The 72,089-nt window shown below is 33.4% G+C and overlaps 1 protein-coding gene across 2 annotated transcripts in view; it reads right to left on the bottom strand.

The window, feature by feature from the left end:
- Positions 1–72,026: 72,026 nt before the first annotated feature.
- The window catches only part of LOC149535233 (autophagy-related protein 8C-like), a 5,241-nt gene continuing 5,178 nt past the window's right edge, over positions 72,027–72,089 (bottom strand). For both annotated transcript variants that reach the window (XM_089803243.1, XM_089803242.1), the window contains exon 6: positions 72,027–72,089. This exon is cut by the window's right edge and continues 254 nt beyond it. The gene's annotated coding sequence lies outside the window, so the exon portion shown is untranslated.

Raw genomic sequence — 72,089 nt, 5'->3', positions numbered from 1 at the left:
ATCATAACATACTAAAATTGAACACATTCCTACAATGACTGATCATGAACCTAAACATGGTAGTCATAGCAGACATCAAGAACTACCTAGGAATGAAAAAGAGAAAGACCATGACATAGATGAAGAATAGGAAGAGGTGGAAATATTTCTCAAACACATAGCAAAGTGTCAAAAAGATAAAAACTTTGTAAAGGTCATGGGAATTCTACTCAACTAAGAGAAAGAAAAGTACTTTCTCAAGCTTTCCCAAGAGGGAGCTAAGCTACCCTCTCATTTTAATGTGGAAACCATCATCACACCTGAAGAGGAAACTGACACTTATAAACTCCAAAAACAATTGAAAATCATGCAAGATTAATTGGCTCAGATGATGCATGAGAAAGACAAACCCACTAAAACATTCACCTTAGACGCTCTTTGTCCATTTCCATTTGACAAGAGCATAGACATGCCTCCTTTCCCATGAGGAGTAGAACTACCTAAGTATGAAAAATACTTTGGAACCACTAATCCCCAAGATCACTTGTGGGAATTTAGTGCCTTGTCTATGGAATTTATGCATAACTAGATATATCTCATGCATTTTTTCCCTAGAAGTCTAGGTGGTCAAGCCTTGGAGTGGTTCTCACATTTGCCTCCTAAAATCAAAACTTTTGATGAGATTGCTAACTTGTTTGTCCAGTAGTATTCTCATAACATTCAACACCCTATCAATATTCAAGATCTATGTAACCTTAAGTAAAAATTTGGGGAACCTTTCCTCACATTCCTTCAACAATGGAGACAACTTTACACCAAGTATTTACACAAAATTCTAGAAATGAAAAAACTTGACATTTTCACTGATAATCTCCTATCTAATTTTGGGTATAGAGTTCAACTTCAAGGTCCATGTACCTTTGAAAATATGATCACACAAGCCATCCACATAGATGAATTCATGGTCAAGAAGGGTGAACTCACTCTTCAGAAGGACACAAAACAAGGCTCTACCTCCAACAAGGACAAAACCAAGTATCTCAACAAGAATTGAGAAATTGTGCATGATGGGGTTGTTGACAATGTCACTCCTAAACTTGCTAAGGTAGCCTTTAATCTCATGAATGGCCTCAATGTAGCCAAAAATGCTGAGAAACATGTGCCTAACAACAAGACATTTGTAAAAAAACTAAGAAACTCATGGGCCACATGCCCTAAGTGAGAGTATACACCCATGGGTGATCCTTTGGATGTTGTTTACAAAACATTGTTACAAAAGAAATTATTTCACCACTGGAAAACTCTTGTGCTTATGATCTACAACAATGTCCACCATGGTGGAGTGAAATTGCATTCTATGAGTACCACTAGAAAAAAGGGTACAAAACTAGAAACTACAAAAACTTGTGCCATAAAGTCCAGGACATGATTGATGCTGGTGATATTGTGGTAGATAGACATAACAAGAACTTGGATCACAAGGCATTCAAAGAGCCTTTCCCAGCTTATGAAAAAGGAGAGAGTTCAAAACCAAAACCTAACAACAAGGTCAATTATGCAAATTCCAATGATGATAATGTGATAAACGTGGTTGGACTTGTGGATTTTGAATACTATGACATCATCACCATTAAGGGCAAGCAAGATAAGGATAAACCCAAGACACCATTTGTCTTGAGGGGCCCTACTTCCAACACAATAGATGATACACCTTCTCAATATTGTGCTAATACTATTACACATTCTTGTGCCAAGTTGGTGCTCAAAGGCCCTACACCTTCTACTCCCGATCCTGAACAATATAAAGACAAAAGGCTTGTTGGTCCATCTAGAAAAGGTGAAAAACTTGCAATGAATTCAATAGTAATTAGTTATAGTGTTCTCAATCAATTGTAATGAACTAATACTCAAATCTCCATCTTTGAGTTGCTTAAAATCTCACCTGCTCACAGGAAAATTTTGGACAAAGCCTTCACTAAGGAAAATGTTCCTCAAGATTTTGATCTCAAGTGATTTCAATCCATGGTAGGTCACCTGACCTTACCTTATTTTATGTCTTTCTCTAAGGAGGGTGACAACTCACTGAGTCACCCACACAATCAACCTCTACACATTGAGGTCATGATATTAGACATGTGTTCATTGGGTACTCATCAATAATGACACTAGCCTAATAATTGTCTCTACTGCTTTGCTTAGACAATTGAATTACTCTAGGGACTCTATTGATCCTTGATGTAAGATCAATATCAAAGTTTATGACAAAGTTGAACAAAAGTCTCTAGGTCTTGTGGTCTTACCTATTTGCGTCAGTCCTATAGAAAGGGATGTCACTTGTCAAGTGCTCGACATTCCCTTGGCCTATAACATTGTGCTAGGATGACCATGGATACATGAGATGCGTGTTGTGCCATCCACATACCACCAATGTGTCAAATTCTCATTTCATGGCTTCAAGGTCACTATTCTTGCCACTACTAGCTATACATGTAATATGCTCAAATTTGCTAAAAATTTCATCCATTTTAATAGGGAATCCATTGATTATCATGACAACAAGCTGAAACAAGTTGAGTAGTCATTCAAGCTAAAAGAAATTAGCATGGGGGAGTACCATATTGAACCAGTGCTATCATTAACATCTCTTCCAGAGTCTCCTCGTCACTATGGGAGACCCTCAGAGGCAAAGAAGCCATTTATGGTAATGCCTCAAACCAAGTATAATGGAACTTTTGTCAAGGCTATAGTTCCCCTAGAGGATGAAAGTGAAAATAGAGCCATTGTTGCATGGCTTTAAGTATCTTGATATAACAACAAACACCAAATCTAATATAAAAGAAAATATCAGTGAAAAAATGATGATAATATGACAAAGGAATTTAGTCAATATAAAGATCAAAGGTCTAATTCTTTAGTGTCTACAAGTGTAGAAGATAATAATATTGATAAGGAATGTGAAGAACTTGATAATAAAGGCTCTAGCTCTTTAGATATCTCTTCTAAGACAAATGGTGACTCAAAAAAGAAGAACGAAGATAGTGGAGCAAAGTAGTTTTATTATTTTGTAACCATAGTTGATTCACCATGTGGTCGTCTACACCCTACCATCATCAAAGATCTTCGCACTCATCCATGTCTGTGATGCCTTGCCTATATCTCATGTAATCTAGAGACATTATTAGGAAATGCAATTGAACTTTGCACACTATTAATGGATAAAAAGGAGAAGGGGAAGGAGAATAAATGAAGGTGCAGACTTATGAGCAACTTGGCTAGGCAATACACAAAAACAATGCCTATATCAAAATATTTTTGCCTAGCAAAAGCTTTGGTTGTAGATTTATTTCCCCATACTCCTCACTATGACATGGGTTGTGAATGGCAACAAGCCAAATCACTACCTACTTAAAGATGATTTTTGGTCTCTAATGGGCATTTCCTCAAGATGCTAATGTTGATGAAAGATATTATTAATAAAATTATGTATCTTCTAGAGGTTGTATTTCCATCCATACCACATGCCATTGGACAATGTTTAGTATAACTAGGTGTCACTGCCCATTGCAGGATTTGTTTTCATTTTTCTTTTGAACATTGTATTCCAAATTTAATGAATAGTGAAAGATAACTTTCATCTTTATAAATAAAAAAAATAGAAACTGAAATACAGATGATTTGAATTAGCGAAGAGAATTTTCTCCATTTGTTTATAATAAATAAAAATTATTTACATTGGTTATAATTTTCTCCTTTACAAATTCTTTATAAAAGAATAATTATGAGGAATGTTCTTGCCTATTTTCCAATAAAAATATTTACAACACTTAACATTTGCTCCATCATAGAGAACAAAAACTAAAGATGAAAATATAGTTGTGAGCATTATGGACTTTCAGGTAAGTTGCAATAGAAAAAATGTTAGATTTGATATTGAATAGAGGAGCTTCCAACAAAATGGAGATCGATCAGACAAGAGTGGGTTGTGGAGATAGTCTTATTTGTTGATGATAGCCTTCAATCATGTTCATACTACATTTAGAGACTTCAATTGCACTCAAATTCAAAGCTTTATGATCTAATTTTTAGGCAAACAAATTGTTTTTGTCCAATAGTAGGAAAAAATACTAAGCTTTCATATTGTAAACTTTACACTAAATTAATGTAATGTAGTGTTCATCAAAAATTAAATTTATAATAAGATTTATGAACAATTAATTTTATATCTTTTTGCTATCATGCATCAAGGGTGCAATGCATGTATCTTTGGCATCTAAATTGAAAACTAATTAGTCATTATGTGATTCTAGCATTACAATGTAGGAGAAATCAAAAAATAACATAGCTGGAACTCTTTGCACTAACTAGTGGTTATTTTTATGCATTTGCAATAAAATCAAATTTTACCTAAGAAAGCCTATGCCCGCTCTCGGAGATATCTTGTGTCAACTAGTTGATGTTCCCTAGGTAGCTCAAACATTGTTTGATTCAAAACCTAAAAAACACAATGCATCACATAAAAGAAAAAGATTTCAACATCGATTTAAGTCAAGCATTTAGCCTTTAATACTGATGTTATAGATAGACAAGGTTTAAATCCTACTCAACTGTGAAAAAAAAACTCCTGTTGTTGCTACAACAGAGTAGAAATGTTTGAACCTAATCCCTATTAATCACACTTATAGAAATTGTGAAGGATGCCACATAACACTTGAATGCATGCAGCCAGGTGAACCATTATAATAATCTCATCTATCCATAATCCTTTGATACATGGACTCCTACTATTTTTCCCAATTTGTTAACCTAAACATAAAAAAGCCTAGCAACAAAATTGACAAGAACCAATCATAAAATAGCAATACAAATATAAAATTATGTTTTAATACAATTACTTGAGAGGAGCATAGCTTATAAATGTTTGGCACACTTTTCTTAGCATAGCTTAATTGGAGATAAGCAGGTGAAAACTACACTCCCCACCTATATAGGTAGGACTAATAATTTTATTTTTTATTTTTCAAACTAACTATTCATAAATTAAAGACGATATCATTTTTTTTCAATATTGTATTTCTTTCGTCAACATAAATTATTTTAAGAATTATCAACTTAAATTGTTATTGTATTAAATGTCTTTTAATTATTTAAATGTTTCATAATTTTTATTGTCATATATTTTAATTATTTTAAATAAATTTATTTAAATTTTTTATGTAATTTTTTATACTATACCACTATGTCTTATATAATAAATTTAAAAAATTTATGTTTAAATTTCATAAATAAATCTCATAACTTTGATTATATCAAAATAGATTAAGAATACAATAGCTTGAAGCACCCTATTGATGTTAATTTCTAAATCAAATAATTTTAAAAATAAAATAAATATATGTGAACTAATTTTTACAAGAGTGTTTTTATTTGAATAATAAATAATTATCTTTTATTTCACATACTAATTGTTAAAATAAGCAACATTTTGACAATGAATTTTGAAAAAAAATGAAAATGAATATTAATATTTGTTACTCCTTTCACATAAAATTTAATATCTTTCTTAAATTTACTTTATATTTCTCTCTAAAGAATTGTCCCAATATATATTCTTTTCTATAATTCATCAATCTTAGATGATTATTTATAATGTACTACCTAGAACTTAGAGATTATAGATTTATAATAAAAAAAATACTCTTGTAAATATTTTTGGAATGTATCATAGGTTTACCTTGTTTCAAAATGTTGAGATATATACTTTTATGATTTTTATTTTTTAAATTACTTATTGCTTATTTATCATGTTTCAAAATTTGCTTCTTATTGTTATTTTAATACTCTTATCATACAAAGTATCTTTAGAATAAATGACTTTTATGTGTGTACACACACACAAGTCCAACTTCAATTCAATGGTAAACATAAGTACAAAAATAAAATTAAAAAACTAAATATAATCATACATTATTAGTAAAATAATAATATTTTTAATTTAAAATAAAATATTATATAATAAAAACTGATTAATTAAATTCAATTAAAGTTTTTTTTAATTTAAAATTTTGTTTGAATATAATTATAAAGAAAATAAAATAATATGTTATATCTAAATGATATTAATTCCTATAATAATTTTTTTTTTAAAGTGGACTAACCACTATATATATATATATATATATATATATATATATATATATATATATATATATATATATATATATATATATATATATATATATATCAATTAACTAATTCAATGACTCAACCAGGAAAGAACCTGACATCCTTGTCTAACACACATAGATAATATCATAGAAAATACCTATGCATACACTGGAATGACTTCAAGCTTACCCCTTACATAGATTTTTATCAATTAAAATCAATCTATGCATCTCATTGTCCTTAGTAACAAGATCAACTAGATTTAAAGACACGATATTCAAGCTATCACATCCTAGATTTGTAAATAATCTGCCAAGGCATTACCTTCAGGAAGAGTGTGTAAAATGTAAACTTCTTCAAAATAATCTAATAGCTACCAATTTTTTTGTAAAATATATGCTAACCACCAATTTTGTGATTCTCTTTTGGTACAGGGATTGATAATAACCATAGAATCACCTTCCACCTAAATATTCTAAAAACCACCATGTTTTGCTAAGACTGATCCATCAAATAGAGTGTGAACTTCTACCTTGTTGTGTGTACCTTGAGGAAGGGGAGAAGATTTAATAGCCAACACTTCTTCATTATGATTTCTAATGCATATTCTAACACTTGACATTCCAGGATTACCCTAAGAAGAACCATCAAAATTGATTTTAGCAAGCCTATGGATAGGGTGTTGTCATTGAACTGTTGCTCTATCTTGTGTATTTTTTGCTTTAGATTTATGACACCAACCTATTGGCACATGAATACCTTTCCAATCACAAATAATAGTGGTGTCCCAATTAGATGGTGTTGGATTACATCTGACTTTTCAATGACTAGCATTGACCACTTCAGATATTGACCTTTCTAGATTATTGACTAGCTTTATTTTATTAATAATTTTATTGGGTGATTCTAATCTAATGAAACTTAACAAAAGTAACAATTAATTTTAACAAATAATAACAAATGATTTAAACTTAAAATAATTACCAATCAAAAAATAATATTTAAATAAAATAAAATAATATTTTAAATAAAAAATAATATTAATTTCTAAAATAATCTATATGGTGAAGTTCTAAGAACTATTAATTATAGAAATGACTAAATAGACATGGCAGCTATTAATTACAGGAAAGACTCAATAGACATGACAACTATTAATTACAAAAAAGACTCAATAGACATACATGGAGAGGTCTATGACTATGAGATTCAGGTATACATGGGAGGATGTTGCACCATAGCCAATGCCTATATACATGGGAGTGACATCTGATCGGTGCAAATATGATGCACCGTAGCCGGTGTCATGTGTAGATAGGAATTTTATTTACCTATAAATCATTATTTAGTGTATGTGCTAATTGTGGGCCTCTAACCACACACTTCAACATGATCCTTGCATGCTAGAAAAATCTTGAAATGAACATGGGATTTTTCCATTCGGAATGAACCAACAAATCGATCTATTGCCTTCTAACTGGACAAATTAAATTTAAGAATTAAGGTACAAGAAGCTAGAATGACTAGAATATTTGTCCCTTTTATTGTAGCAAGAAAACATAAGCATCAGAGCATAAATGCTAGGATGACCAGAATGTTTCTTGTGTAAAAACACACTAGACACACAAGAGATCCTTCTAATGCTACATATTTAGTAAAGATTATGTTTGCAATGACCCTTGTGTTCATAACCTAAGACAAAAATATGCTAGGTATACTCATAGTGACCCATACATTCACTTAGCATGATGAGTATCAGTGTTTACTATAGCATAGAGAATTCACTCAAACACACAAGGAAAAGAACCAACCTCACTAAAGTATCTATATAAAATGAGTCAAGGTACACATAGTCATCCAATACAAGATAAAGGCTCTTATTATGGAAACCCCTTTTATATGGAGGTTTCAGATCATTGGAACTAAACCATCAAACATGAAGCAAAGAAAAGATCATACCCCCAGTCCTCACTTCTCTAGTCAAAAGAGACATCCTCAAGTTGCTCAAAGGGGAATGATAAAGTGAAAGAAAAATAGAGAAAGAAAAGCTCAACATATGTCAAGCAAGCTCAATGTTTTTAGTTCACTATTTTTGTTATAGGATTGATGTCAAGTGTCAATGTTCAGAATATATGTGAAAGAGATTTCTTCAGTAGGAGGATGAAAATAAACAGACTCAGCTAGGACAATTGGTGACTAACGTCAGAGAGAAATCTTCTTTGAGAAGAACATTAGTAGGAAACTAAGCAACAATAGATAGACACTGTTAGAACAACTAGTGACTAAAGCTTAAGAGATTTTCTTTGAGAGGAATCTTTGTAGGTGAAACAAGTGACAGTAGGTAGATAATTTGAATAACTAATGATTAAAGCTTAAGAGATCTTCTTCTAGAGGAATCTCTATAGTGACAGAAGTAATAGTAAGCAAATGTAGTTACAACAACTAGTGACTGACATGAAAGAGATTCTCTATGACACTGTAGGGTGTTCCCCCTGAGACTATGACAAGATTCAATCCATGGATACATGAGAAAAAGAAGCAAGTGAAAGTGGGAAAGCAACGATACAAGAGCCAAAAGATGCACTACAAAATGTAGCATTTAAAACATGAGATGCCTATTTACCAGGTTTTCACCTTCTCGGTAGAGATTTCTTTTTTGCTACCATGATGCCTATTTGCTAGTTTTCCATCAATGACACTCTTTTTTGTTTTCAATTTTTTTCTCTCTTTTTTAAATTCTTTTGTATTTTTGAATTTTTCACTTTTTTTGGTATTATCAAGGTGCCTATTGCTAGGTTTTCACCAAGATAATGATTTTTTTTGAGGACTTTTAAGTATGTGAAAAAGAGCTTTTGAAAGCAAGTCAACTGTAGAACCTATTCAAATGAAGAGTTTTGATTGGCTCCTTGAGTGATTTTCCCTCAGTTACTCAAAGTTGATAAGTAGTAGATCCAAACACTGTAGTAACTATGTATGGGCCAAGCCAGTTGGGTTCAAACTTCCCTTTCTATACCCATTTTTGTTGATTCTTAGGGTTTTCCCTCAAGATGAGGTCACCCACTTGGAACTCATGTGGCTTGAATTTCTTGTTGTAGCTCTTAGACATATTCTTTTGGTAAGCTTGGAGGTGATCACATGCTACTTTTCAATGTTCATCTAAAAATTCTAGCTCTTGAAGCTGAGATATTCTATAATCATCATCAGTAATGAGGCCTTTCATAGAGATTCTCAAAGTAGGAATCTTGACCTCAATAGGAAGTACAACATCTGCTCCATATACCAAAGCAATTGGCATTGTTCCCATTGGAGTTCTAATACTTGTTCTATAAGCCCATAAAGTAGGATTAATCTAAAGGTGTCAATCCCTCTAGATTTATTAACTATCTGATGTAAGATCTTATGGATAGCCTTGTTGGATGCTTCCACTTTTCCATTAACCTAGGGGTAATAAATGGAAGACCAATGTTGCTTGATTCTAAACTTTAAGCACAATTATTCCAAATCTTTGCTTTTAAACTATCCCCCATTATCAGTAATGATGGAGGATGGTACACCATACTTGCATGTAATGTAATTTAGAATAAAAATATATATATTTTTTCCATTTATTGTAGAAAGAGGGATTGCTTCTACCCATTTAGTGAAGTAGTCTATAGTTGTGATAATGAACTTGTGTTCATTTGAAGAAGACAGATGAATCAACCCACTAGATCAAAGACCCATTTCTGAAATGGCCAAAGCATGATAGATGGAATTAGCTCCCTAGCTAGAGCATGAATTATATATCCATGGAGTTGGCATTTTTTTAGGACTTGTTGTATTTAATTGCCTCTTGCTCCATATTTGGCCAATAATAACTAGCTTTGATAAGTTTATGAGCTAGTGTTAAGTCGTTAGAGTGAGATCCATAAATTTCTTCATGTACATCAATTAGTGCACATTTGGACTCATCTATTTCTAGACACCTAAGGAGTGCTCCATTGAGACCTCTCCTAAACAAGTTGTTAGCAATAATAATATACTGTAAAGCACTACAAATTAGGTGACATTTTTCATTCCAAGTTAGATTGTCCGAAATTTTTTGGTCGTGCAAGTAAGATTAGATATGATGGTAGTGCGATGAGTCATTTCTTATAATAGAACATACCATCTAGGATTTAGGAAAATTATAGGTAGTGTAGAGTAACATCTCCACTAGGAATTCATGTTGAAAATCATTCTCAAATATTTGTGGCATGGAAGTGAGAGTAGCCATTGCATCAGCCATCTTCTTGTCTACTTGAAGAATTTTTTGAAAAATGACATGAGAAAAGTATTTCTTCAATTCATCCACCATTCATTTATAAGGTATAAAATTCTCATCCTTTTTTTGATAAATATCATTGACCTAGTTAATTATCAACTATGAATTATTGAAGATATTCAATTCATCTACTCTCCATTCAAGTGCAATCTTCATGTTGTTGATTAGGGCTTCATATTTTGAAATATTTTTTATACAAGGAAATAGAATCTTATACACCTTTGGTAATGAATACTTCTATGGTGTTATGTATAAGATCTCAGTACCAAATCCTTGTTGTGTGAAGGAAACATCAAAAAAATCACCCAGGTTTGATGTGCCAGTGTTAAAATAGATTCATCAAGAAAGTCAATGTTCAGTGGAAGAAGACTTTGCATTGGTGCTTCTGCTAGTTGATCAACAATTTCATGTCCTTTAATAGCCTTTCTCTCAACATATTTGATATCTTGTTAGAGATACCTTACTAAGTAAGTACTTTAATGGATCAATTTTGGCAACCAATTGCATAGTGTGATCAAGCATGTAGTGTCTAAAATTTTGAGAAGTAGAGATGACCACCAAGAAATCCTTTCCAATGATACTATACTTCATTTCATAAGAAACCAACATGTAACTGAGATAATAGATAATGTGTTCCTTATTATCATTGTCTTCTTAAGATAGCAAGATACCAAGAGATGATTATGTTGCTAAGATATATAAAATGAGAGGATTCCCATAAATAGGAGGCATCAAAATCAATGGATTAGAAAGATATTTCTTTACCTACATTAAACTATGAATAGAAGCTTTCTTCCAATCATATTTTACACCTTTATGTAGAGTCTTAGTGAAAGGTTGTGACCTATCTGCCAACTGTGAGTTGAATTTGTGAATAAATTAAAGTCTTCCTTGCAAGCCCCTCATTTGACTAATATTATAGGGTGGTGGTATTTCCATAATTACTTGAAAATTCTATGGATCCACCTCGATTCCTTTTGTAGAGGCAATGGAGCAAAGTAGTTTCCCAAAAGTTACACCAAATGTAGATTTCTTGGGGTTTAATCTCATACTAAACTTCTCCATACAATCTAGGATTGGTCCAAAATCATTAAGATGTGTGTTGAGTTGTATAATCTTGACCAAGATGTCATTGATATAGTCCTCCATCATTTTATGCATCATATCATGAAATATTGTTGTAACTTCCCTTGGATAAGTGGCACCAACATTCTTCATCCCAAATGGCATCACATTCCAATAGAAGGTACCCCATGCACATGCGAAAGCAATTTTTTCCTAGTCTTTTGGTGCAATTTTAATTTTGATTATAACCCAAAATATTTTCCATGAGTGGGTACATTTCATATACTGTTGTCATATCCACTATCATATCAATGTTGGGAAGTGGAAAATCATCCTTTGGAGATGCTAAGTTTAGATCTTGAAAATATGTACAAACTTAGATAGAATTATCATGCTTGGAGATTAGAACAATTTTTGAAATCCATTTACCATAGTTGATAGAACAAATGAAACTAGCTTTTATAAGCTTCTTTAGTTTAGCTTTAACAAGTAATGCCACATGAGGGTGCATTTTCCTAAGCTTCTGCTTGACTAGTTTTACTCTTGGTGCAATAGATAAATGATACATTATGATATCAAGGTCTAAGCCTAGCATGTCTAAGTAGGTCCATGCAAAATGAATCTTTTTCTCTTGAAATAAGGTGATAAATTCCTCTTTTTCTTCTGTAGATAAAGATTATGCAATGTGTGTCATATGAGGTTGTTCTTCTGTTCCCAAGTTGATTGGTTGTGTTGGATCTATCAACACTAATGATGTCTCCTGAAAATCAATAGGAAGTGCATCAAATATCTCATCCTTAGGTTCCTTGGAGAGGTTTTCACCTTTGGATATGTATTTTATTTTTACTATTTTAGGTTCTGATATTTCCACAATGTGGTTTTCACCATTGGACCTTTTGTTTCTTTTTCTTTTAATTGTATGACTGAGATATTTGATGTCATCTTTAGTCATATTGATACTCTATTCATTGGTGGAGGACATTACTATTTTGATAGTGTTTAACTAGCAAGCAAGAGCATAGTCATTTTGGAATATAGGGACTTCACTAGATGTATTTGAATTCTAGTATATGAGCTCAGGATAGGTGAGTGAGAGAAAAGTGGCAGGTTTAATGGCATTCATAGTATAATCATAAAATGTGTGGAAAAGTAGTTTGAGACCTAAAGTGATTTCATCCAAAGGTTTATTTGAATGCCTTTGATTTCTAATGACATTAATCGAAGACTCTTTGACACTAGTAGGATGAGACTAATCTAACTGAACCATAGATTGTTCACCAATTTCAAGTTGATTTTCATATATGTGAACTTGATCCACATCCTTTTTAGTACTTTCCTCAAAGAGAGAATCAAATTCATACTCTAAAAAATCTATGCTACATGGAGTTAGACTATAGAATTCACCAATAGTAATAGGAAACCATTCTCCACTTTTATTATCATCTTGATTTTTACAAAGGCATTCAACAACTATAGTATGATTAGACTCTCCTTATTCTTGTTGAATATGGAAAGTATTAGTAGTGTTTTTAGAGGAATCACTATCAACATCCATAATATGTACAAAGTCATCTGGTTTTGCAAAGAATTTAGCAAGATCAAAAGGAATTAGATAAGGATAAGTATCATTATCATCAAAATTGTCCTCATGATTATCTGACTTAGTTTGTGACTCATGTTCAAACAAACTTTCAGATTTTGGTATGAATTTATTAATCCCTCAACTAAAGGGGATCTTCTTGAAACCTAGACCTATTGTATCCCAAGATTTTCTAGCTATTTCTTTGATAGGATCAATAAAGCCTTTGTTCTTACATCTAATTGGACCATTTTCTTTGTAACCAAATTATTTCATGATCTTAAGGCCTGGACCATTTTTTTGGAAGTAATCTTGTGAGGCTATTTTGTGTGATCCACTAGGCTTTCCTCTCTATATATTTGTGCAATGATGGCTCTGTCTTCATCTTCCTCTTCCAAAGGTATAGTATCTTAGACAAATGTACCATTGAACTTAGTCTAAGTTGATAATACAAAAGCTCTCTTTGTTTCAGATGGTTTCTCATAATGATAGGGAGACTTAGGAAGAGATTTCAAAGATAGAATAGATTCAATTTGATATTCACCCATCTTAGTTTCTATGAACTTGAGTGACATCTCCAATTATTTCATCTTATTAGCATGATGATCCATAGATTCTTTGTTAGCATGTACAAATCTTTTAGCATATTTCAGTATGTTACAAGTGTAACTAGCATTATTAGGTATGGTAACTTCAAAGCCTTAAAATGGAAACTTGATGCACTAATGGTATGTTGAAGGAATAGCTTGCATTTCATGTATCCATGGTCTCCCTAATAGGATATGGTACACTAATGGAATTTCAAGGACTTGACAAGTAACATCTCTTTCTACTAGACTAACTTGAAGTGGAAACACAACAAGATCTAGGGATTTATGCTCGACTTCATCATATGCCTTGATGGTTATTTTGCAACAAGGATCAATAGACTCTTCAGAATATCCCAATTGGTTTAGAAAATTAGCAGAATAGATATTAAGACCAGCTATATTATCAATGAGCACATGACAGACACATGTTTGATGTATCATTCAATGTGCAACAGTTGGTTATGAGGATGACTTAGTGAATTATCATCCTCTTCAGAGAAGGAAAAGTAGTGAAGTGAGGTCAAGTGACCCACCATAGACTGAAACCTGTCAAGATCAAGATCTTGAGGTACATTTTCCTTATTGAGGTCTTTGTTAAGAATCTACCTATGAACAAGCAAGATTTTAAGTAATTCAAATATTGTTATTTGAGTTCTTGTTCATTGCAATTGGTCAAGGATACTATATTTGGTAACCACAAAAGATGTTGCAATTTTTGTACCTTTTCTAGATGGACCAGTAATAGGTTTCTCTTTGTGTTGATCTATCTCAAGAGAAGAAGGTGTGGGGCCTTTAAGTACTATCTTGGAGAGAGAACACGTAATAGCATTAGTAAAATATTATGACCATTCTTGATCAATTGTAGGAGATGTAGGACCTCTTAAGACAAATGACATTTTTGGTTTCACATTGTCATGTTTTGCTTTAATCGTGATAACATCACAATGTTCAAAGTCCATATGTTCAACCATGTTGATCACATCATCACAATATGTGTATGTATAGTTGATCTTGTTATTGGTTTTCTATTTAGAGTTCTCTCCTTTCTCATAAGGTGGAAATGGCTCCTTAAAATCCTTATGATCTAAGTTCTTATTACATCCATCCATAATGATTTCACCATTTTCAATCAAGTCTTGAACTTTATGACATAGGTTGATGCAATTTCTTGTTTTGTGACCCTTTCTCTAATGGTATTTGCAAAATGAACTCTCATTTCACCATGTGGGTTGTGGTTGTGGATCATAAGGATGAGAATTATCTAATGGAGAAATGATCTTATTTTGCAACAAAGTCTTATAGACCACATTTAGAGGTTTGCCAAGGGGTGTGTACTCTTGTTTTTGTCATGTAACCCAAGACGAGTTCTTCATTTTGTTCCCAAATGTCTTTTTATTGGGAGGATATTTGTTAGCAATCTTAGACACTTTAATGTTGTTTGTGATATGGAAAATCATTTTAGTAGGTTTGGGAGTAATGTTATCAACTACTCCATTGTGTACTAACTCTCAATTCTTGTTCACATACTTGGATTTGTCCTTACTAGAGATAGATCCTTGTTTAATGTCATTTTTAAGGGTTAGCTCTCCCTTTTTGACCATGAACTCCTCTATTCATATAGCTTGTGTAATCATATCTTCAAAGGTGTGTGGACCCAAAATCAGGAAAAAGATTATCCATGAAGATGTCAAGTTTTTTTGTTTCAAAAATTTTTCATGAATATTTGATATACAATTGTCACCACCTTTGAAGAAATGTGAGGAAAGGTTCCCCAACCTTTTGTTTTAGGTTACACAGATCATGTATGTCGACTGGATGTTGCATGTTGTGTGAGTAGTGTTGTATAAACATATTGGCAATCTCATCAAATGTTTTAGTACTAGTAAGTAACCTTGAAAACCATTCCATGGCTTGACCACCTATACTCCATGGGAATAAATGAATAAGATACATTTGATTGTGTATGAATTTCATGGACAAAGCACCAAATTCCCTAAAATGATCTTGGGAGTCATATGTTCCAAATTATTCGTCATATTTGGGTAACTCAACTCCTCTTGGAAAAGGAGGTATGTCCAAACTCTTGTCAAAAGGAAATGGAAAAATGGTGTCTAAGGTTATGTTTTTGTTGGTTTATCCTTGCCATGCATCATTTGGGCCAATTGTTATTCCTTGGCCTTGAGTTGTTTTTGTAACTTTGATATTTTAGTTTCTTCTTATTGTGTGACAATTATTTCAAAATTAAAATATTGAGTTAGTTTTCTCTTTCTTGAGTGAGCTTGAGAAAGTATCTATCTTTCTCTTCATTGAGTATGTATCTCTATCACTTTTTGAGAGTTTTATCCTTATGGAATTTATCTGTCTTTTGGAGGTATCTCTTTAGTACCCTCATACTCATTGGTATAGTTGTAAGGCCCTTCCAGTCTTTCATTTTTTTGGTAGTCTTGTCTTCTACTATGGTCTCCTATTTCTTGATCTTTATCACTCATTTTAGGAGTGTAAAAGGTTTCGGTATATGTTGGTTGAAAAGGTGTTCCAAATGGGAATTTAGTCATTTCATTTAAAGATGTAGGTGTTCTATCAATTTTAGGATCCTCTTGATATAATGGATTCCTAGTTTGTTGAAATTTTATAGAAAACATTGTTTGAGGAATAGGTGGACCAATAGGTGAAAGAGATCCCTGGGTTAGACCACAATAATGGTTCCCACCTTTTGGCCAACTTTCACACTGAAATAGATATTTTTAAACAAATCTTTACTTTTAAATGCATATTACTAAAAAACTATAAAGAATTTGAAGATGATGTAAACTAGTGATTTGTAGAATTTTTTGTCTAGTTTCTAATGCTATTTTTAAAAAAAAATGAAAGTGATTGAAGTCCATTATGTTTTCTCCTTTGAGAAGTGGTATATATGAAAAATCAGCATTTTTAAAGAGTGATGGCAATTTTGATCAGCATATTTTTTATTTAAAATATGATAATCACAAAATTATTTTGAGGTTAGAATTTTAACACCAATACCTAGGAATTTTAATTGGTTTCGTTCAATTTTGTTAAAATTTGTAGATTCTATTCAATGGCAAAGTGAGATTAATGATAAATTAGACATAGGTTGATTTTGATCAATATAATTATTTTATATAAATCAAAATGAAATTTTTCTATTTTTTGATAGAAAGGTAACACACATATCTTTGTAGAAAACATTTTTCAAAACAAAAATTTCATTTTCTAATTTCCCCAAAGTTTCAAACTAAGACTTGTGAGATGGCCAAACAACCTATATTTAATAAAACGACAAATAAAGCATCACAATAATCACAATGTATAATAAAATTATAGTCAATGAAAAAATTATTAAGAGTAGAACAAGGTGGTATATTTTGTTTTAAAAAAAAAGACCTATATAGCCACTATTTAAGCCCTCAAAAGGGAAAATTTTAACGAAAAACTATGAAGTTTGCTATAAAAAAATTAGGGGCTTTTGAATGAAGGGTGCTACGAATGAAGCCTTGGGAAGGGCTTAGAATGCATCTCCCTTCATTCAAAGGCCCCCTTGAAAAATCATGTGGCAGAAACCTGGGTTGACAGGAGGCTTCATTCGAAGCCCTATTATCCTAGGTGATATTTTAAAGGGGGCTTCAAATGAAGCCCCCTAGGTTGACAAAAGGCTTCATTTGAAGCCCTATTATCCCAGGTGATATTTTTATTTTAAGAATGTTATACACACACACACACACACACACACACACACACACACACACACATAAGTAAACAATGTTTTTTAGCATGTAAATCATATCAAATCATCTTCAAATTCATTTTTTTTAGAAGAAATATAAAGAATACAAATACAAATTATAGGATTTTTTAATTTTAAACACAATTTGATAGTTTTGTGAAGAATGAAGATGGGAAAAATAAAAGAAGACAAATTACATCAGTAAGAAGCAAATCAATTGATCTAGAACAAAGAAACCATAAAAAAATATTAGCAATTTGTCATCAAAGGAGAGAAGGTATGTGCCTATAGATTCATATTTTTCTATTTTTTTATTTTATCTAAATAGTATTGTAATTTCATTCCATTATGTGGATGTATCCCACAACAAACAATTAGAATATAAGAAAATAGATTTTGAGGAAGGTTCTAGACATGAAAATTTAGTACATGAGAATTCAAGACATGAAAATTCATGATCAATAGTTGACTTTAGAGAGAATTTGAAATATGTGGAGGATAATTAAAGTTGTTTTAAAAATAAAAGATTCCTCTCACATAGAAAATTATGCATTCATCCATAGACAAAAATGTCTTTTATTTTATTTTTAAAATAGGAATAATGCTTTATGTATGCAAACTTAGGATAACTAGGAAGTGGGGATTTTTATTTAATTAAAAGGGAGAAAGTTATTTTAATTAAATATGAGGCTTAGGATAAATTATTCAACAAATAGGTTATAATTGAATAAATAATTTTTTGATGATTTGATCAAAGATAAGCAATGGATAAATTTTACAAAACTACTAGAAAGGGAGCTCATAGTTTAGATGACCATTTTTAGGTGATTATATTTTCCCCTCTTTGACTAATGTGTGATCTATCTAGGAACACATTACATCAAAGAATGAATAATCCAAGGAAGTGGCAAATAGATATGACTCTAAAGAATGAAGTGTGGAGAGATAGCAGATCTTGAATGCATAGTCTGTTAGTTGAAGTACTAAACACTAGGAGGGAGAGAGAGAGAGGGAGAGAGAGAGAGAGAGAGAGAGAGAGAGAGAGAGAGAGAGAGAGAGAGAGAGAGAGAGAGAGAGAGAGAGATTATTATAACTCAATATGGGTACTAATATGTCAAGAAAAGTGAGCAAAAAAATCAAGAGAAAATGGAAAGGTCAATCATATGCTCCTAAGAAATAGATAGTCACAAAAAAGAAATTTGTAGTAATTATAGAATATTCTTGCCCCATTGTGATCAAAATTGAAATAAGATAGATGAAGTGTAGAAGTCATGAAATATGATCAAATTGAGATGAAGAAAAGTTCATGATGATAGATAAGAAATTAAGACCAAAGTGTGACCGCCAAATAGTGAATATAATGCACCAATTTGACTAAGTTTGACCAAGGAAGATAAAGCATTAAAATTAGGTCAAAACAAGGAGAAAGATGAAATGAAATAAAATGAGAAATAAGCATGGAAGAGGGTAGAAATGATGAAGGAATGAGAAAATGATGATTCCCCACCAAGGTTCAAAGATTAAGCCTCAGATGGTCAATAGCTACATAGAATAAGGAAGAATTTGACAACATGGTTTTGACCCAAAAGATGAACTTAAATTTTAATTTTTGTCCCTAAAAGAGATCTAGGATATCAAAATTAGGTCAAAATAGGGTCAAAAGGCTATATAGATGTGATGATAGGATAGCAAAGAGATGAGTGAAAGCCAAGACAAGATGACAAGGTATGATCAAGAAGAAGCAAAAGAAGACGGACAAAGTTAGATGACATGTCCATGAAAGATAAAGAAGATGCTCTCAACATTCAAAAATGCAAAGCTAAGCTGAAATAAACCCTAACATGCAAGATAGTATATACATAGGTCCTAGTTTTTATCATTGAGCCTTATTAGGGGCATCAAAAGATCATGTTGTAGGACTAGAAAATGGGTTAGAGCCTACCATACTATGGGAAACCACAAAACTTAATTCACATACACTAAACCTTTCTAATCTACCATGAAAGCCAACTAAAATAAAGAAAGTAACATAATCAAAACTTCCTCTTCAAATTTATATCCCATGTCCTTCTTGCTTCTTCATTCGATGTAGCTCCAATTGCCTATAGTGCCTATATAATTGAAAGAAAATGACTATGCTATGATGATTCTATGAAGAGTACTAGAAGTTTGGTTTGGGCATGATGTGAAAATAGAGACTCTAAGGGATTCTAAGGATATGGTTCTTAGAGATTGAAAATGAGAGAAAGATGGCTCAATTCATAGCCAACACACAAGAGGTGAGACATGAATGAGAGGATGGACACTTGTCAATTGGAATGTGCAACTTGGCATGATATTCCATAGAACATCTATGACAAACATGACACAATATGCAACATGTGAGATTCTATGACAAATGAAAGTCAACATGGCTAAAAGTGAAGGAGAATCTATGATGTACATATGACACCTCAAAGCCACTTGTAGGATTCTATGATGCATGAAAGTCAACATGGCTAAAAGTGGAAAATAATCTATGACATGCATATGACACCTCAAAGCCACTTGTAGCCAAGAATCCATGATGATGGAGGATTATTATAGACATTTGTAAGGAATAGAATATATCAAGTATGACATATTTTACCCAAGTGTAGGGATAATATCTATGACATGTCATGTCCATGTGTTAAGAATAGGTGGAATATTTGGATTAAAAATTCATATATACACACAAATGGAAATTAGTAAAATGGAAATTAGAAGTGGAAAATAGGACTTAGGAAATTGAGAATTCCAATAGTTTGTGAAGGTGAATCAATTAATTAATAGATATCAATTAGTTGAGAACGTTGGTTAGTAGGAAGAATAATTAGTAATGTGGGATGAAAATGATTGGAATGACATAGGATTATATTATGGGTTATCTAATCCTATAAGATAAATTAGTAAATGATTGGCCAATTTGATGAAATAAATGTGATAATATCCTTCATGAAATGTGATGATTATGTAGATCGAGTAGGATGATGATGGGTAGATCAAGGCCATGATCAAATCAATTGACTAATTAGGATTGATAGCATGCCAAGGACACATTAAGAACACATAACATATACTAGACCTTGTAAGTGCCATAGGATTGAAATTTATGGATAAGTTTGATCATAAAAACATTCGTTGACATTATCAATGTTATTCAATTGGCTTGATAATGCCATGATCTAACAATGGTGAACTCAAAAATGTTAATGATTGAATGATCAGAATGACACTTTGACCTAGTTTTGAGGGACATGATAGTACTAAGGTTAGATTTGATTGGTTTAATAAGATTTTATAGGTTTCCAAGGAACTAAGATACATGACAATGCCTAGTGTTCGATAGATGATGGTTGATTTGAGATATTTGACATGTTTTAGGTTGATTAGGGTTATTTTGCAATGATTCTAGGTTGCTTTGGGATGATTCTAGGTTGATTAGATGTGATTCCAATGATGTTGAAATGATTTTGGGTTGATTCTAGAAAATTTGGATAAAATGGGAATCAATTTCAAAGTGATCTGCAATTGAATTAAAAGGGGATACGAATGATGAAGGATATTGTCAAAATATAATCATATGATAATCAAGCTAGCCAAAATATTAGAATTAGTGAAATGAGAAAATGGTATGAGCTAGTACGGAAGAGTGATTAAATAGTAGATGCAAACCATTTTTGAGCATCTATATTTTCTGACTCTTTGATACCATGTGATTTAGAGAATTTTTTCAATGAAAAATTATGAAAAATCCATAAAAGCATGCCCTAGTAGGGGTGGTTTATATGGGTGCCCCCTCGAGAAATTAATTGGAAAAGGTAACTGGTAGGTCAATTTGTTGACAATGAGAAGACCAAGCCATAGCAATTAATGGATCACAAATCAGAGCTCAAATGTAAAATTTATGGGGTTTGGGGTGAAAAAAGCATCATGACCAACATATAAAATGCCTCTTGCATGTCCATCTAGGTAGCAACAAGGCTATAAAAGGCCTTAGAGAGGGTTTGGAAGTCATATTCACCCTCTTAGTTGGAAGAAAGAGCTTTAGAACAAGAAGAATGGACAAGTTACCTAGGGAACAACATCACAGAGAATAAGTGTGTACCTATTGATGTTAGGTAGATGCAAAACCATCAGTGAGTACATTGAGGCCCCTTTTCTATATTTTATGCTTTTCATGCATTTAGGTATTAGTTAGGAGTCAAATGCAGCCCACCAAGGGTCTTGAGGGCATATTAGGGCATCAAAATTCCCTAACTATGCTCAAAACACATCCAAATGTGAAATAAGTGCATTTGGCATAACTAGGTGTGCACTGAGCATACTTGGGGGCCCCAACTATGCACCAAGATGCTTCAAGGCTCCAAAAAGGGTTGAGATGACCTCGAAACAACCCAAAACTTGGCACACATGCACAAAACCATAGGAAAAGGTTAGAAAATAGGTTTACTTGGTCACACAGTATCAAAACATTCCAAAATTGCTCAAAGTTGGTCAAAGTTGGTCAAAACTAGTTTAGAGTTAGGTCACACCTAGTAGAATGTTAATAGGGAGTGATGTAGAGAGCAAATGAACTCGGTATGACATGAAACTGTCTACATGCTCAAAACCATAGGAATAGGTAAAAACATAGGTCAACCTAGTTTAAAATGTTTAGAAAAAAGTCAAACTTAGTCAAACCTAAGTCTAAGTTGGTTCAAAGTTAACAGAAAGGTAGGTAGAGGGTCAAAACCAATGTAGCTGAAGTCAAAATGACCCAAAACTTGGTAGGCATGTTAAAAATCCTATAAAGAATTTAAAACATAGGTCAATCTAATTTAAAATGTTCAAAAAAGTCAAACTTAGTCAAATTAAGGTCAAACTCAGTTAAACTTTGGTCAAATATAGGTTAGACTTGGTAGAAAGCCACAGAAAGTTAACAGACAACATATGGTTATGTAGGAGGACCTTCCGCTATTGTGAATGAGGGGCCATAGGCCATAGAGATTGAATTCATATCATTAGATGATCCTTGGTGAGCTAGAGATCTTGGCAAGGCTTGGGTTGTACCACATTACATTCATGGCTAAGGTGAGAGGGAGTAGAGGATTGTTGATGACAGTGAAAAAAACATGACACTCAAAGATTAGTTCATTCCATATTCTCATATGAGAGGCCACTGTGACCCTAGAGAATGTATGACACATCATACAGATTCTGATCCATGGGGAGTTGGTCATATCTAATCCTGCGACAAGAAAAGTAGCACTACACTAGATGTTTGGTTGTAGGGATGTAGAGTTAGGGATTTAGGATTACGAGATTTTATGGGAGCTACTAGTGGTGTGAAATGAGCATCTATTTGTGTTGATCTATTGGGTCATGGGTTTTCTTTTGATACTAGATAGATGAGGGCATGGATTCCCTGTTGGATGGGGCTCGGTGGTTGAGAGGATGGTTACAGATGGAACCATGTTTGCATGGGGGCTTGCATGCTTGGGATGCTATACTACTATCTGTATTAGATTGTATATAGAGGTGGGTTGACATTTAGCACTAGAGGTACACTACTATAGATTTGGGCTTATGAACATATTTTCATATTCATGCCACTTGTGGAGAGGGAGCTGGTGGAGGACATACCTTATGCATACAATTATAAAGGGATATAGGAATGAGGACCACTAGGATACACCTAATTCTTCAAGCATCAATTAGATATGATGATACAATTTGTATGGAGACCTTACAAATATTGCCTAGGGTGGGATGATGATGAGGTCCATCTTCCATACTATAGAAAAAAAGTGTTATTTAATAGGGCAAATAGTTATTGGAGACTTGGTGATTGAGATGTACCTATCAGTAATTTGGTGAGAGGAAGGATGTGCCTACAAGTCTTGCATTTTTTTCTTGATCTAGGGAAGAGATCAGAGAGTGGTGAGATCCTATCTAAACATAGGTAGCCTATGCATAGTTGGAGGAGTTACAGCCGAGGTTATGGGGAGTAGAGTTAGATGTGGTAAATGCAGATATGATGGTAGTTTATGATAGGTGGTTTTCTCAGCATCAACCAAGATCATTGATAGATCCAACAGTGCTAGTACCACAAGCAAGACCATAGGAAAAGGAGGATGGAGAGGAGGATGATGTAGAGGATGATGAGGAGGTGGGGAATGTCGATGATAGATAGGATGAGGAGGAGGATGGGGAGGAGGATGGGGAGGGAGAGGATGATGAGGGAGATGAGGATGATGATGAGATGGATGGGGATGGGGATGATAGTGATGGGGATGGGGATGATGATGAGAGAGATGGGGATGATGGTAATGGGGATGGTGATGAGAGAGATGGGGATGATGATGAGAAAGATGGGGATGATGAGGAGGAGGGTGAGGATGACAAAGGAGATGATGATGTGGGAAATGATGATGAGGATGGTGGGGATAGTGTGGGTGATAATGATGATGGAGGGAGAGATGATGAGAAGGATAGAGTTGTGGATGCTACAATAATGTACACATAGGAGGATCTAGTGGGTGACATGGGGGGAATGCTAGTACTAGTATATACAAGGCCTATCTAGGTAGAGTTACAGCTGATAGAGGTGATTAGAAGGCTATGAGGTGAGTTAGATTGGGTTAAAAAAGAGAGGGATGTGGCATTATAGTGAGGGACCAGGCTATGGCAAAGAGGGATATAGTGGTATGCAAGGAAGAGAGGGTAGTGTAAGAGTCACAAGAATTTACTAGTAGCATCAGGGATCCATCATTTTGAGAGATAGCCATGATGATGACTACAACACATGTAGAGACACAATATTAGAGGGATCACTATGAGATGGTAGTGCCACTAGTGCAAAGGGTAGAGAGTTATTAGTCAACAAGGTCTCACTCTCGGTGGACACACAAGACATAGAGTAATGGAGGGGTGATGGGACCAATGAGGCCACCACATGAAGGGGAGAGATCATCCTTGAGGCCAAATAGGGGCCATGAGGAAAGGAAAATATTGGTTTACTTAGCCACACTCATTGCAAAGGGGCTTCCTTTATTTTTGTTATGCTCTTTCATGGTTCATGCCGATAGCCAATTAGTATTGATGTAAACCATAATCATGTACTCTAATACCTTTTGAGACATTTATGAGATGTACCTATGTTATGATAACTATATGAGATGGATTAAGCACATGTTTATATTCTTTATATGGATGCATTTATGCTTTTCCATGTGGACTTTTAATGATGACATCATTTCTTGGTTTATCACATATCTTTATTTTTGCCACATGTTTTTCTCATGAAATGAATGCCAATGATATGAAATGAATGCAAATGAAATGTAAGATGATAATAATGTCATGTTTATGATATGTGTATTTATTTGGGTATTTTATTTTATTTTACTTTTGACATATGTAGGAATGCAGGATGACAATATTTTTGGTGTATCAAAGTACAAGATTGTGGTAGTGGATGAAATGGATATTAAAAGGTAGAGGAGACAATATGAGGACTAGTTAGAATGAGGTGAGGACTTTTTCTTTCATTAAGTGCACTAATATGTCAATGGAGCTTTATTTTTCTATGGCAAATGGAATGCAATGCATCATGGTCATAGAGGTCTAGAGCACAAATGAAAACCTTTTGCATAAACAAGCACAATGCAGATAGAAAATGATCTTATCCTTCTTGAAGCATATATACATGCCTCAAATTCTCAAATGTACATTTTAATAGATAGAAGACAAAAGATCACCATGAACCATCCTAGCCACTCTCATACATCAGTTTATATCATCAAGTGGTATAGGAATATGATTGAAGAAAAATAAAGCAAAAATAATTCACTCACTAAACAACATGAGCCAACAGCTATTCTTGTCCATTATTACTTTATTTTAGTGTTTTAGCTCTTCAAAGGGTTCTTGATAGGTGGACTATGTGATAGGTCAGATTGTTGGTTTGGTTGATAGTGACAAGTTGGATTGATTGTTGGTTCACATTGCTTAGATAGTGTGATTGTCATTGAAGTGTAGTACTTTGAGTTTTAGTCTACCAAAGTGCAAGTGTTTAAGAAAAAGGGGTGATTATCCATAGTGACCATTTGCAAGGTTTATTGCAAATTTTTGGTGGGTTTTTTTATTTTGATGATTTTTTAAGGACATTATATGATTTTTATTGAATTGTTCATGACATTTTATTATTTTTATGGATTTGTTCAGGACATTTTATGATTTTTACAAATTTTCTTAGGATGTTTTATGATTTTTATGGATTTTTTTAGGACATCTTATAATTTTTATGGATCTGTTCAGGATGTTTTATGATTTTTATGGATTTTCTTGGGACATTTTATGATTTTCATGGATTTGTTCAAGATATTTTATGATTTGTATGGATTTGTTCAAGATTATGATGTTTATGGATTTTTTTAGGGAGCTTTATGATTTTTAGATTTTTTTAGGATCATATTTGAATTTTTAGGATTTTTCCAGGATCATATTTGAATTTTTAGGGTTTTTTCAAGATCATAAAGGATTCACAAGTGTTAGCTCCAATCCAATATGTGATAAGTCCAATGGATAAAATGTGCTTAGGGACATGCCCTTGGTTCAATTTCAAACTCACACACTGTGTAAGTGATATGCCCCCAAACCAGACAAAAACTATGTACAAAAGCCAAAGATAGAATATGTACGGATTGGTAATGCTTGGGTAAGATAACAACAGATATTAACTAGCTTGTGGACCATGATCAAGACTAGGGATGTCTTGCAATATGAAGGATGAGATTAGAGAATGAAAAAGAAGGGGGAGAAACTAGATGGAATCCTGATAGACTGAGAAGCAACAACTAATTACACATGGTGCCTATTTGCCAAGTTTTTACCATGGTACTTGTCCAAAGCACTTGTTTGCCAAGTTTTCAATTTTGGATGAAATTTTTCTCGACTCAAATTTTTGTGCCAAGACACCTATTTGCTAGGTTTTCATCAAGGCATCCATTTTTTTCATCATTTTTCTTTTTTTCTTTTCTTTTTTTTCAAGACTTTTTCCCATTTTTTGATATTTGTTTAGGACTTTAAGATGGAATCAAGTATAGTACATCTAGAGATGCATGTTGTTGAGTGACATAGGCATCAGTTCACCTTCTAGAGTTACAAGTTGATATACTCTAGACCCAAATGTTGTAGTAACTACATAGGGTCCTTCCCAATTTGGTTCAAAATTTCCTTGATTTTTCTTTATCTTGTTGAATCTTGTAGTTCATCTTTAGGACTAGATCACTAAACTCAAAATGAAAACCTCAAACTTTCTTGTTATACCTTTGTTTGAGTAAGTTTTGGTAAGTTTTTAGATGTGTCAAGGTGGCTCACCTCCACTCATCAAGCATTTCAAGTTCACGAAGTCTAGATACTCTATAGTTTTCATCATCAATAACATCTTGTAGGGATACTCTCAATGATTGAATTTCAACTTCAATAGGAAGTATGGCCTCAGTACCATAGATGAGAGAATATGGTGTTGTGCCAATAGGAGCACACACACTTTTTTTGTAGGCCCAAAGAGTTGGATTTAGTTGTAAGTGCTAGTCTTGACTAGAATCATTGACAATCTTTTGGATAATCTTGACATTTCTCTGATTAGATGGTTTTGCTTGGCCATTATGCTATGGATGGTGAATACTAGACTATCCATGGTAGATGTTGTATTTCTTGTAGAGCTTGCCAACATATTTTTTTTAAATTAACTACCATGATCAAAAATAATAGCTAAGGGGACTCCATACTAACATATGATATAGTTTAGAATGAACCTTGAAATTTTATTTCTAGTGGTGAAAGTCAAAGGGATGGCTTCAATCCACTTGGTAAAGTATTTAGTTCCTAAGATAATGAACTTATGGCCATCAAAGGAAGGAGGAGAAATAGCTTCCATAAGATCAAATGTTCATTGTGAAAAGGGTCATGGAGAAATAATTGATTGAAGTTCATGCACTGGTGCATGGATCAGATTACTATGTATCTAGAACTTATGACATGTTATGGAAAAACTATAGGAATCTTGTTCCATGGTGGGCCAATAATATCCATCTCTTACAAGTTTCTTTGCTAGGCTCAAACCATTGAAATGGCCTCTGCATATGCCTTTGTGTACTCGTGTAAGGCTAGTTTCAACTTCTTATGAGTCAAAATATGAGAAGGGTTTGGTCAAAGGATATTTTGTAAAGGGTGACACTGAAAATGGCATATCTAGCGGCTTGGTGGATAAAGGCTCGATGTTCATTCTAGTATAATTTAGGGGGTAGGATTTGGGCATGTAGGTAAACATAAATATCTTGATACCAAGGCAAATTGGGACCAACAAGTTCAGACACAAACTCAGATTGAGAGAGTTCAAATGTTGGAATCAAGAGTTTCTGAACAAGGAACTCACAATGCTCCACATTTTGAGGCATATTAATCATAGAAGCGATGGTGGCCATAGCATTAGCTTGCTTGTTGTGTATTCTTGGTAGCTAAAAAAAAAAAGATAGTGACAAATTTTGATTTGAGAAAATATAAAATCTATTTGTAAGGCATTAATTTATGATCTTTGGTTTCATAGTCATCATTGACTTTTCGTATGACTAATTGGGAATAACAAAAAACTTACAAATGTTGTATGTGCCATTGGATGGCTAGTTTCAATCATGTTATCATTGCCTCCTACTCTGTTATGTTGTTTGTTTTGCTAAATTCTATTTGGTATGACTTGGGGATTATGTATCCTTGGGGATTATGTCTGGAGGTCCAAAATGGCCATTCCTAGTCTCCCAATCATAGGACTAGAAAATGGGTTAGAACCTAGCATACTATGAGAAATCACAAAACTCAATCAACATACACTAAACCCGTATAATATACCATGAAAGACAATTGGAATAAAGAAAGTAACATAATAAAAAATTTATCTTCAATTTTAGCTCCCATGTCCTTCTTTCTTCTCCATTTGATTTAGCTCCAATTGACTATAGTGCCTATACAATTGAAAGCAAATGACTATGCTATGATGATGCTATTGAGAGTATTATAAGTTTGGTTTGGGTGTGATGTGAGAATAGAGACTCTAAGGGATTCTAAGGATATGGCTCTTAGAGATTTAAAATGAGAGCAAGATGGCTCAATTTATAGCCAACGCGCAAGAGGTGAGACATGAATGAGAGGATGGACACTTGTCAATTGGAATGTAAAACTTGGGATGATATTCCTTAGAATATCTATGAAAACAATGACACAATATGCCAAATGTAAGATTCTATGACACATGAAAGTCAACATGGCTAAAAGTAAAGGAGAATCTATGACGTGCATGACACCTCAAAGCCACTTGTAGCCAAGAATCTATAATGATGGAGGCTCATTATAGACATGTGTAAGGAATAAAATATATCAAATATGACATCTTTTAGCCAAGTGTAGGGATAATATCTATGATGTATGATGTCCATGTGTCAAGAATAGGTAGAATATTTGAATTAAAAAATCATATATCTACACAAATGGAAATTAATAAAATGGAAATTAGAAGTGGAAAGTAAGACTTAGGAAATTTGAGAATTCCCATAGTTTGCGAAGGTGAATAAATTAATTAATAAATATCAATTAATTGAGAACATTGGTTAGTATGAAGAATTAGTAATGCCTGATGAAAATGATTAAATTGACATAGGATTAGATTATGGGTTATCTAATCCTATATGATAAATTAGTAAATGATTGGTCAATTTGATGAAATAAATGATCATAATATCCTTTGATGAAATGTGAAAATTATGTAGATCAACTAGGATGATGATGGATAGATCAAAGCCATGATCAAATTGAATGACTAATTAGGATTGATAGCATGCCAAGGACACATGACATGGATTAAGAACATGTGACATTTAATGGACCTTGTAAGTTTTGCAAGATTGAAATTGATTGATAAGGTTGATCATAATAACATTGGCAGACATTCTTAATGTTATTAAATTGGTTTACTAATGCCACAATCTTACATTGAGGGACTCAAAAATATCAATGATCAGATGATAAGAATGACATATTTGAGATAGCACTGAGGGACATGATAGTACTAAGCTTAGATTTGACATGTTTGATAAGATTTATAGGTTTCCAAGGCACTAAGGGACATGAGAATGCCTAGGGTTTGACAGATGATGATTGATTTGAGATATTTCACATGTTTTAGGTTGATTAGTTTTAATTTGGAATGGTTTTGGGTTGATTTAGGATGATTTTAGGTTGATTTGGGATGATTCCAGGTTGTGATAGGTCAATTTTTTGACAACAAGATGACCAATCCATAGCAACTAACATATCAATTTGTTGATTAGGGATGATTCCAATTTAATTAGGGATGATGTTGAAATGGTTTTTGGTCGAGTGGATGATATTATGAAATGATCTGCAATTGATGTGAAAGGGGATATGAATGATGAAGGACATTCTCAAAACATGCTTGAATAATGATCAAGTTTGGCCAAAAGATCAGAATAAGTGAAATGAGAAAATGGGACAACTTAGAATCAAAATTTGATTAAATATTAGATGCAAACCATTTTTTAGCATCTACATTTTCCCCCTCTTTGATACAATGTGATTTAGAGTGTTGTGTCAAAGAATAATTGATGAGAAAGCCATAACCTACCCTAGTAGGGATGATATATATGGGTTCCCCATCAATAAATTGACCAAATAAGGCAAATGATAGGTCAATTTTTTGAAAATTAAGAGATTAATCCAACACAACTGACAGATCAAAAATTGGAGCTCAAATGCAAAAGTTATGGGGTCTGCAATGCAAAATGGGGATCAACCAAGGCCCCAAGAGTAGTTTTGGACATCCAACTACCCCAAGAGCACCTAAAATGCACTTAAGTGCACATGGGGTGCACTCGGTCATGCCAAGTATGCTCTGAAATGAACAAGTGTGACCTGTGTGCACTTGGGAAGCCTAACTATGCCCCAAAATGCTCTAGGGGCCAAAATTAGTTTGACTTGACTCATAATGGCCTGAAACTTTGTCTGCCTACCCAAAATGATATAAAGAGGTCAAAACATGGGTAAATATAGTGAAGAATGGTCAAATTTGGTAAAATTTGGTCAAGATTGGTCAAATCATGGTGAGACTTGGTGGAAAGCCATAGAAGGTTGATAGAAAGTGAATGATTATGCAATAATGTAGGATTGCAAGATGAAGATGATTTTGGTGTATTAGAGTACAAGACCATGGCAGTGATGAATGAGATGGATGTTAGAAGATAGGGGAGATGAGATGAAGACCAATTAGTATGTGGTGAGGAATTTGTATTTCATAAAGTGCATTATATGTCAAAGGATCTTTATTTTGATATGGAAAATGGGATGCAATGCATCATGGCCATAAAGGGCCAGAGTGCAAAGACAAACCTTTTGTGTAAACAAGAATGATGTAGATAGAAAATGACCTTATCCTTCATAAGGTATATATACATTCCCCAAATGCCCAAAGGTACATTTTAATAGATAGAAAATAAATGATGACCATGAACCATCCTGATAGCTCTCATAGATCAATTTATATCATTAAGTAGCATAGGAACATGATCAAAGAAAAATAAAGAAAACATAAATTACTTACAAAACAATGTGAGCCAAAAACTATTCTTGTCCATTATTACTTTCTTCTTAGTGTTTTAGGTCTTGAGAGTGTTTTCCAAATTGACAATGTGATAGGTTTGATTGTTCGTTTGGTTCATAGTGACAAGTTGGATTGATTTTTCGTTCAAATTGCTCAGATAATGTGATTGTCATTCAAGTGTAATTCTTTGAGTTTTAGTTTGTGAAAGTGTGAGTATTTTAGCAAAAGGGGTGAGTATCCACAATGAGTATTTACAAGGTTTATTGCAAGTTTGTGGTGGATTTTCTAACTTTTAGTACTTTTGAGGATATTTGATGTTTTTGTGCTACTCATCTCTTCAGGACATTATATGATTTTTAGGGTTTATCTTAGGAAATTTTTGTTGGAATACTTTAGAATAACTATGAGGGGGGAGTGAATCATTTATCCAAGGTCTAGATGTATAAATAAAAAATGTCAAAGCTTAGTCAACCCATAAAAAATTTATACTCATGCATGCATCTATAATCACTAAAACTTGTAGGTTACTGTCAAATCAACTTATGGAAATGTAAAGCATGAAGCATAATAGATTCATCGACACACTTTACACAATGATTTATGTGGAAACCCAATTTAGGAAAAACCACTAGTAACATGCTACTCTTTTCACTCTTCTAAAGTGATGCCCTATGAAAGGCCAACCATGTTAAAGGTTACAATACACACTATTAAATGTAACCTAATTAAAGGATTTCAATCACCCTATTAGGAGTGAGCCTTGTTAGAAGACTTTAGGCCATTTACTTAGAATACCACCTAGTTAAAGGATTTATGAATGACTATTGGGTCAACCTTAATCCAAAGGATTTACCCTAGATTGATACAATTTTTAAAGAGTAATAGTAAGGCTTTGATCTGATACAACTTACAACTTCACTTGCAGATTACATATCTCTATTCAGTCCTCAATTCTGCTTGGCCTTCATACTTTTTAGCTTTGATAGCTTGTTCAACCTTCAAGAATTCATCTCCTTAATCCTTCTTTTTAACATACCATTATAGACTCATCTCTTAGGTTACTTAATGAAGCAAAACCCTTGACTCCTTGTCTCCCTTAAGTTATCACACATGAAAAAATTTCTTCATGACCAACCATTCCTATAAATAGGAAATTAAGATATTTTTCCACTAATTCTTCATCATCTAATTTAGGGTTCAGACGGGTTAGGTAGGATACAATGTATCTACCCCGTATCTCATATCTCTTCTAGAAACTTCTCCTAGAATCCACTTTGAATTCACCTAAAAATGGTTTACCTCAAATTTTGTACCACCAAATCATCAACCTTATCTTCCAACTAGTTCACAAAATCCAACAAAACAAACTTTTCAACTTAGATTCATTGAATCTATGATCTTTTAAATAATGCAGCAGCTTGGCATTATCAACTTTCTGATGCTTGGCACATGCTGCATTTCTCAGCATCCACTATGAAATTACTTGGCACAAACTAAAGTTTACTGGTGCGTGGCATCAACTAAACTTTACTCAACATCAACCATTTTACTCATCATACACTAGAATGAACTTTTACTTGGCTCCAACTAATCTTCCACTCGGCTTGTACTAACTTTGCTTGGCACCTACTATCCACTCGATCAAGATTGGCAAACAATCTTTGTTTAACTTTTTCTTCTAAACTTTCTAAGTGTAACTAGCCTTTGTAACCTTAAGTAGATTATCAATAGATCATGTCATCACTATCTTAACTAATCCTTGTACTGCATTACATAATCATAACTCAACCTTTCCTCTAGGTGCTATTGTTACATCATTTGATCAAATCCTCTTCATCAATCAACTAAGTTATAGTACTTGAATCTTATAAGAAATTGTCTTACCAAAAAATAGCAGGCTTGACATCAGTGACAAAATAATGATTAAAACACATAGTCTTCTTCAATAATCTCTCTCATCAATGATCTTTTCAATCAGATATTAACAATCTCCCTCTTTGGCATTGATGGCAAACCAAACTGATCAACCAAATTGTAAACACTTTTATTCAACAAAACTAATTATGTTAAAACAGTAAGACAATGCCAAAAAGAAATCTTTTATTGAAATATCTCCCTCTATCAACAACTTCCATCTTCTGATTAGGTTACAAATTTTTTTCTTATAACTCTCTCTTACTATATCTCCCTCTAACTAGGTAGATTAGGATTTCTCCCTCTATCTTATATTCTTCTCTTTTAAAACAATCTCTTGATATCTCCCTTTTGATATCTCTCTCTTTCTCATTAATCATACTGGATTGATCTATCTCCCTCTGTGATTGTGCATACTAGTTTGATTAGAAGAATATCTCTCTCTTTGACAGCAATGCCAAAGACATGCCAAAAACTTTGCATCTTAAACATGCAAATATAGATTTTTTAGTTTCTCCCTCTATCACCTTTCTTTTGACTTATTTGAAGTTTTACCTCTATGATTACTTTAGGCATCTCTTAAATTAAGATCCTTTGCATCAATGTGTAACATATAAACATTAGTTTGTTTGATGCAGGTCACTCCTCTTGTTACTTAGATAGCCTTTGATAGGGGTATCACCCCTACTATACCTCTTAGATACTCATGAGCATCCTTAGGTAATGCTTTTGTAAAGATATCAGCAATTTTCTCCTTTGTGTTAACATATTCCATCTTCACCTCTTTATCTTGAACTAACTCTCTCAAGTAATGATACTTGATTGTAATGTGCTTAGTCTTTGTGTACATCACTAGATTCTTTGATATATTGATAGCACTTATATTATCACAATAAAGTATCTCTAGTTTTGTGATTTCTTCCTTCATTCCTTTGGGTAGCTATTTGATCCATACAATGTTTGTGCAATCTATAGCAGCAGTAACATATTCAGCTTCAGCAGTAGATTGTGAAGTAGAATTTTGTTTCTTACTAGTCCATGTAACTAGTCTCTTGCCTAATAAAAATTCTCCTCCACTGGTGCTCTTTCTATCATCAATGTTTCTAGCCCAATCAGCATTAGTGTAGGTTCTCAATTCAAATTTTTCATTCTTCTTGTAGTATAGACCAAACTCTTATGTTCCTTTTAGATATCTCATTAATCTCTTCACAGCCATTAAATGATTCTCCCTAGGATTAGCAAAGAATCTTGCAACTATCCCTACAAATAATGTAATATCAAGTTTGCTATGTGTTACATACTACAATTTTTCAATCATAGACTGCACAATATTTGATTTACCTTAGCACAATCATCATTCTTTGACAACTTATGTCCTATCACCATAGGTGTACTTACTAGTTTAGAATCCTCTAATCCAAAAAAAATTAATATTTCCTTGACATACTTTGACTGAGTAGTGTATATACCAAATTTCATCTAATATACTTGCAAACCCACACAAAAATTGATCTCTCCAGACATAGACATTTCAAATTCTTGCTTCATCTAATTTGCAAAATCCTTACATAAAACATCTTGACCTCCAAATATGATAACATCAACAAATTTTTTAGATTACAAAATACCTTTTCCTTTTTTTGTCTTCATGTATAGATTATTGTTACCATCAATCCTTTCAAATCCAATCTTCACAAGATAATTATGAAGTCTCTCATACTATGCTATTGGTGCTTGTTTCAAACCATATAGAGCTTTGTGTAGTTTAAATACCATGTTCTTATTGTTAACATTAATAAAACCTTCTTTTTGTTCTATGTAAACTTCTTCCTCGAATATGCCATTCAAAAATGTAGACTTAACATCCATCTGATAAACTTTGAAACCTTTGTATGCAGAATAAGAAAATAGGGTTCTTACTCCTTCCAATCTAGCAATAGGGGAAAATGTCTCTTCATAATCAATTCGTTCTTCTTGTGCATATTGATACCAATCACATTTTTGTCTTCTGGCTTAGGAACTAGACTCCATGTTTGTTCTTCTCTATTTGTTCAATCTCTTCTTCCATGGCTTTGTACAAGTCAACATCTTCTAATGCATCTCTTACTATTTTGGGTTCCTTCATGATGCAGGTAAGAGGGAAAATAACTAGGGCCAAAGGCTCACCTAGCTATCCAAACCACTCTGCAAGAGTTAACACAACGAAAGCAAACACAAAGAACAGCAACCCAAGGAGGAAGAAGAGTTAAATAATTTCATTGATTCATCAAAATATCTTCATACATGCCCAACTATAAGGCCTTCTAGGTTATGGCCAGATACAAAATATAACTTCCAAATCCATAATCAAATTTTAAATTCACATTTCCAAACACATATATCTCTTTTCTTCCAAACTCCCCCAAAATTTGCCCTAACTCTAAGCCTAAACACCTTATTTATACTTGCCAAAATGGCTTACAAAACATTCTAAAACATAGAGAATCACAAGTTAGATATCAGCAATAAAACTATCTATACCAAAATTAAATGCAAGCAAAGTCAACCCAAGCTAGAACCAAACACAGGCAACTCGGAAAACACAAGGTAACTCAATAGAAAATGGAACTCAGTAGCAATTGGAACTCGGTAGTAACTGGAACTCAGTAGCAATTGGAACTCAACAGAAACTGGAACTCAGTAGCAACCGAAACTTGGTAGTAGCTAGAACTTGATAGCAACTGGAACTCGGTAGCAATTGGAACTTGGTAGCAACTAGAACTCGATAGTAGCTAGAAATTGGAACTCAGTAGCAATTGGCAGAAAAGCAAAAGTGCAATTTTACAAGGGAAACCCAGGATGCTCTTGCATTAGACAACCAAGGTTGGAGAAAAATGATTTTCCTGAATCATGCAAGTGTCAAAACCTAAACTAAATCCAACTCAGATTGAGAAATCCATGTAGCATCTTCAATAGGTCTATTCCTCCACTTCACCAAATATTCATAGTAGTCTTTTTCACTTGTACGTTTACCAACTCTCTGATCCAATATCTATTCAACCTCTTCAATTTTCTTCTTAGGATAATCATCAAGTATAGCAACTTCATCTTTTGACTCATGATACTTATACAAATCAGCAATATTGAATATAGGAGATATATCCATGTCATCAAGTAACTCAACTTCATAAGTGTTAACACTGTCAAAATTTTCAAGATCTTACAAGGTCAAAATTTCTTCATCTTTAGCTTACTGTATGTTCCAATTGAGAATCTTCCTTTCTTCAAATGAACCATCACCTCATCACCAACTTGAAAATCATGGTATCTTCTACGCTAATTAGCACTCTCCTTATACTTTTGATTACTTTGTTCCAACCTCAACTTCACTTCCTTATGCAAAGACTCCATAAAATCAGCAAACTATTCTCCTATAGCACTTCTATTTTCTTCACTAGAAACATCTCTCAAATCTAATATAACTCTAGGATGCATTGCATTTACAATATCAAAAGGTGTCTTCCTTGTACTCCTATTCATAGAATTATTATATGCAAATTCAGCTTGTGCCAATACCATTTCCCAATTACCTGGTTTATTCCCAACTAAACATCACAAAAAATTTCCTAAGTTTCTATTCAAAACCTTTATCTGACCATCTATTTGTAGATGGAATGTAGAACTCAACTTCAACTCAATACTCATCTTCTTCCACAAAGTCTTATAAAAATAACCAACAAACTTACTATCTCTATTTGAAATAATACTTCTTAGTAATCCATGCAATCTTACAATCTCTTTAAAAAAAAGTTCAGCAACATGCTTAGCATCTGATGTCTTCCTACATGGTATGAAATGAGCCATCTTAGAAAATCTGTCCACTGCAACAAATATGGAATCATACCCTTTCACTGTTTTAGGCAATCCAAGAACAAAATCCATACTGATGTTAGTCCAAGGTTTCTTAGGAATAGTAATAGGTGCATAAAAACTAGTATTTTGACTCACTCCCTTTGCAATTTGAAAAACTCCACAACTCTTTACAAATTTATGAACATCCTTATACATTTGTGGCCAATAATACTTCTCTTTCAGCAAACTCAATGTCTTATAGTTTCCAAAATGTCCAACTAATCCACCACTATGCTTTTCCTTAATTAGGTTCAATCTCATAGAACTTCTAGGAATACACAACTGAATACCTTTGAACAACATAACTTCTTGAATGAAGTACTCATCATACTTACTTATGTGATCTATCAGATTTTTCGCTTTGCACTCTCTCCATGCCTCAGAAAAATTGGGATCAACATCATATAATTCTTTCATTTCATCAAAACTAAGAACTTCAACCTTCATTTCAGTCAACAAAGAATGTCTTCTACTCAATGCATCAGCAACTCTGTTAGTAACTCCACTCTTATGTTTGATCACAAATGTAAAACTCTGCAAGTACTCAACCCACTTCATATGTCTCTTATTCAATTTATGTTGACTTCCCAAGTATTGTAAAGTTTTATGATTAGTATACAACACAAACTCATTAGGAATCAAATAATGTCTCCACTTCTTCAATGCTTGAACAATGGCATAAAATTCTTGATCATACACAGAATATTTATTTTTAGCATCATTCAAATTTTCATTAAAGAAAGCAACAGGCTTACCTTCTTGACTCAATACAGCTCCTATTGCATTAACACTTGCATCACATTCAACTTGAAATACTTTGTTGAAATTAGGAAAAACTAATATGGGTAATTTAGCAACCTTTTGTTTCAAAGTCTCAAAACTCTTATCAGCTCCATGTGTCCACTTGAATTCTTTTTTATCTCCCCTCATTGTCTTAGTCATAGCATTACAAATAGCACTAAAATTCTTTATAAACTTTCTGTAAAAACTAGCCAAACCATGAAATGATCTTACCTCACCCACATTCTTAGGTGTAGGTCATTCCAAAATTGCTTTAACCTTCCAAGGATCCATCTTTAATCCATCAGCTAAAATCACAAATCCCAAATACACAATCTTCTCTTGCATAAAAGAACACTTTTTCAAATTAATCAGCAACTTTTCCTCTTTCAACCTCTATAATACTTGTCTAATATGCTCAAGATGTTCTTCCTTAGTCTTACTAAATATCAGAATATCATCCAAATAAACAATGACAAACTTACCCAAGATTTTTTTCAGAACTTCATTCATCAACCTCATGAAAGTACTAGGTACATTAGTCAAACCAAAAGGCATAACCAACCATTCATACAAACCATCTTTTGTCTTAAAAGTAGTCTTCCATTCATCACCTTCTCTAATTCTAATCTAATGATAGCCACTCTTCAAATCAATCTTGGTAAAATACTTTGATCCACTCAAACAATCCATTATATCATCCATCATTGGCATAGGAAACCTATATTTCATTGTTATCTTATTAATGGCTCTAGAATCAGTACACATTCTCCATTCTCTATTCTTTTTAGGTGCTAATACAGTAGGTACAGCACATGGACTCAAGCTTTCTTTGATAAAACCTCTCTGCAACAACTCATGCACTTATCTATTAAGTTCTTCATTCTATGGAGGTGTCAATCTATATGGTGCTTTGTTTGGCAAACTAGCTCCAGGAATTAGATCCATAAAATGACTTATGCTTCTTACTGGAGGTAAATCATCAGCAATAATTTATTTATAATCATTCAGCATTCAGCAATTTCTTATGGTACTTGGCTTTCGTTAGTTTCTGTTGTCACTCAGTCACCATTGACTGGTACTTGGCTAATATTGATTGCTAGCACACAACTTAGCCCTCTAGGAATTATAGCAAAACAAACTTGATTCCCTTTTATTTCCTTTTCAAATTGTTTTCCATTAACCAAGCAATTTTTTATTGTAGTACAATTAACCTCATCTGGACTTTCAATCAAAGGCAGCAATGTTTGTTTCTTTCCATTCACCCAAAGAGTATATTGATTCAATCTTTCATCATGTACAGCATATCTATCATATTGCCAAGGTCTACCCAACAAAATATGACAACAATCCATGGGCATAATATCACACAAAACTTCATCAAAGTAATGTCCAATTTTGAACTTCACAAGGCATTGCTCACTTACCAATATCTTATGCTCATCTTTGATCCATGAAACATGATAAGGTTTGGGATGTTTTAGCCTCTAAAACTGCAACTTGGTAACCAGCTCTTCTGATGCCACATTTGTAGAACTTCCACTGTCAATGACCACTTTGTAGCATTTTCCAGCCATCTTACATCTTGTCTTGAATAGACTTCTCCTTGAAATAGGTTCCTCATCACTTCCTTTATTACATAAGGTTCTTCTCACTATCATATTTTCTCCAACCTCAGGTCCACTTGGTGAACTCTCAATGTCTTCTTGAATCACAACATTTCTGTTACCTTGCCTACTTTTAGAGGATCTAAATTCAAAAGATCTATGTCCCTCTTTACCACATCTAAAACAATTACCATGAAATCCACCTCTAGAATAGGAATTACCTCTTTCACGATAAGAATTAGTGCCTCCTTGATAAGAATTACCATTTTTCCATTCGGTCTTACCTTTGTTGTCATTCTTCCATTCAAATTTTCCTTTATCCTACATAGAACTGTTAGATCTACCACTTTCTCCATAAGATCTACCTCTACCTCTATAGAATCTACCATCTCTACCTCTTTGTCTTTGTTCATGCTTCTTTGTCAAGATCTCCTCATCTTTCAAGGCATATTGATATGCTTCTTCTACACTTTCCAACTTTACAAAACTTATTTCATCCTAAATTTTAGATCTCAATCCATTAATGTACCTTGCAATTTTCTCAACATCATCATCCACATGTCTAGATCTAATCTCCAATCTATAGAATTCCTTGGTATATTCTTTCACACTCATGTCTCTCTATTTCAAATTTTGCATCTTTCTTAGCAAGCTAACTTGGTAATTAGCAGGAAGGAATTTTTTCTTTACCTTATTCACCATCTTTGGCCAAGTTCTAATTTTCTCCTTTCCTCTCCTTTGTCTATCAGTTTACAAGTGCTCTAACCATAGTGATGCATGACCTTTCAACCTAGTGACCGTAATCTTCACCTTTCTATTATTAGAAGTGTTTTCATACTCAAAGAACTTCTCCATATCAAAGATCCAATCCAACACATCATTGATATCCAATTTTCTATCATAAGGAACAACTTCTCCAGCAGGCTTTGAATTTTCCCTAGACAACACTCACAACAATCTTTCCTCATCTTGATCTTCTTCAAGTTGTGGATTATGGTTTGGTGTTGTTGCTTCATCATCACTTACATCATCAAGATGTGCTCCTCTCCTTTAGGCTATCTCCACAGCATATAATATGGCTACAATTTGTCTCAACTAATCCAATATAGCATCATCAACATTTCTTCTACCACGAACCATCTTTACAAATCAGGTTCCTACAAGATCGTAACCCTCTGCAAGTTATAGGTCAAATTTGTAGATCTTCCACCCTACAACCAAATCCAAATCATGGTTCTACATGATCCAATCTCCACAAGGATGAACCTCAAGCTTTGATACCAACTGACGCAGGCAAGAGGGCAAATAACTAGGGCCAAAGGCTCACCCAGCTATTCAAACCACCTTGCAAGAGTTAACACAATGGAAGCAAACACAAAGAACAGAAACCCAAGGAGGAAGAAGATTTAAATACTTTCATTGATTCATCAAAATATCTTCATACATGCCCAACTATAAAGCCTTCTGGGTTACAGCCAAATACAAAATACAACTTCCAAATCCACAATCTAGTTTTAAATTCGCATTTCCAGACACATATATCTCTTTTCTTCCAAACTCCCCCAAAATGTGCCCTAACTCTAAGCCTAAACAGCCTATTTATACTTGCCAAAATGGTTTACAAAACATTCTAGAACATAGAGAAACCACAAGTCGACTCTCAGCAATAAAACTATCTATACCAAAATTAAATGCGAGCAGAGTTAGCCCAAACTAGAACCAAACAGAAACAACTCAACAAACACAGGGTAACTTGGTAGAAAATGAAACTCAATAGCAACTGGAACTTGATAGCAACTAAAACTCAGTAGCAACTTGAACTCAAAAGAAACTGAAACTCAATAGCAACTGGAACTCGGTAGCAACTGAAACTCGATAGCAACTAGAACTCAGTAGCCACTAGAACTCAGTAGCAACTAGAACTCGGTAGCAACTAGAACTCGATAGCAACTGGCACTCAGTAGCAACTAAAACTTGATAGTAACTAGAACTTGTTAGCAACTGGAACTCAATAGTAGCTAAAAACTGGAACTCGGTAGCAACTGGCAAAAAAGAAAAAGTGTAGGATTACAAGGGAAACCCAGGATGCTCCTGCATCACTTCATGATCAGAAAACATCTTTCACTTCTTAATCTATTTCTTTTCATTGGTTTATCATCTTTATCTCCAATAATTTGAGTAGAAGGATGATGTCTTTTGACATACTTGGACAATCTTGGCTCAACTCTAGTTTCTTCACTTTGTCTTTTAGCTTCAAAATCATTGTGTATATTTTTGTTAGGTATCTCAACTTCTCTTTCATGTTCACTAATATTAGAATCAGAATGTGCATCCACTTCATTTTGTAACTTAGCATCTGAATGTAACTCAATTTGTGAATGCAACTCGGCATTTATAAGGTGTGACTCGATAGTCACTGTAACTTGCTATTGATTGTAACTTTATTTGCAGCATCTTCTTCAGCAAGCATACCTTTATAAAGTATACAAATGATTTTTATTCTTTTGGTTCTTTTATAGGTTCATCCTCATACACTTTTATATATTCATCAAAATTCACATTTTCACTTTTCACAATTTGTTAGTGTTAGTATTCAAACACTTATAAGCTTTACTTCTTGTGGAGTATCCTAGGAATATACCTCTTCACTTTTTACATCAATTTTACTATTCCTAACATCTTTAAGAATGTAACACTTACTTCCAAATACCTTAAAGTATTTTACATTAGGTGAGTATCCATACCATAGTTCAAAAAGTGTTGAATGAGTACATTTCTTGATTGACACATCGTTCAAAGTATAGATAGATGTACTTACCACTTCTCTCTAGTATTTCAAAGCAACATTCTTCTCCATCATGAGTTTTCAAATACAGTCCATTATAGATCTATTCCTCCTTTCAACTATTCCATTTTGTAGAGGGGTTCTAGGGGTAGATGTATGTCTTTTGATTCCTCTGTCACATCTCAAATTCATTTGATGTGAATTCTCCTCCTCTTTCAGATCTCTAACACTTTAGACTTTTACCTATTTCTTTTTCAATTCTTGCTAAGTACCACTTAAACATTTGAAAAGCATTAGATTTTTGTTTTAGAAATATAATTTTCATAATCCTAAAATAGTCATCAACAAATAAAATTATGTACTTATCTCCCTTGTAGCTTTTTACATCAATTGGTCTACACAAGTTAGTATGAACAATCTCTAGCATTCCTTTAGAGGTATAAGTTTTACTCTTAAAACTTGACTTTGTCATTTTGCTTAACTAACATTGTTTTCACATTACATTATCAGGCTTCTTCAACTTAGGAAAACCTCTAACTTTCTTCATGTTACTAATACTAACCAAGTTATCAAAATTAACATGACATAACCTCTTGTGTCATAGCCATACATCATAAAATTTTACAACAAGACAAGTAGCATCCTCTATATCAAGATAGAATAGATTACTCCTAGTTTGATCACCCTTTCCAATCAATTTCCCATTTGTATCATATATCTTAGAAATCTTGTTTTCAAATTTGACCTTACATCCTAAATTGTTTAGTTGTGACACACTCAACAAATTATAGTTAAGTCCTTCAACATAGTATGCATTGTCAAACAAAATCTTATCTATGAGTTTAATAGAACCTTTTCCTTTTATCAAACATGGTGCATCATTACCAAATCTAACACTATTTCCATCATAACAATTTAGGATAAGGAACTTACTTTTGTCAAAAGTCATGTGATGTGAACATCCACTATCAATGATCCATCTATCATTCTTGTTTACACAAGTCACAAGTGCAGTTGCCCCATCTTCATCAGATTCATCCTTCATTGCAACATATACCACCTCATCATCATGTTCATCATATTCATCCTCTTTAGAAATGTAGCAAGACTTCTTGCCTTTGTCTTTGTAATCTTTTCTATCTTCACCTCTTCTACTTTCTTCCTTGTCACCATGTCTATAGTTTTTCTTCTTTGGACATGTATCAGCAATATAACCAACCTCACTGCAATTGAAACAAATGATGGGTAACTTACCTTTGAACTTCTCTTTACCTTTGTGGAATCTTCTTGCCAGTAGTGCTTCAAGTTGTTCAACATCCTCCTCATTTGTATCACTATCACTGGACATGTACTTCTTCTTTTTCTTCTTCTTCTCATCGGGTTCTTTTAATGACACTTTAGCTTTGAAAGTAGATTCAATCTTTTCAAGTTTTTAATTATCAAAGTTAGATAGCTCAAAGTAGTCAATCTACCTACCAGACCTTCAAGTGATAGCTTATTCCCTAGAATACATCTTAGTTCTTGAATTGCAGAAAATCTAAAAGCATATATAGGTAGCAGTGTTCTCAAAACTTTGCTTAGAATAGTATCATCATCTAGTTTTCCATTTTCTCCTCTTATTTCATTAACTACTTATTTTATCTTTTCAACATATTGAGAAATATTCTCACCTTCTTCCATTCTCATTTCATCAAAATTACCTTTGAGACTTTCAGCTTTAGCTCTAAGAACATTGGTGTCTCCTCCATAAATGGTAGTTAAGGCATCCCAAAATTTCTTTGTGCTATCAAGACCTTTGATATTATCAAATTCAGCATAACTTAGGGTAGAGGCAATCTCCAACATTGTCTGGTTGCGTTCTTTCTTCTTACACATATCTTCAGCAGTTGGGGCACCAACAAGATCAACATGCTCCACAAAAATGGTAGATTTTGCATGATCTCCAAGTCCTCAAAGGTGTAGCTTCATGAAAATTTTCCATGTAGGAAATTTATCTCTATTGGGCTTGGGTACTTCTCTTTTTGACATCTTGATCTTTGTGCTTCTAGTACTTTCAAACTAGTTCTCTTAAGTAGATGGCTCTAATACCAATTGGTGGAATACTTTAGAATAATTGAGAGGGTGGGGAGGGTGAATCAGTTATCCAATGTCTAGATGTATAAATAAAAATTTTCATAGCTTAGTGAACCCATAAAACATTTATACTCATGCATGCATCTATAATCACTAAAACATGTAGGTTACTGTCAAATCAACTTACAAAAATATAAAGCATGAAACATAATAGATTCCTCAACACACTTGACATAATGATTTATGTGGAAACCCAATTTGAGAATAACCACTAGTAACATGCTACTCTTTTCACTCTTCTAAAGTGATGTCCTATGAAAGGCCAACCTTGTTAAAGTTTATAATTCACACTATTAAATGTGACCCGATTAAAGGATTTCAATCACCCTATTAGTAGTGAGCCTTGTTAGAGAACTTTAGGCCACTAACTTAGAATGCCACCTAGTTACAGGATTTACAATTTACTATTAGATCAACCTTAATCCAAAGGATTTACCCTAGACTGATACAATTTTTAGAGAATAATAGTAAGGCTTTGATCTTATACAACTTACAACTTCACTTGTAGATTATAGATCTCTGTCTAGTCCTCAATTATGCTTGGCCTTCATACTTTGCAACTTTGATAGCTTTTTTACTCTTCAATAATTCATCTCCTTAAGCCTTGTTTCTTAACATGCCATTATAGAATGTTCTCTTGGGTCACTTGATGAAGCAAAACCCTTGACTCCTTGTCTCCCTTAGGTCCTTGCACATGACAACTTTGCTTCATGACCATCCATTCCTATAAATAGAAAATTAAGATATTTTTTCACTCATTCTCCATTGTCCAATTTAGGGTTTGAATGGATTAGGTAGGGGTAAAAGCATAAACCTATGTCACCTTTTATAAAGAAACATGATATCAGAATGTGACAGTTCAACATTAGTGACAAAAAAAATGGTATTTGTGTTTAAAATATGAAGATGATGTAAACTGATGAAATGTGTAGAATTGGATGAACTTTATGTCTATAATTTTTATTATTTTTTTGAGTAATAATTTATTCATTTTATTTTATTTTGAAGTCCCTTTTTTAATTGTAAAAAATATAGGGTGTAGTTCCCGTCAAACAAGTATATGCAAATCATCTTTTTTTGTTTTGATTTGAAAATATCTTATAGATGACATGTATAGCTAGTGCACAAAAAAATAAATAATTATTTTTGATGTATATTTTCTTTGTTATAAGTACTCAAGTTTGACCTTATCAGAATCCAACAGTTTTTTCCTCCCGTCAAAACTTTCCTATCAAATATATACCTTCTTGGAAAAAAATTACATATTCATGAAGAGGATTCTCTCCTCTAGAGATAAATATAATTTTTTTATTTTTTTGATATGATTTACTATTTTTTTCCTTTTTTGAGGGAGCATCTTTTGAAATGTTGAAATATCGACTTATAATACTTTGAGATTATAACATATTATAACTAATCAAAACACTCAAAAATTTATATGATGATGATATTGAATCTAAGATCTATAAAAGGGTATTTTTAGTTTTTGAAAAAATTTGAGTTTTGATACAGAAATGAGATTTGACCAAAACAGGTTTTGGTATCACAAACAGTGACACAGATCTGTGCTTTTACCTGTAGGATACAATGTATCTACCCCATATCTCATATCTCTTCTAGAAACTTCTCCTAGAATCCACTTTGAATTTTCCTAAAAATAGTTTACCTCAAGTTCTGTGCCACCAGCTCATTAACCTTATCTTCCACTTAGTTTACAAAATCCAAGAAAACAAACTTGTTAGCTTAGATTCATTGAATCTACTATCTTTCAAATAATGTAGCAGCTCAACATTATCAACCTTCTGATGCTCGGCACATACTGCGTTACTCAACATCCACTATGAAATTATTCAGCATGAACTAAAGTTTACTGGTGCTCGACATCAACTAAACTTTACTTGACATCAATTATTTTACTTGAAATACACTAGAATGAACTTTTAATTAGCTCTGACTAATTTTACCCTTGGCTTGTACTGACTTTTCTCGGCACCTACTATCTACTCAATCGAACTTGGTAGACAATCTTTGTGTAACTTGTTCTTCTAAACTTTCTAAGTGTAACCAGCCTTTGTAACCTTAAGTAGATTATCAATAGATCATGTCATCACTATCTTAACTAATCCTTGTACTTCATTACATAATCATAACTCAACCTTTCCTCTAGGTGCTATTGTTACATCTTTTGATCAAATCCTCTTCATCAATCAACTAAGTGATAGTACTTGAATCTTATAAGCAATTGTCTTACTAGCAAATAGCAGGTTTGACATCAGTGACAAAATAATGATTGAAATGTATAGTCTTCTTCAATAATCTCTCTCAACAATGATCTTTTCAATCAGATCTTAACAATTTTATGATGTTTAGTGGTTTTCTCAGGATATTTTATGATTTTTAGCAAGGTGTTTAGGGCATTTTATGATGTTTATGGATTTTTTCAGGACATTTTATGATTTTTATGGGTTTCTTCAAGACATTTTATGATTTTTTATAGATTTTGTTCATGACATTTTATGATTTTTATGGATTTGTTTAGGATATTTTATGATTTGTAGATTTTTTTCAAGATCATATGTGAATTTTTAGGATTTTTTTAGGATCAAATTTAAATTTTTAGGATTTTTTCAGGATCATATTTGAATTTTTAGGATTTTTTTAGGATCATGAAGGATTCATAACTATTAGCTCCAAACCAATATGTGATAATTCCAATAGATAAAATGTTATTAGGGACATGTCCTGGGTTTAATTTCAAACTTGTGCACTGTGTAGGTGATATGCCCCCAGATAAGACACAAACTATGTACAAAGGCGAAAGATAGAGTATGTACAGACTAGTGATGTTGGAGTAAGATAATAATGGATATTAGCTAGTTTGTGGGCCATGATCAAGGACTAGGGATGTCTTATGATATAAAGGATGTGATTAGGGAATGACAAAGAAAGGGGAGAAACTAGATGGAATCTTGATAGATGGGGGAGAAACAACTAATTGCACATAGTGCCTGTTTGCCAGGTTTTCACCATGGTACTTGTCCAAAGCCCCTGTTTGCCAAGTTTTCAATTTTGGATGGAATTTTTGTCTTGACTCAAATTTTTTTACAAGATGCCTCTTTGCCAGGTTTTCATCAAGGCATTCATTTTTTTCATGACTTTCTTCTGATTTTTTGTTTCTTTTCTCAAGACTTTTTGCCATTTTTTGATATTTTTTTAGGACTTTCAAACATAATCATGGATGTTCTTGACAAATGATAGCAATGAATCTATTGTCGGTGTTCCTATCTAATAACCTCTGAACCCATAAGTGACTATAACTACATAGGACTCATTCCCAATTTGTAGCTAAAATCAAACCATTAGAATGGCCTTGAGATATACCATCATGTACTTTATGTAAGATAGTGTCTGCTTTATGAGAATCAAGGCATCTAAGGATAGTTGGGTTAATAGATCATTGGTATAAGATGTCACTGATGATTACATATGCAAAGGCTTATTGGATAGAGGTTTGATTTTGGGTGTTGGATACGTTAGGTAGTAGGATTTAGGCATAAGCAATTGGATATAATACTTCCCACATGAAGGTTGATTGAGAGAGCTCATAAGGACTTTTTGGCATGTTGAACACTGGAACACCTATATTCATGGCATCAACTTGTTTATCTTGTAAGCTTGGGAGCTTCTTAGTTTTTTATTTTTCATGATCTAATGGCACCTTTTGATTTTTACCAAGAGACCTATGCTTGTTATTTTTTCTTTGGTTTCAATTTTGTAACTGGAAGATGGAGTTGACTCCCCCAGATATGCCATTGTGTTTAATTCAAGAGAAATTTCTTCTATATGACCATCAATTGTAATGCCTTTATAGAGTTTCAAGATATTTATAAGAGCATCTTCTTTATTAGATTGATCGTAGATAGGTGGTCCATGCTAGCCCCAATCTAATAGGTCAAGATAACTTGAGGAAATGTCATTATCAGTGTTGAATTGACTTTGGTCGATGGTCTATATATGGATATCTCATTTAGTGGTATCATTATGGTCATGTTTAGAAGTTGGAGGACTTGGATCCCATAATGTTTCAATCCAAGGTTCAAAGTTGGTTTTAATGATAGGTGGGTTGTTGTAACATGGTTTTTCTCCTCAAGTAGGTTATTAGGATCAACAAAGATATCGTCAAGTGCATAAGGACTATCAATATTATTGGTTTTAGTTTGGGTACCCTTAGATGCCATTTCATCATTTAGAACATCCAGTCTTACACGAGGGTACCTTAGTACTAGAAGGATCTATTTGTAATGGCTTGAATCCAAGCCCCAAACTAGGAGGTCATCCTTTTGCAGTGATAGGTTCAATAATTCCTTATTTTTGAGATCCAAGACCACTCCAGACATCATAGTCTTGTTTCTACATGATAGTAGACATAGGTCCATAATTGTTAGGAGATATAAAAGTGGGTTCTTTCTTTGCTTTTTCTTTCTCAATACCTAAGGATGTATTCTCATATACATGTTCTTCAATTAGGTCACCTCTACTAATGAAATTGATAGAAGTGGAATTTTTTGTACTGATCTTAGGTTGTTGTGCTTGCAATAGTTGTGATTTATCATAAGATTGGGGAGAAAATTGTGACTCCCTAATGTGGAGTACCTCATACATAAGGTATTCTCCACACCCTTTGTCTTTAATCTTCAACTTTTTCTTGGCCTTACAAAGGAGCATATTAGGTTCCACATATTTAGATGAATCCATGGGTTGTACCTCATTGTTTGTTGGGACTTGGCATACAGTAGAATCTCTTAGATTAGCACAAGATTCAAAAGGATCTGGATCACCATGGATAGTAACCTCCATATTGTTGTAAGATAACTTTAGACACTGATCATATGTAGAGGGCACTGCTTTCATAGCATGAATCCAAGGACATCCTAGTATCATGTTGCAATTCATTTTGATATCTAGGACCTAGAATAATGTATTCTTGGTAGCCAGACCAACTCTTATAGGTAATATGATAATGCCCTTGGAGAAGCATTCACCATAATCATAGGCCTTTATTGTGATTTTGCAAGAGGGATTCACATCTTCTTTAGAGTAACCTAGACCCTTGACAACTTTAAGGGTATAGATGTTTAGTCTCTCTCCTCCATCTATTAAGACACATTTGACCTTAGTGTTGTGGATAAAGACTTTGAGATGAAGGGGGTCATTTTGGTTGGGTTTTTCCTTAGGAATATCTCGAGGGTGAAAGGTTATATGTTGTGAGGTGGATAGGCTCCCAACTATGGCCTAGAACTAGCCAACATTAATGTTATATGTTACTATAGACTCTTTTAAAGCTTGGTCAAGCATCTTTTGATGTTGGGGTGATGCACGCAACAAATCTAGGATGGATATTTGCACTGGGGTTTTGCCAAGCTAATCTGTAAGTTTGTATTATGAAGAAGTAGGACCAACAATTCTACCAAGGGTTGTAGGTCTAGCAGAGGTGGTAGGTCTAACTGGGGTTGTAGGTCTAGTTGGTGCTCTAGGTAAGGTAATTTGAGTATGGTGGATAGTGACAACATAGTGAGGGTTTTCAACTTTTAAGGTGAATGTGGATATGTGGGAGTCAAACTCATTAAAATAGTTGATGTTGTAGTCATATCCAGTGTGTGTGTGTGTGTGTGATTTGCATTAGCCTAGGAGTTTGAGTTTGAACTAGAGGCTTCCCTTTTCCATGATTACAAAAAGGATCTTTAAAAATAATATAATCAAAATTGGAAGCTAGTAGTGACAAATCAACTATTATCACACCATCATCAATAAGGTCTTGTATTTCATGTTTCAGCTAAAAACATGAGGTGGTCTTGTATCTTCTAGTGTAGTGGTAATCACAAAATTTGTTGTCATAACACCAAGAGGCTTTATTTAATGGTTCATCTTTGATTAGGAGTAACTACAAGAAGTTGTTGCTGAGTAATTGTTGAAGTGCAGTTTTGAGTGGTATCCCCAAGGGTGTAAATTTTTTATATTTTTTTTATGAAGCATCTTTGTGATCTATCTTGTGTTAAGGCCTCATTCTTTTGTGGTTGTTGAGGTTGTTTTTGGTTAGGAGTTTGTGTTTTTGTAGGATTTAGAACTTTTAGAGTTATTTGAGGTTGTGTTACACTAATTGTCTATGCATCCACAACACCATCATTGGCTACATTCTTGTTCTTGGATAAAAATTGTGCCTTGTCATTAGATGAAATTGTATTGATGTTTCCTTTTTTGTTTTGAGGATGCCTTTGTAGATGAGGAAATATTCAATGCTAGCTCCCTTTTTCATTATCTCAGCAATGGTGCTCAGACTTTTGATCTTGAGTTCATATATTAAATCATGGACTAGGTTTTCAATGCACATATTAACTTGTTCTTCGAGAATATCCAGTGAGAATTGATTGACAAAGTTTCTTCACAGTAATATGATGTTATGAATGCTTCTCCCATCTTTTTTTTGTTGAGCATAAATTAGATAGTGTCACCTCATTTGTTATGTTGAAGGTGAAGTGGGATATGAAGTTTCTACTAGCTCTAACCAAGATTTGATATTACCATGTAGTTTGGAGTACCATTCAAGTGTGGGCCTAGTAAGAGAATGAGAGAATAGTCTCATGAGATATGTGGGCTTGTCAATAGTTTTAGTACAAGAGGCACATAATTCCTTGATGTGGTCAATTGGGTTTCCTTTTCCTCGATATTTTTCAAATATTGATGCATTAGAATGTTTTTGGAATGGAGGCATATACAGAATTTTGACAAAGGGATTAGGATGTAAATCCTATTCTATGTATAGGACTTGTTTCTTCTGGACTCCCAATGCCTCAACTTGTTTGGCTAATTGTTCAAACTATTGTAGTAAATCCTCATTAGGGTGTTGAGTGTTAAGCCTTTCTTTTAGTCTTTTATGTCTAGGAGTAGATCATTTGCTATGGCAAGAACTATGTCTACTTGGTTCTAAAATTTATGTATCTAAGGACTCATGTGATGTGTCATTAGGTGGTGGAGGTATGTTGGCACCTCAAAGACAAAAAGCTCCTTGTTATGGTACTTATTGTGGTATTGATTGTGATTTTTGTACCATGAGTTGTTGTTGCATCACTTATTGTGGTTGTTGTGGTGTCATTTATTGTGGTTGTTGTTGAGATACCTTTGTTGGTTGAATGTGAGGCCATGTATGTGATTGGTGTTGTGGAGGTATCTATTGAGTTTTTTGTGGCACATGTTGTTAATGCAACAATTATTGTTGGTAGGCAATTTGTTTCTCTAGGAATCTTTGTTATTCAAACTATTGTTGTAGTTTCTCTTGTTGTTTAGAAAACATAACTTGTTGTTGGTGGAATTATTGTTGGTACATTGCATGTAAGTCAAGTGGATTTAGATTAGTTTCTGTGGTAGGTTTTTTAGGTCCTTATACCACTTAAAGGTTGTTGTTGTTTTTGTGGATGTTGATGTTGATATGTTGTGTACATGTTAGGTGGATTTTGACTCTATTGTGCATTAGCAATTTTGGATCCTTGGCCCACTTGATGTTGTTGTTGTCTTGGAAGTTGATTATGTCCTTTAGAGGTGAACAGCATGTTTGGGTCTTTGTTTTGATACTTTTGGGTGTTTTATGTTTCACCATGAGACATCATATTGATATGGCAATGGGCCACATTCCTTTGGGGAATGGGTGAAATGTCAATAGGACTCTTCCTTTGTGTGTCAATATGGGTTTTTGCATCAGGTGTTAATATTTCACATGGTGTACTTATAGGGGGCTCCATAACACTTGATGTCATAATAATTGGTAGAGTTAGGAGAAAGGGTGCACTTTGTTGATTTTCCTCCAAAGGAGGTATGTTTGGCATTCCTAGAGTGTAAGTCCCCTTAGGCACATCTTTTTGTTGCACAATTTGATTGAGGTCAATTCTTAACATCTTCTTGGGGTACTTTGGAAGAGTCTTGTTACCATTGATTAATGAGGGTTTGTCAAACAAGGGGTTGATATTAATGTGTTTGAAAGTACTTTGGAGAATTTTGATGGTTGATTCTTGGTGAGACCTTATAGGTGTTATCTTTTTTTTTTTGAAAACTCCAAAGGTTGTTTCCCTTTGTCCAATTCTAAATTAATCGTAGGTTGTATATTTTCAAACATTTGATTGTCTTGATATTTAGACTTAGGTTCTTCCACATTTGGATTAAATTTGATGATTTCTTGGACCGTCAAGAGTTTAAAGTTCTTTCAAAAAGTCTTTTCTTCACAATCCCTAGCCATTTCTTCATCAGCAATGCCATAATCAGTGTTAGAATCATCACTTAAGTGTAAATTACTTTTTTTTATGTTCAAATGATTGAAGGTACTTGTGCTAGGTTTATTGAATTCAAATGAGCGAGTTTCTTCATCCTCTGGTGGTGTAGGTACACTTCCACATCTAGGTGGTATAGGCACAAATATGGTTTCAAAATTAGGGCTCCATTAAACTATTCTATGTTTAGGGAAGCCTTTTAAGGGAACTTCATGGTAGACGTATTGTTGATGGTTGGTTGTGTCATTTCTAAATGGTTAGGGTTTGGCAGATACATGCTTAATGGGTCCACAAGAAAAGGTTGTGAGGCATCGATTTCATTTGTGTCAAGTGTTTGTTGGGGTTTCTTAGTCTTCTTCTATCTTGGATGCACTTTAGGTTGCATTTGTACTTCAAAAAATAAGAGTTGATACAACTCTTCTAGTCTATGAACTACTTGTGTCCTTGTAAGTGTTGGCATGATATCTAAGGATGCAAATGCTATGGAGAAATGTCAAAAGTGAATCTCTACCTCCCAAGTGCACACCTAAACTACTAGTTGCACTCTGCCAGTATCAACTATGCTCTTGATGCACTTGGGGCCTAGAAGGTATGCAATTGGTAACCAGAAGGTATGTAGTTGGTAAGAAAAGGTGTTTGGGTGAAAAATATGCAAATAATGGATGATCTAAGTGTTTTTAGGTGTTTTCTAGGGTTTATGGATGTAGTGCAAGGAGTGGAAATGAAGTTTAGGGTTCTAGAAGCTAAGATGAACTTCTTAATTACCAAGTGCACTCTAAACTACCAACTACACATTGAAACTACCAATTGTGCACCTAAAGTGTGCAGTTGGTAAAATAGGGGTGTAGTTGGTAAAATAGGGCAAAAATTGATAATTTAGAAGTGGGTATGCAAGATATGTATATTTTTTGGATCCTTGCAGGTTTTAAAGTGTTATGAAACCTAACAAGTACTAAATAACCTAAGGGAATGATGCATATATGCAAATGTGAATGATATTTTGGAGCTTGATTAAGGGGTATGAAGATGATTGTAAGGTATGAAAAATGTAGATTAGGATTGGACTTTGGACTTGGGAATGATATTAAAGGTTGATGTCTACAAATGTGGTAATGTAAAGGAAAGTATGTTAAGGTTAATAATGGCATTTATGATATGAAAGAAAAATATGTGGGATCAAGAGAGGTGTTGGGTTTGACAAGTGATTTGGAAAAATTGATCATTGGACAAGTTGATTGGATTTTGATATTGGAAGACATGCTAGGGTTTTGGGACTATAAAAGATGAAGTGATCATGCAATTAGGGTTAATCAGAATGACGTTTAGGGAGACTCAAGATATGATAATTCTATGAAAGGGGTGTATGCAAGGTTTTGAACTTAGGAGAAATATTTGGAAATTATTAATCTAAGAGTTTAACCTTGTGAAGATGGACTTTGGATCTTGACCAAAAGAGAGAAAAAAAATGAAAAGATCAAGTTGATAAAAATGGCAAGGTTAAATCCATCAAGACATGGATAGAGTTTGACCCAAGAAAATGACAAAAAAGATGACAAAAAGACTACGGTCAAGATGCTTCATCCATCCACACTCGGAGATACTCTAGGACTCATACTTTGTTCTAATTTTTGACTAAGTTCAAGGGGTTTTGGGTTCAAAATGAGGTTTAGGGGGATCAAAATGAGGTTTGTGCTGATTGGATTTGCAATATGCAAGAACCTTAGGATGAAAACTAATGTTTAGGGTACAAAATGATGTTCTGGGTTATGTTCAGAATGAGGACCTATACAAGCTTCTAGAGGCAGTTCTAGGGTCCCAAAATATAGTTTGGAGGTCCAAAATGTTCAATCCCAATCTCCCAATTGCACTATGAAACTAGAAAATGGGTTAGAACCTAGCATAATATGAATAACCATAAAACTTAATCAACATACACTAAAACCTTCTAATCTACCATGAAAGCCAATTGAAATAAAGAAAGTAATAATTAAAACCCCCTCTTCAATTGTATCTCCCATGTCCTTCTTTCTTCTCCATTTTATGTAGCTATAATTGCCTACAGTGGCTATAAAATTTAAAGAAAATGATTATTCTATGATGATGCTATTGAGAGCACTAGAAGTTTGGTTTTGGCGTGATGTGAGAATACAAAATCTAAGGGATTCTAAGGATTTTTTTCTTAGAGATCAAAAATGAGAGCAAAATGGCTCAATTTATAGCCAACATGCAAGAGGTGAGACATGAATGAGAGGATGGACACTTTTCAATTGGAATGTGCAACTTGGCATGATATTCCTTAAAACATCTATGACAACCATGACACAATATGCCAAATGTGAGATTCTACGACACATGAAAATCAACATGGCTAAAAGTGGAGGAGAGTTTATGACATGCATATGACACCTCAAAGCCACTTGTTGGATTTTATGACACATGAAAGTCAACATGGCTAAAAGTGGAGGAGAATATATGACATGCATATGACACCTCAAAGCCACTTGTAGCCAAGAATCTATGATAATGGAGACTTTTATAGAAATGTGTAAGGAATAAAATATATCAAATATGACATATTTTAGCCAAGTGTAGGGATAATATCTATGATGCATCATGTCCATGTGACAAGAATAGGTGGAATATTTGAATTAAAAATTCATATATTCACTCAAATGGAAATTAGTAAAATGGAAATTAAAATTGGAACAGAGGACTTAGGAAATTGAGAACTCCCATAGTTTGCGGAGGTGAATCAATTAATTAATAAATATCAATTAATTGAGAACGTTGGTTAGTAGGAAGAATAATTAGTAATGTGGGATGAAAATGATTAGAATGACATAGGATTATATTATGGGTTATCTAATCCTATAGAATAAATTAGTAAATGATTGGCCAATTTAATGAAATAAATGTGATAATATCCTTGACGAAAGGTGATGATTATGTAGATCAAAGCCATGATCAAATTGATTGACTGATTAGGATTGATAGCATCCCAAGGACATGTGACATTCAACAGACCTTATAAGTGCCACAAGATTGAGATGGATTGATAAGGTTGATCATAATAACATCGGCAAACATTGTCAATGTTACTAAATTGATTTGATAACGATCCAACACTGGGGAACTTGACAATGTCAATGAATGAATGATAAGAATGATAGTTTGACCTAGCACTAAGGGACATGATAGTACTAAGGTCAGATTTGATTGGTTTGGTAAGATTTGAGAGGTTTCCAAGGCACTGAGTGACACAACAATGCCTAGGGTTTGATAGATGATGATTGATTTGAGATATCAAACACATTTTAGGTTGATTAGGGTTGGGTTGGGATGATTTTGGGGGGTATTTGGGATGATTATAGGATTCTTTGGGATGATTCTAAATTGATTGGATTTGATTCTGATGATGTTGAAATGGTTTTGGGTCGATTCCAGAAAGTTAAGATAAAAGGGAATCGATTTTGAAGCGATCTATAATTGATTTTAAATGGGATACGAATGATGAAGGATATTGTCAAAATATAATCAAATGATAATCATTCTAGCCAAAATATCAAAATTTGTGAAATGAGAAAATGGGATGAGCTAGTATTAAAAAGATATTAAATAATAGATGTGAACCATTTTTTAGCGTCTACACATACAATCATCACTAGTATGACTATGAGGATATGAATATGATCTATATCATATAATTTTTTGGAAATCTGACCTATTCATCAAAGTCATAGAGGTCAAGATGACTATGTAGTTAGATTCCCTGGGTTTAATGTAGCAAGATTATGCTCACATCAAGACACAAAATATTGAGATGGTCATAAGCACACACTTGTAGAAAAATAATCAAGGATGATACCTTAAATATCCTATGTTCCAAGTAGGACAAGAAAGATTCTTGAGACACCCAAGATCAACAATGTATACCCACAAGAAAAAATCAAAAGAAAACATGCCCCGTGCCCCTAGTCCTCTTGTTCATGACATTCTCGAGAGACTATTATGGAAGGAACACTCAACAAATAAATCATCATAGATAGCACACAAAGTAAAATAAGTCAACAAGCCTTGACCCATGTTTAGTTTAAGTGTGTGTGTGTGTGTGAAAGTCACATGACTATCTCTTTAAGACTAAATTCAGCCAATGAGAAGTATCACAACATCCTAGACTATAGCTAAAGTATTCGATAAATGTTGAAAAGCACTTGATGTCAAGTGAAATCTTGAAAAACACTATTTGAATGAGCTATCAAAGAAACACCAATGCAAAAAATAGACCCTAATAAATTATAAATTACATGCCCCCTATACCTAGAGGAGAGTTAGTTCCCAACTAGGAAAGACAAAGAAAATTGAGATGAATAAGTTCATGAGTGCAAGTGAGATACTAATATAAATAGGTGCAAGAGTCTCAAGTAGTGTGTGGTCGAGGTTTTCACACTTGGAAAAAAAATTGAATACTTTTTGTGATTTTTTGTTTTTTTTTTTTTTTGAGATTTTTAATTCTTTTTGATGATGTATCAAAGTGCCTATTGCTTGGTTTTCACCAAGACGGTCAATTTTTCAAGGCATTTTCTATTTTTTTAAGGATTTTTTCAGCATCATATATGTTTTTTTATGGATTTTTTGAATGACTTAGAGATTTATTTCTCTCAAGAAAGATCACATAAACTTGTCCCAATGTCTAGCAAGGTGTAGAATATAGTGGAGTAGAAACCAAGTGGATGATATGGGTATACAAGAAAGAATGAAGCAAGTGAAAGTGATCCTTAAGGACTGACTCCTCAAGAGTACCCAAGCTAGGGAAGGACTCATATAGCCATATGAAGCAAGTCTTCGACAAGCCAAGAAAGCCATGAAAGGAGATAACATGTAGGATAATAATTTAAATCCAATGAGTGAGATAGCATATAGGATAAGCAGTCGAGGACAATAAGAAAGATAGCATGCAAGCATGTAATCTATAAGAGTAGACATATTAAGAAGCCTATAAGAAACATGTTTTTCTTTGTGTGATCAAGACCAAGAGGTTGACTAGATAGGATAGAAATAGGATAGAGCAATAAGACTGAAGTTGGATATGAAGGCTATGAATTAATGAGCAAGTACAAGAGGGAAGCTAGTGGATAAAATTGCTAATACACAAGGATAGCTCAACATCATCAAGATCAAAGAGGAAAGATAGAACAGATGGATTATGGAAGAATTACACATGGTGCCTATTTTCTAGGTTTTCATCATGGTACATATCCAAGGCACCACAAGAAGTGGTTTTCACCATAGGATGAATTTATTTCTCTTTACTTTTGCTACCAAGGTGGCCACAAGAAGTGGTTTTCACCAAGGCACATTGTTTTTTTTTTCTTTTTATTATTTTTTGTTCTTTTTTTAGGATTTTTAGAAATAGGTCAACATTTCTCAAGTTAGATATTCCTACTATAGGAAAGATGATTTATGATAAGCCAAGACCATAGAAAAGTATGCTTATAGATGTTGATAGGGTCATAGAAGAGAAATGGTAGTAGGATAAGTATATGGAGGATAAGAGTTCATTCCTTGAAAGGATTGTAGGAGTATGGGTAGTAGGTAAGTGTAGCTTTGAAAACATTGCACAAGGGTAGGTGACAAAATGGGGAAGATCAATATTGACACACACCTTGGAGGCTTTTGGAATCATGGAGGAAATAGATTGAGGTTTAGATGTATGAGGTGGTAGGAGAATTTTTGAAGAAGATTGAGTGAAAGCTTTTAGAAGCTTTTGAGGAAGATGTTTGGAAGAAAATGGAGTGGAAGTCTTTGGAAGCTTGAACATCAACTTAGATTTATGTTCAATATACAAGTCTTTGAAGAGAGACTTGGGAATCCATATATCTTTATATTTTTCTTTTCCTTTGAAAGTTTTAGAGTGTATTTCTTCAATAATGGATTTAGGAACCCATATTTTCTTTGATTTATCTTTTTGGATAGTGGACCCTTGTGGTCTCTTTAATAATTGTTCTTTCTTTGTATTCACATGCTAATTAGATAGGACATAGTGATATTCATTTTTAAATGGATTCTTGTATTTTTTCTTAAGTTGATCATCCAAATTGTTTCCAAAAAACTTGGGATTTTTGGATGAATAAGGTTAATATGAATGGTTTATATGGATAGATGGATGGAAATTCATCAAAGGTGAGTGTCTTTGTTGATTTTGAGGCATAATCGGAGAGATAGGAGTGGAAAATGTAGGAGATGAAGAAACATATGGTATGGATGGAAGGTTGGAAGGCTTTAGCTTAGATGGATAAGGACCAAGGATAGGTCTGGGAGATGAAAATGGATAGTGAGTAGGGATATCAACATATTTTTTTCAAATTTAGAGTGCATTCTTGTTATGCGCTTAGTGAGATAAAGGTAAGTAGGATCATTTGTCTCTTCTATCTCTTTGTATTGAGTGTATAAATCTTGAAACTCTTTAATGACATAGAAGAACTCGTGATCATCTAGACTTGGTTGAGGTTTGGTAGCACAAGGTTTGAAGCCCATAGTGGTAGATAGAAAATCAAGCATGAAGGATACTAGAGGAAGCTAATAAGGTGACACAAGATAACATGATGTCCAAACTAGAGAGGTAGAGTGTTCACTTGTCAAAGACAGGTAGTAATGAATGAGTAACTTGTCAAGAAAAGTGTCAAAGCATCTTACAACACTAGCAACTCAAGTCAAGAGCTAGGAAAGAAACCCAAATATCAAAGTAGATAAAGATAGAGAGATGACAAGTGAATATCTTTCCAAATCAAAGAGTGAAGTCAATAGATCAAGGTAACATTTCAATAAAAGAGGTTCCTAGCAAGAGGACATAGACCGAGAAGGTGGAAAAGACCAAGATTGTTAAGACCAAAGAGACACTTTAAGCATGTTCAAGCACTAGAGACATAGAAAATCAAAGTCAAATGATGAAACTCCCATTAGCAAGTAACACAAGAAATTGTTTGCACTTGATGTTTTGACTTGGTTGACAAAGTTTGACAATAGTTGATAGCATAGAAAGTTTAATGTTCAAAAGAAAGTTTTTTCCAAGCAAGATAGTGACACATGGAGTAGTCTTCAAGAAATCAAGCAAGGGACAAACCAACCTTGCATGATACAATCATATGTGAGATCTCAAAAGGAAACCCTAGAATTATCATATGCGTATATTTAGATGATTTCCATGGTTCTAGCACAAACAAAGACACATCAAGCACATTATACCTAAAGGACATGGTTAATTACTCAATGCCTTGGCCCACAACTTGATGCTCCCTTTCCTCACACAAAGTGGTTTCCCATTATAGATATTGACTTTTTCATGGATAGGTTACCCACATATAAAGAAACACATATGGTGAGTCAAATCTTGGGATTATTTGGATAGTCCATTAGCATTGATCCTTGCACCAAGACATTGAACAAAAAAATAAGGTGGCCTCTAATCCTAAGGTGTCTAGTAAGGATTTTGTTTGCAACACCCCCTTGCTCCCAATACGGGATACCTTATCACATGATAAGTAATGGGCCCCATGGCCACAAGAGTGTCTTAAGCATTCTCACCTAGTGTTTTCCTAATGGTCACAATCCCACAAGTACTTCCATGAGATGAAGACAAGTGTTACACCCCCAAGGCTTTTGCCTTTATCAAGGGGTTTGTGATTATAGTGGTTCATGAGATTAGTTGAGTTTTTCTTGTTCCCACTTTGGGTTGTTCCTATTGGTATCTTTCCACCAATAGCAAGCCCTTTAAAGAAAAAATCTCACTAATGAGATTGACAAAATGGATCCACACCAAAGAGGTCAAGATTTTTTATTCACCTTAGAAACTAAAGAGCATACTCTCTTATTCCTTGGTGCTTCCCCCAAACACGCCAAGAAGATTAATTAAAACCATAAAAAGTGGAGTATCCCACTCACTTTCAAGATCCAATGAAGGGTTGGGATTTCTAATTCACCTATAAGGTCAAGAGCATACTCTCCTACCAAAAATGAACCCTACTCACAAGTTTTATGTTCCATTGAAATGAAATGACTAATATAATGTTGCACTTGAAAATAAAATAAAATACAAGAAAGACATGGTTTGTTTGATTGCTTTGGGACACCCTAAAAACATGTTATTAGCCCTTTTATCTTTGACAAATGTTCTTTTCTTTTGTGTTTAGCAAGCAAGCCATGAGTAACCCCTACAAAAAAAACAAGTTAGGGAAACAAAAAAAAGTAAGATCTGAAACACAAGGTGGTTAGTTTCCTCAAAAATCCAAGTTGTCTTCCAATCAAGCGTATGCAAAAAAATGCAAACTAATCACAAATGCTCTATTTTTTACTTTTTGCTTTTGACCTAGTAAACAAGATCTGATTTGTTTGCTATTATTTTGGATCCAAAAGAAGAGACCCCTACTTAAAACCAGAGAGCTTTCCAAAAATGAAAGAAATTCAGCGATATCTCTTAATTTGTACCCTGGGGACCCATTTTGTCAAAACAGATCAAATTTTTTAATTGAGTTATTGAGCCCTAATATTACTTCCAAATTCAAAACACAAGGAACCAACCACCTATATAATTTAATGAATTTTTTTAAAATGTAATTTTTTCTTTAAAAATTTATTGATTTGCAACTAGAAGTGAGTTTTTATACATTTTTTAAGAAAAATTATAATGGCCACAAATAAATTCAAAACAATCTAAACATTGGACTAAAAAATCTTGATGCATCCCCAACCCAGAAAAAACTAAGATTCAAACTCCAAATGTTTTAGGAGATATGATCAAATATTTTAAAACCTAGGGTTTTGGCCTTCAAACCAATCTGCACAAGGGTTGGCCTTAAAACCAAAGTGAGAACCCTACAAAACCACTTGATTAGATCCAATAAGTTGTTGTAAAATATCACAATGAGAATGAAACTAAAATGAAAGCAAGAAAGTAGAGCTTAAAACTTGGTTCTAGCCCCATAGTGGGTGCGAAAAATGTGAGGATAAAATGTGTCATAATTCTATAAATCATTATACTCAAAAATACCCATAATAGAGGGCATCTCAAGAGGTGGCTTATAGCTCTCTATCTATGACATGAAAAAGGCTATGAGATGGCGGCTCTCAAATAACCCAAGCTATGCAATCTTTGCAAGGTGCACCATAGAACAAGAGATTCAAAGAGTAGAGGCAATGAGTGCCAATATCCAAGAATCCTCAAATGGGTATGCAATGAAAATGCAAATCTAAGCTATATGAAATGCAAGATGCAAACTAAAGTAGCAAGATGAGAGTATTGTAATCCTTCCTACTTAAGCTATCTAGGCTAAACTATGAGCATAAAGAAATACTAACCTAAAATGCCATAATGCAAGTAGAATGAGAGCTAAGATAAAATTCCAAAATGCAGGAATGCTCCAAGTCTTCAAAGCTCCAAAAGAACCTAAAAATTCTACAACATAATGTTAGCATGAGAGTCTAATATTTTTTAGAATGAGGACCTAGAGTTTTTTGTTTTCTAAACCTTTTATTTTTTCCAACTATGTTTTTCAATATTTTCTAACTATTGTTGTGTTAAAAACTATCTAACAAAATAAAAAGATACAAATCTATGTATGCAAAACTAACTACAACAACATGTAAACATAACACTAATTAAGATACATTAAAAAATAACTAAACTTTCATTAAAAATAACTAAACATTCATTAAAATTAACTAAATGTTCATTAAAAATAATTAAATATTCATAAAAAAATACAAAATAGAAGAGAATGCATACCTGAATGCTCCAAAGAGGTAAAAAATGGTAGACAGAGATGTTAATGCAAGGTACGATGTCATGAACTTTGCTCTAAGCCCCTTGGTCCACCAACTTGTACACACAACAATGAGACAGAAAAGAAAAAAATGTTGAATTTAAACTTTCTAGTCGGTTATTAGGGCTTTGAATGAAGCCCCTAGGAACCTCATTCAAAGATACGACTTCATTCAAAGCCTCTAAAATACAACTTTCCCACTTTCCATCTGATTTTTTGTGATGGAAAATGGGAACCATTGTTGTGGTCCTACCCTCTAATCCATCCAATTTAAAAGAAACAAATTTCTACATACTAATGAAACCTTGATCCACCAAAAAAGCTCGATCTATCTACTCTCTAGGACTTGTTGTGCACCTGTTTGTTGTCACATGGACCAAGCACATGGGTCTTGCTTGGCCTAGGGCTTAACAAGAAAAATAAAAAACTTACTCCAATCCCTCTCCAACTTAGGAATCTTAAAATCATTGTCTCTACTTTTATTTTGTAAAGGGTCATAAAGATCCAATAGTGGAAGTACAAATTAGACACCCATTTCTGACCAAACCCTATGAAATGAGGGTTTTAGGACAACTTTTAGTAAAATGAAAATAATTTACTCCACACATCACCAAATTTGATTAGATCAAGAGTATTAGAATCTATATTTAATCTTCTATCAAATTATGGTAAATAGTTGAATCAGTCAATCACCAATAGATACGACACATGATATTTATAGGAATTTACAAAAATTAGAGTTTGTATTATTCAAAATATCCACCAAAAACTTACCTTCTTCATTTCCTCCATGGATTTTCTTAAATACACATCTCCCACCATCTATAACAAACTTTCAAACCAAAATGATTGTTGGGGAGTGAAATTTCAAAAAGTTGTATAGTTGTCCAAAAAGTTGCAAAGTTGAAATAACTTTTTCCAAACAAAAGGCCATAGCCATATGTGTGTGTATTTATATATGTATATATGTGTGTGTGTTTGTGTGTACATAAATACATATATGTATATGTATATACATACATGTGTGTGTGTGTGTGTGTGTGTGTGTGTGTGTGTGTGTGTGTGTGTGTGTGTGTGTGTGTACCATAAAACATCAGACAACAACCTTGGAAGAAGATGCCTCAAAATGCTCATGTTGCATTAGGATAAATAGGGCACTCACCATAGCATGAATCCTCTTCACAAATTCCTATCCAATCCTATCCACATGTTCATATGTTGACCATGATGACCATGCTGGCAAAATGTACTAAGGTGATATGTAAAAGGTGGCAAAGTCGACATATAACATATGACATATAATACACGAGGCAAATGTTATAAGGTGTTTAAAATGGTAAGCCTAACTGAATTGAAAGGTATTTGAAAGGTCTTGAAACATGAGAAATAAATATAAAAGAAAGGAATCACGTTTGATGTTTTTTTAAGGCAAAGCAAATTAAAAACATGGCATTATGTAATGTTTTAACGTGGCATAATTGTTGTAAGCACAGTAAATGAAAAATATTGGCCATACATAGGTATTGAAGGAAAAGCCTGCATGTAACAGGGATCTCGCCAAGTGTCGATTTGGTATGGAAGACTTCAAAGGATTTTATGTTTTGATTTCAGTTGTGGGTATTTTGAAAGGCAATGTTTTAACTCTACAGATTCCATTGTGAAGGGTTTCTTGATATTTTTTCTCTGCAAGTTTGTAATGTCTCTATTGTCTTCTATTGATCTGTATGGAGTTTTGCATGCAAACTAGATATATCTTTGTCTACGAATACAAATGTTTGTGAAGTTTTCTTTGACTCTTTGCCATATGGGTCATTATGAAAGGCTTGCAAAAAGGTTTGTTGAGCACTGCAAATTTTGAGACTGACGACATGAAAAGAATAATTTCAAGTTTTGAAGTATTTTACTATTTTTTGATTAGTTCGTTGTTCTTGCTAATATACTCATTTTCTCTCATTTTTACTTGTGTATGAATGGTTGAGGCTTGAACATGTATGCAAATCTATGTGGTTTGCAAGTCTCACAGCTTGAACATGGACTGTTTCTTTCTCAAACTAAACATGCAAAAGAAATGTTGAGAAAGTTTAATATGGATGAATGTAAATGAGTAAGTACTCCTATGGAGATATGCTACAAACTAATATAGAATGACGACTCACCTTTTGTAAATCAAACTCTCTATAGGTCCATGATTGAAAGTTTGTTATATCTAACTGCATCTAGACCTGATATAATGCAAGCAGTATGTATGGTGTCAAGATTTCAATCTCATCTAAATGTAGTAAATAGAATACTGAAATACATTCAAGGCAAACTTGATTATGGTTTATGGTATCCTCATAGCAATGATTTTATACTTTCTGGTTATACTGATGCAGATTGGGGTGGATCTAATGATAAAAAGAGCACCAGTGGTGCAACCTTCTTTCTAGGTGATTGTTTAGTTGCCTGGCATAGTAAGAAACAAGATTGTGTTACATTATCTACTTGTGAATCTAAATATGTTGCTGCTACAACATGTTGTACTTAGTTGATTTGGATAGATTATTAGTTATATGATTTAAGCATTCAAGTTTCAAAACCCATTTCTATCATGTGTGATAATATGAGTGTTATTCAATTAAGCAAAAATCTAGTAATGCACTCACGCATAGAACATGTGGCCATTAAACTTCATTTCTTGAGAGATAAAGTTCTTAATAATGAATTCAAACTGATTTTTGTGCCTACTTAAGGACATGTAGCAAACATTTTTACCAAAGCTCTACCTAGGGAATTGTTTAAACAATTAAGAACTAGAGTAGGAGTTTTCTCTCAATCAATGTTGATATAAGATTCTTGCAAATAAACATTCTGTGATAGGTTTCTGCTCCTTTCATAGAAATTGTTCATGAAAAGAAGATGGTCAAATTTTTTGATGCAAAATTTTTGGGGAAGAAATCAAAGATGTGTTATTAGAATTGTGTTTGACAGTCAACATTCACGTGTGATTATTTTCAATACTGTATTTTATGATGGTTCTCAACATTTGATGATACTCAGTATTTTTTGTGGTTCAACACAACATGGAATAATCAGCATTTTTTGGCTCATTATCTTGTACATATGAGATGAAATTTGTATTCACATTTTTTTATATGTTTCACCTTTTATATATGAGATGGTGAAAAATTTTGCCTCGAAAAATTGGAGGAGATTGTTGACCATGATGACCATACTGGCAAAATGCACTATTGTGATATGTAAAAGGTGGTAAAGTTAGCATATAACATATGACATATAATACACAAGGCAAATGTTAAAAGGTGTTTAAAATGGTAAGTCTGACCAAATTGAAAGGTATTTGAAAGGTCTCGAAACATGAGAAATAAATATAAAAGAAAGGAATCACGTTTGATGTTTTTTGAAGGCAAAGCAAATAAAAAACATGGCATTCTGTAAAGTTTTAACACGACACAATTGTTGTAAGCATAGTAAATAAAAAATACTGGCTATATGTAGGCATTAAAGAAAAAGCCTGCATGTAATAGGTATCTCACCAAGTGTCGATTTGGTAAGGCGAACTTCAAACGATTTTATGTTTTGATTTCAGTTGTGGGTATTTTGAAAGGCAATTTTTTAACCCTGCAGATTCCATTGTGAAGGGTTTCTTGATATTTTTTCTCTGCAAGTTTGTAATGTCTCTGCTATCTTCTGTTGATCTGTATGGAGTTTTGCATGCAAACTGGATATATCTTTGTCTACGCATACAAATGTTTGTGAAGTTTTCTTTGACTCTTTGGCATACAGGTCATTATGAAAGGCTTGTAGAAAGGTTTGTTGAGCACTAAAAATTTTGAGACTGGCGGCTTGAAAAGAATAATTTCAAGTTTTGAAGTATTTTACTATTTTTTGATCAGTTCGTTGTTCCTATAAATATACTCATTTTCTCTGGTTTATACTTGTGTATGCATGGTTGAGGCAAAATAATAAAGATTTACTTTCAAATAGAGAAAGGGTTTTCAAGGTCTTCAAATGCAAAAGGTTTTTCAAAAGGTAAAAGCATTTCAGGTATGCTCCCTAGTTACTAGTATGCTAATATATGTTGTTGCAGTCTATTCAGCTTTAAAAAGGATTAAGGCATTTAAAAGAGTTGAAGACTCGAAATATTTTCTTTCAATGGAAATTTGTTTGTTCTGAAAATAAAAAGGGGAAGAATAAAGTTTGAAGATTTTGTTTTTGAAAATATTTTTTTTGGGCATTTTCTTGTAAACCCTAGATGACAATTGTTTTGAGTATTTTTTGAAAGTAAAAGGAAATAAAAATCATAGTCAATTTTTGAAAGATGAAAACGGGAAAAAAAGGGATTTTCAAAGCACAAATATTTGTTGTGAAAATATGGAGGTCTTTTTCTTCAAATATGGTTTCAAAATAAAGTTTGTTCAGAGGCAAGATGTCTATCCAAATCCTACTGGTTGAATGAAGTTTCAATAAATGGAAGATCTCCATTTAGATCGTAAAATGACACTTTTCTTTGAAGTCTAAAAGGCATTTCATTAAGGGTTTCAAATATGAAATCCTAGTTGCACAGTTTGAAGTTTATGTGGCTAGACATGGATAAATCTGAGGCTTAACTATTATAAGTTGGTTTTAAAAATAGCATTTTTCAAATAGGTTTTGTTAAACGACCCTAACTAGTTTAGTTGGTTATGTAACTGATTCATTTCGAAATTCATCTCTATATATAGAGATCATTGTAAAATATGAAACGTATGTGTGAAAAAGGCATTAAAAGAGACATATACACTTGAGAAAAAAATTTCAAAAGTAGTACTTGAAAGCTATATTATAAGCTTATGTACATGTATAGATGCAACATATACATTTGTATGTGTATATGAGATTGTAAGCATAGCAAAGGATAAAAAGGGTTGAATACCCTGAGCAGTTATTGTTGTTAATTGTAAAGGAGTTGAAGCTCAATAAAGATTATAGGTTCATGGAGTGGTTTTTCTCCCTATGACAAATCCTTTTTGAGGAATTTTGAGGGTTTCCCATTCGGAAAAATACGTGTCTCTATATTTTTTTAGTTGATATTTCTTTCTATTCATGGTGAATGTTTATATTTTTCAGTAGCTTTACATTCAGTTATGAATTCTTAAAGGATGGTAATCAGTTTTTGAATTAAATTCATATAGTGTAAATAATTTTAACGGTTAGATTATTTCAATAATGACGGTGGTCCTCCAACTTTGACAATGACTTTTCCCAAACTAATGATGTTGATTAGATAGTCTCTTGTTAGCTTCTCATGCATGATTGGTGATAACTAAAACTTTTCACCATAATTTGCTCCTATTAAAGGCAATTTCAATTTGTATAAATCATGTATAATGTACTCATTATTATCAATGGGAAAGAGTAGAACGTAGTCACTAATTATTTTTGTTGTGAGCACCTATATTTTTTTTTTCTTTTAACTAGATCCTAAAGTTGTAAAAAAAATTACATGGTATTAAAGCCTACAGAGTTGGAAGAAGAAGCTTTTTTAACAAGTACAAAAGATTGAGTTTTTAAGAATGGAGTTTTCAGCTTTTGTCTTTCTTATGTCATTTAGTTATTTCGAACAGATGTCACCAATGCTTCTTAGGCCCATGGGCAGAGGCTTTAATCAAAATGTCACAGGATCAAAGGTTGGACCCAATTCTACATTAGAGATAGGTGAAGATCATGCTCTCTTCTCATGGGTCTTTCCATTCTTTTCTCTCTAGTGACACACTCCTTTTGTGGATATGTCATGCCTCTTAGTGTGAATTCTTCCCTTGTTTACATAGTTGATTGGATTAATAGACAATTGACACATGTATTTTCAATCAGCATCTTATTCTTTCATGGTTGAGTAGTGTCATTAGGGTCACTCATATAGAATCATGTCTCAATTGCATCCTTGAATGATAGTTGTTTTGCCTATGCTTTCCATCTATACTTTATTTGAGGGAGCTATGCAGATTATTGTCTATTGTATCTTCGATTTGATTGACATGTGTTTTGTCATTGTTTGCCATTCGTTCATTATTCGAGTAGTGTTGGTGGGGGCACTCATGTAGACTCATTATGATCATCATCTCGGTTTCAAAGAAGGTTCTTCATTCAGCACTATGTCGGATATCATTTGATAGTTGGGGGGGGGAGTTAGTGTTAATAGTTCCAATGATCAAATTAGTTCAATCTTGATGATGATCCTCCATCCTTGATGATCACTTTTCCCAAACTAATGTTGTTAATTAGATAGTCTCTTGTTAACTGCTCATGCATGATTGGTGATAACTGAAACTCTTCGCTGTAATTTTCTCTTGTTAGTGGTGATTTCAATTTGCATAAATCATGCATAATGTAACCATTGTTATCAATGAGAAAGAGCACAATGTAGTCAATAATTTTTTTGTTATGAGCAGCTTTATTTCTTTCTTATTTGATTCTGCAATTATTATTTCTTTTTCTTTTAGCTAGATCCTAAAGTTGTAGAACAAAATTGTTTGATCTACTCTTTAGGTTCATCAATTTGAATATATGTCTAAATAGGTTCTTGCATCAATTTTTCCTCTACTTCTTTAGAACTTTCACCATCATAATATCCAGTTGAAATCATATCTCCCTTAGGTTTTTGTTGTTACAATTGCTCATCAAGCTTGTCACTACTTGAATAAAGTTTCTCAAGATATAACTTTACTTCCACAAGCTCACCCTTGATAATATTTGTATACTTGTCAATTTCCTAATAATTAGATCTTGAATCTTTAAGCTAATATTTTACTTGTCCAAGTTGAGCACTCAAATCACGTTATTCATCTCTTTCAATTATAATTTTACTTGTCCAAGTTGAGCACTCAAATCATGATATTCATCTATTTTCTTCTCTACCTCTACTTTAAGCTTTTCCTTTTGCTCTTTCCCATCCTCAAGTTTATTTCTCCTTCTTAAGTTTCTCAACTAAATCTAATTCAGCCTCATCTAAAGTTAGGCTCATTGATCTACTCAGTAAGTTCCTATTTAGTCTTGAAATGTCGATCTAATCCTTGAGTTTTCTGATGTAATTGTGTGAATCTCTAAGCTTTAATGTCAACATTTCCTCATCTACATTTCCTTTATCCAAACCCTATTAGGAAACATTACATATAAGCATCTCTATTAGGAGACCTAGCCCTATTAGGATTCATTGTATAACATTTAGTACATTGGTCCCTATTAAAGGACAAGACCTTGTTAGACATCTACAACCCTGTTAGGAGTTGAGAACAAAAGGAGAGAACACATTTTCAAGAATGAAGGTTAAGTCCACCTTCTAGACTCACTCTTTCATTACAAAGGGAGTATTACAATAATACAAAACTATACATGACATCAAAATGCCAAATTATTCCCAATGAAGTTCAAACAATCTAATCTAATATCAACTATGGTTGTCAATGATGGCAACTATAAACTATGATAAAAGCTATAATCGATAAAGGGATAAATGTCGACACAGTGATATGTGATGAGAGAAAAACAATATTATAATATTTTCCCTACTTGTGTAGATAAAAGAAAATTAACAAAAAACTGAAAGAATGGCTAAGAAAGTGGTGGACATTTGTTAAATGTTTAATAAGAGGGAGGGCACTGACCACATACGTACAATTAAGGTTTTGCATTAACTGTACATATGTTAATGTTGCATCCTACATCTTGCCCAAAAATACATACAATTTATAGTGTTAATGTCACATCCTATGCATGTAAGATAAATTCTTCTAAGATATTAGAGCCAAAAATAGGAGTGAAATTTACAAATCAAAGTAAAACATTTCTTCCTCTAGAACAAATAGGGTTTACAAATTGATAATTTCATTTTTTAGCTTGGAATGTAGACTAAGGGTACAACATCCAAGTTGTTAGAGAAGATGTTGTGAGGTGTGAACTCAAACATAGCCAAGGAATATTTCCAAGTAATGGTCATGAATGAATGTTCACCACTTATATTGATTTGAATATAGGAGCATCATGATTTGTGAAAAGAGAATATGAAATGGGGGGAGAAATCACAATGAAGATGAACAAGCAATATGAAATGAGGGGAGACATCACAATGAAGATGAACAAGTAATATTCAAAGTGAAAGGCCACAACTCAATTGACTTGGATATGACCATAAACATGGTCAAGGAGTATTCCCAAGAAATGATCATGAAAGAGAATACTAAATGAGGGGAGACAGGAAAGTAAAGATGGCCAAGCAATACTCAACGTGATTATTACAAATGAAAGGCCACCACTTGATTGATTTGGATATAAGGGCATGGTAATCAGTGAATGCACCAAGGCCTATATGACACAATCAAGGATAGACCATGGAAAGCAAAAAAAAATTCTTTTAATTATCAGGATCAAAAGACCACACAGTATTTATAGGGGTTCGTAATGAATATATATTGAATGTTTCATCCAAATAAGCAACATTAACTTCAAAAATATTTTCTCTACTTGTGAACATGTATTGTTTTGGGCATTGGCTGAAACAGAAACTAAAACGTAAATGTATAAGAAAAGAAGGTCCCCTTCGCTTATGTTTTGCACTAAGAGGGTAGACTGGTGCACAACAGAATTTGATTTCAATACTATATTTTACGCGAAATCCTATAACAACTGTAGCATATACGTGTACTTATATGATGATGAGGAATTTCAATTTACTTATTCGTGCGATATCAATGCAAAAGGGGCCATTTATAGCAGCTTTCAAAAAGCATTGTTAAACGAACCTCAAAATCAGCAAATGAATGTTACTAGTCTGTAATGTATGCATCAGGAGGTTGGAGGGTGTCAGCATAAAGTATTTTAAAGGGACAAACATAAAGGAAAATACACAACAGCCATGAGCATGCTCGTCTTTGTACCATTTTATCCTGTTTAAGAAAGAATCTTGACAACATTTTTCACAATCTCTGAGTCATTGGAGGCTTTAACATCAGAAAAGATTGGAGCTGTAAGATTTTCAGAAAAATAAAAGTTTTGAAGCAGATGCACAACAATTTCAGAAATTATCCCAAATATAAGTTTATCACGGGACTAACGGCATAGGAGTTAACTACACTGGAAGACACTTTTAAAAAGCCCCTAACCTACGGTTTTAACCCAATTGGACTGTTTTGGCTCAACCACACCGAATGAAATGCAAAGTGAAATATGGACCCTTCCACTTTCAATTATGTTCGAGTCCTTATAAAACATAGAGAAGAGAAGACTAGGGTATGAAATCATCTACTAAATCATAACGAATAATATTAAAAGTAGATTGCCGAAGCAGGTCTTGATGGGAATTGTAATTACAACTAAGCATGTCCCTTTGACCAATGCACTCCAGCAGAAAAGTAATGACATTTACTGAGTTTTACACCTTGCATATTTCCCAGAATAAATAGATCGTGCTTTCTATTTGACAATTTGTTCCTTGATTCCTCTCAATTGTCATTGTCATTTGGAAGTTCAAATAAAATAATAATCTAGCTGGCATTGATGGAAAATATGGATCAACATGACATTTTAAATTTAATTACAATGGTATTTCCTAATTGGTCACTCAATTTCTAAATTTGTGAAACACAAATGTTTGGATTTCTAGTGTGCATTGTTTTCCTCTGTAAATATAAATTTGTATGTAAACACGTAATAATCAATAAGAACCAACTTTATAATACTTTATAATTAAACCCTCCAAAATGCCAATTTCTTT

This window comes from Cupressus sempervirens, chromosome 10 (genome assembly GCF_028749045.1).
Source record: "Cupressus sempervirens isolate cs-2001-9-10 chromosome 10, ASM2874904v1, whole genome shotgun sequence".
Classification (NCBI taxonomy): Eukaryota; Viridiplantae; Streptophyta; class Pinopsida; order Cupressales; family Cupressaceae; genus Cupressus; species Cupressus sempervirens.
This window is presented reverse-complemented; position numbering and strand designations above follow the sequence as displayed.